The sequence below is a fragment of the Vipera berus genome, assembly GCF_964194415.1.
Source record: "Vipera berus genome assembly, chromosome: Z".
Lineage (NCBI taxonomy): Eukaryota > Metazoa > Chordata > Lepidosauria > Squamata > Viperidae > Vipera > Vipera berus.
In genome coordinates this window covers 13,164,803-13,236,891 of record NC_138205.1, presented here as the reverse complement: position 1 = coordinate 13,236,891, position 72,089 = coordinate 13,164,803, and the positions used below count along the sequence as shown (strand labels likewise).

The 72,089-nt window shown below is 43.6% G+C and overlaps 3 protein-coding genes across 3 annotated transcripts; all 3 read left to right on the top strand.

Annotated features, from left to right (window-relative positions):
* Positions 1–21,649: 21,649 nt before the first annotated feature.
* On the top strand, positions 21,650–33,851 carry LOC308677312 (mitogen-activated protein kinase 7-like; the record flags this gene model as incomplete). The annotated part of the gene is made up of 6 exons (XM_081343581.1): positions 21,650–21,869; positions 25,535–25,700; positions 26,864–28,002; positions 29,470–30,392; positions 31,300–31,427; positions 32,502–33,851. 6 exons carry the CDS (start codon positions 21,650–21,652, stop codon positions 32,653–32,655), a joined length of 2,730 nt encoding a protein of 909 aa, XP_081199707.1. The 3' UTR covers positions 32,656–33,851.
* A 10,204-nt stretch (positions 33,852–44,055) lies between these two features.
* LOC308678653 (zinc-binding protein A33-like) lies at positions 44,056–55,472 on the top strand (the record flags this gene model as incomplete). Its single annotated transcript, XM_081345882.1, has 6 exons — positions 44,056–44,493; positions 47,875–47,970; positions 49,157–49,393; positions 51,172–51,194; positions 52,027–52,151; positions 54,922–55,472. The coding sequence occupies 6 exons, from the start codon at positions 44,056–44,058 to the stop codon at positions 55,470–55,472; spliced, it is 1,470 nt and encodes a 489-aa protein (XP_081202008.1).
* Positions 55,473–59,105: 3,633 nt separating this feature from the next.
* LOC308678652 (uncharacterized protein) lies at positions 59,106–71,420 on the top strand (the record flags this gene model as incomplete). The annotated part of the gene is given in 3 exon segments (XM_081345881.1): positions 59,106–60,052; positions 70,503–70,729; positions 70,732–71,420. Coding segments are annotated over 3 exon segments (1,863 nt in total).
* Positions 71,421–72,089: the final 669 nt, after the last annotated feature.

Sequence of the window (72,089 nt, the reverse complement as noted above, 5' to 3'; positions counted from 1 at the left end):
GGAGGCATCTCTGCAAAGCGGTGCCATTCTGGGCCAGGGCAGCTGCAAAGCAAGGGTCAGATTAGAGTCTTTTGCAAGAGCTGCGAAATGGGTACATTGATTTTTTTTTATTATTATTATTATTTTTGCAACGGGGGTGGGGAGTTGGCCTAGAAGGCTATCTCGGCGGGCGGGACTCCCTTTGGTTTAAGTTGCAAAGGAAGCGAAGAAAAGAAAATAATAGGCTCTGGTCCTTGGTTTGCGACGTGCTAAGAAAAGTTGGCAAGGAAGGAGATTAGAAGCGGTTCTCTTGGCACGGATTAAGGATCCTTTCCTTCTCCCCGGTTGCATGCCTTGTCGTAGGGATTTATAACCTGTATTTTTGTCCCTGACTTCTGTGCCAAGCGCAGCTAAGGGGTAGAAGTAGACCCGACAAGCAGACGGAAGAAAATTTGGGGGGAGTTTCTGAAATTGCTGGAAATCACCAGGTTGCGTAGGTGTAAGATGTTTCATCCCTTGTGAACAGGGACCAGTCAGGGGAGGGGGACGGGGAGGGGGAGGAAGACACTTAAAAGACCAACTCATTTTGGCACTTTTTTTTTTGCAAGGTTCTCACTATTGCTTAGACTCGAGGATTTTGCATTTTCTGTGGAAGTAATTGATAGTATGTGTCTTAAGGCTATTTTGTTTCTCTCCTGTATGGATCCTGAAGTTTCTATGAGTTTTAGAGGACCTCGAGTGTTTGCGAAGTGTGTTCCTTGAAGTTTATCTGAAATGAAGCTTGCAAAGCACAATTCTAAATTCTTTGGGATTATAAACATTTGCTTGGTGGTCCCCCTAAAATTCTTGCTTCCTTTCCTTGTTCTTTCTCGTTTTTTCTCTTTCTGGTTTTCCTTTGCTCTTAAAATTTATACACTTGCTTGAAAATAAATTTTTTTAAAAAACCGCAAAAAAATTAAATCCTTAGACCAGGGGTCAGCAACCTGAAACAGTGAAAGAGCCACTCAGAACCGGTTCCCTCACAAAAGGAAAAACTGGGAGCTGCAGAAAATGTGCGCGCATGCGCGTATATGTGCACATGCGCAGAACAGGGTTTGACTGAAGAGTGGAGCCAAGGTGAGATATGCACCTACCCTGCATATTTGAATTGATTGGTTGAACTTTTTTAGTCCCACTTTTTTTGGGGGGGACTGCACATGGCAGAGGACTGGGAGCCGCAGGAGACGGCTGAAAGAGCCGCATGCGGCTCCGGAGCCGCGGGTTGCAGACCTGTGCCTTAGACGCTTAAAATTTAGGACAGTAGCTTCTATAGCACTGTCTTCTTTGCTCAATGATCAGTGAAGTTCTTGCGATTGGTACAAATCCAACATTCTAATTTTTTTGACATTTACCCTATTGTCTTGTCTGGAGAGGCTGAAGGAACCTTTATTTTTCCTCCAGAAAGTCCAGTTGCTGGGCCTTTCCAGTTGCGAAGCATTTTGGATACCAGGGCTAAAGAAATCTTCAGTCTAAAGCCCTGCTATCCAGGGGGGCAGGTTGTCCTCAAGACCCCCTTCCCTTTGAGACTTGCTGCATGGGGCTCGTGGCCGCAGCAGTTCAAAATTCAGGGAAGGACTGACTCTTGGTCTGTTTGTCTTTAACTCTTTTAATCTCTTTATGTTTGCTGATCTTCATTTTTTGTTTCCTCTGCTTGCAAAGTGGGGCTGGGGCATAAGAGTGCAAATCCTTTGTATTTTAAGTTCCATAGAAGCTGTGAGGGATAATTTGCATCCCCCATGTAGGAAGTCAGCAACCCACCCACCCCACCCTCAGAGAAAAATATTTAGGGGGATATTAAAAAGGCAGAATATTACATTTCCCCAAAGGATCTTAAAGGCAGAAGCTTCTCCCTCTCCCCCAAGCAGAAACTCAGCAGGCCAGCTCTGTAGAAATGCAGATTTGATGATCCCATTCATGAACAAATTCTACCTGCAGAAGCCCATTCAAGACAGAATATTTTGAAATCTCTTGGAGCAAGATTTGATAGCTAACAACAGCAGAGTGATAGGATTAGAACCAGCAACCCCTCACCCCAAAATCCAACACAGGACATAGCCATCAGCCCCAGCCCCAGAGAAGCAGGACATGACCTTTAGGACATAATAGGATTAACCCACCACGATTAGAATACCAGAAGGGCACACTGAATCTTGGGTCAAAGTTCATGACACAGGAACAGGAAGAACCTGAAATACAAAGCCCAAAGGAGGTACAAAAGCCCACCACTCCCAGCTCCATGTGGTCAGCTGCTCCAGAACCACATTCTGTTGTGGTTCTGCCCCTCAGTAAACACGAACCTTCTTTCAAAAGCGGCCTCCATTTTATTTGTTCCCGGCTTGGACTGGACCCTGATGAAGATTTATTTTTAGACACCCATCATAAAAAAAGAGTCCACTTTATCCCTAAAGACGGCTACTTGAGTACAGGCATTCTGTTATTTTTAATCGGTTTTAAGGAGTTAATTAAACTTTCAGTAACTTCCCTTGTGTTCCCTCAGATCATTGTTCCTCAACTTCGGCAACCTTAAGGTGTGTGGACTTCAACTCCCAGAATTTCGTAGTCAGCAACCAGCCAAACTGCATGTCTACATGCTGGGGAATTCTGGGAGTTGGTCTGCAGATCGTAAAGTTGCCAAAGTTGGGAAATTGTTCCAATTTGCTTCTAACTCCCACCCATGGCACTTCTGCCACTGGTTGAGAACCATTTTTATAGCTCGTAAACTGAATTTATCAGCTGTTCCTTCCAGTCTTAAAAACTGGGTATGCCTTTGTATCTGGATTTGGCTCTTCTAGATAGGAGATTTCCAACAGATCTTAGTTGCAGCAATTCCCTTTAAGACAGGGGTGTCAAACTCAATTTCATTGAGGGCCGCATCAGCATTGCGGTTGCCCTCAGGGGGCCAGGTGGGTATGGCCAGGGTGGGTGTGGCCTACTGGGTGGGCGTGGCTAGAGTGCGTATGGCCTACTGCAGGGGTCTCCAAACTTGGCAACTGGAAGACTTGAGGACTTCAACTCCCAGAATTCCTCAGCCAGCCATGCTGGCTGAGGAATTCTGGGAGTTGAAGTCCTCAAGTCTTCCAGTTGCTAAGTTTGGAGACCCCTGGCCTACTGGGTGGGCATGGCCAGCTCTACATCGTTCGCATCAAGGGTGCCTATGGGGGCCTGGGCAGGAGTGGGACAGATCTGAGGGTCTCTGGCAGAAGGAGGGTCTCCGGGCCAGGGCCAAGGTAGTGGGAGCCGTTCCCTCACTGTTGCCAGGATGGCTTCGCGGGCCACATGAAAGCACTTCGCGGGCCGGATCCGGCCCCCGGGGCCTTGTGTTTGACATGTCTGCTTTAAGATCTCAACACAATCTTACTTGTTAACTGCATATCCTTTGTAAAGTAGCACACTGGCTTGACTTTGTGCATGTGTTTTGCAGAGGACTTTTTTTATTTTGCTATTTTGAGTTTCTTAAGCTGAGGCAATTGGATTATTTAAGGAAGATTTATTTATTATTTAAGGCCAGTTTGGTCTAGTGGTTAAGCACCAGGCTACAAATGGAAGACAGCAAATTCTAGTCCTGCCTCAGGCATAAAAAAACAGCTGGATGACATTGGGCCAGTCCTTCCCTCTCAGCCCAACTTGCCCTACACAAGGTGGTGGTTGTGGGGAAAATAGGCAGAAAGGAGTTCAGCTGGTCCTCAACTTAACAACCATTGGTTTAGTGACCATTTGAAGTTACAACACCACTGAAAAAAGTCTTTTTCACACTTACCGTGACCGTTGCAGCATCCCTGTGGTCACGTGATCAAAATTTGGATGCTTGAAACTAGCTCATATTTATGACGTTTGCAGTGTCCTGGAGTCATAACACCTTTTGTGACCTTCTGACAAGCAAAGTCAGTGGGGAACCCAGATTCATTGAATAACCAGTTACTAATTTAGTAACTGCAGTAATCTAATCTAATCTGCTAAATCTTGCTAACTTGGAAGATAGTTTATTGAAGGGAGGGGAGAGGTTGGGGTAAAGCAGGGGTCCCCAACATTGGCAACTTTAAGACCTGTGGACCTCAACTCCCAGAATTCCCCAGCCAGGCTGGGGAATTCTGGGAGTTGACGTCTACAAATCTTGCCAAGGTTGGGGACCCCTGGGATAAAGGGAAAGAATAAAATAGAATAAGATTAAGAAAATGCATGTAGTCGAAGTATCACGACCAGTAGGGATGCTGCAAGGCTTGTTAATGTGAAAAATGGTCATAAGTCACTGTTTTCAGTGCTGGTGTTATTTCAAATGTCACTGCTTCAAATGGTTGTAAGTCGAGAACGATCTATAACTGTATTGCTTCTAATCATTGCATTTTCATCTGCACGTCGCAGTTTTCAAAATTTGCAAACCTGCAAATACCAAGGATTGCTGTTGCTCCCACTTTGCCTTCACAAACCTGCCTTGTGTTTTTTTTTTCCCCCAGGTGTCAACTTTTCTAAGTTGTTTCTCACCTGCCACCCTCTGGGTCTGGACCCAGCTTTGGTGGATTTCTGTCTGGAGGGGTTATGTTCTTGTGACGTCAAGAGATGCTACATATAGAGGTAGACAAATGACCACATTTCCAAACTTCACGTAACTCTGTGTGGATTCTTCCACCAAGAAACCTCTGCAGGTGAACTAAGAGGAAGAGACCCCCTGGTGAATGACCCCATTGAGGATTTGTAGACTGCATGAACCAGAAAGAGGGCTGAGTAAATATCTACAGACCCCTCGCATCCTAGACATAATCTATTTCAATTTCTCCCCACAGGCTGCTGCTATAGGGCATTGAATGCCAGAACTAGATACAAAGATAATTCCACACACACACCCCTCCGTGCCATCATTCTGCCGAGCACTTAATTCCCACAGCACCGTCTCATTTCTCATCCTCTGATCTTCTCCTATTGGCTTCTTACGATTTATGAATTGTTTATTATGATCTATGACCTATTACCGGAGACAAATTCCTTGTGTGTCCCATCACACTTGGCCAATAAAGAATTTTATGATTCTGTGAAGACCTTATCCCCTTGATGAATGTTAGGTGAATGACACTGTTTTGCACCTTTTTAATTGAGAGGTTTTTGTGTTGTTTTGGCATGCCGTGTTTTATTTTCATTTTGGAAACTGCTTTGAGATCACAGTTTTCAAGGGAAGTACTATGGAAATGCATTAAATAAATAATAAAACCAAGTCCCTCTTTTCCTGCACCCACCCAGATTTTCTTGCAGCTGTATAGTAGGAAGGAAACCCATGCAGACTTTTAGTTTTCTATTCTTGCTGATCTCCTCTCAAGAGCACAGACCAATTGTTAGAGTATTTTTCAGTCTTCTTGCTAAGTTTCAAGTTCACCATTTTGCTTGTGTGTTTTCAGTTACTCTAGAAACTGCTTCTTGCACAGGATCTCAGAAGGAAGGAACAAGGTAGACTTGACTGATCCTGGACATTTAGAAGCAGAAGAAAACCTGAGGATCCCCTATGCAGGTGGGAAGGAAAGGGACTTGGTGGTGTGTGTGTGTGTGTGTGTGTGTGTGTGTGTGTGTGTGAGAGAGAGAGAGAGAGAGAGAGAGAGAGAGAGAGAGAGAGAGAGAGAGAGAGAGAGAGAGAGAGATCTTGAAATAAAGCTGGAAGAGGTTGCAACAGAAGATGAGAAAGCTGAATCTGGGATGAGAGAGTAGCTTCAGTCTATTAAAATGAGACACAAACACTGAGTTGAGTGTTTTATGTGGCCTTGAAAGTCTGGTCCTTCAAGAACAGTGTATCCAAACACAGTTTGGTTTTTGGATGTCTAGTTAGAGGTCACTCTAACATGGGTGTCCAGTACTGGCTACTTTAAGACTTGTGGACTTCAACTCCCAGAATTCCCTAGCCAGCCATATTGGCTGGGGAATTCTGGGAGTTGAAGTCCACAAGTCTTGACAGCGTCAAAGTTGGACACCCCTGCTCTAACAGAATAACAGAATACAGAGGCAACTTTGGGAAGTCAGAGCACATTTGGAATTTTAAGTGTGTGGATGGTGGCTACTGAAAGACAACGGTTGCTGTGGAAGTTTTTACCTGTTCATAAAATGGCCACCCTGATTGTCACTGTAAGACGTAAGCTTCCTATTTACCAAAAGGTGGAGTAGTCCTGGATATTTTCTATCCTATAATATGGCATTTCTGTAAATGAATCTGATGGTCAAGTCCGGTGATTTACCTGGCAATATACCAGTTTCATATTCTATTTTCTAAACATTAAAATTGTCTTTTAAAAAAATGAAGGAGAGATGACAGGTAATCGTAAGGATGTTGAAGGAAGTGTTTGGATACCAACTGGCTCTACCTTTGTCCTCTCCTATCTTGTAAGTGTTCAGACCAGTGTTTCTCAGATTTGGCAGCATGAAGATATGTGGGTTTTAACTCCCCCAACTGCCTGGAATTCTGGGAATTGAAGTCCATATCTTTTCAAGTTGCCAAGGTTGTGAAACACTGATTTAGAAGAATCATTCTATGGGTCTAGAACAGAGGTGGGGAACCATGGCCCCTTTATGACTTGTGGACTTCAACTCCCAGAATTCCTGAGCCAGCATGGCTGCTCAGGAATTCTGGGAGTTGAAGTCCATAAGTCATAAAAGGACTATAGTTTCCTACCCCTGATCTAGAAGAACTAACAACCAATAGTTGGGTATCTAGATTACTTGAGGAAATTATGACGTGTGCCATGATGTCATTTTGCAAAGGACATACCTCATGTACTAGCTTCATCATGACACAATTACAAAATCTGTATCCTTTGTGCAATGACACCGTGGCACCGGTCGTTGTCTTGTTATCATTATCTTTAGCAATATCTTTTTATAGATATTGCTGAACCGGTAGCTTGACTATTCAAGGCAGAGTCTTCTGCTATAAAAAGTCCTCACCCTGACATCAAGTTAGTGGGAGAACAGAGTCAACGTATCTTCCGGATGATGCAAAGGTGGACGTGGAAAAGTTAGACATTCCTCAGTGTTGAATTTGTGGAAGCTGCTCCTTTTCTGATTTCTCACTGGTCTTGTCTTTACATTTCCCCAGGCGGTGGATTATAGCATTGCCCCCGAAAGAGGAGGAAGGGGAGATTGTGCTGTGCATTGAGCCCAGCAGCCTCATGGAACAGGACGAAGCGCCTGCAGTCGATGTAGCTCCTTTGTCCCGAGGGAAAGGAGAGCGCCCTTACCCCTGCAGCGAATGTGGGAAGGCATTCAGCCAGTGGTCCAAACTAGTGCGCCACAGGCGTATCCACACAGGCGAGCGACCCAACACATGTACAGACTGCGGAAAGTCCTTTACTCAGAGCTCCCACTTGGTTCAGCACCGACGGACGCACACCGGCGAAAAGCCTTACGTCTGCCAGGACTGTGGCAAGGCCTTTTCCTGGAGCTCCAACCTGGCCCAGCATCAGCGCACCCACACCGGGGAGAAGCCGTATGTCTGCCGGGAATGCGGCAAGGCGTTCTCGCAGAGCACCAACCTCATCAAGCATCAACGCAGCCACACCGGCGAGAAGCCCTACCGTTGTCCCGAGTGCCCCAAAAGCTTCTACCGCTCATCCGATCTCATTCAACACCAGATCACGCACACCGGTGAACGCCCCTTCAAGTGTGAGGAGTGCGGGAAAGGATTCACCCAGAGTGCCAACCTGGTCAAACATCGCAAGATCCATGCCGGAGAGAAACCCTTCCGTTGCAACGACTGCGGCAAGACCTTCATCCAGAGCTCGGAGCTTATCCAGCACCAGCGGACACACTCGGGGGAGAAGCCCTACCAGTGCCAGGAATGCGGCAAATGCTTTGGCCACGGTGCCACCCTGGTCAAGCACCAGCGGCTTCACATGGGGGTGGAGCCCTATCGCTGTGCAGACTGTGGGAAAACCTTTGGACTCAGCTCTGCACTGGAGCGCCACCGGCGGTGCCACAGCGAAAGCCGCCCGTACGCTTGCGGGGAATGCGGTCAGAGTTTTTCCTTAGCCTCCAATCTTACGTTGCATTCTCGTATACACCGGGGCGAGAAGCCCTATCGCTGTGCCGATTGCGGGAAATGCTTTGGCATGAGCTCCACCCTCATCCGCCACCAGCGCATCCACACAGGTGAGAAGCCGTACGCGTGTTTGGACTGTGGGAAGGCCTTTGTCCGAAGCTCGCACCTCACCCAGCACCGCCGAACGCACACGGGCGAACGACCGTACCATTGCGAGGAATGCGGCCGGCGTTTCTCCCAAAGCTCCAACCTCATCACCCACCAGCGCATCCACATGGAGGAACGGCCCCACGTCTGCCATGGCTGCGGGCAGCGCTTTGCCCTGGAGGAGGAACTGCAGCGCCACCAGCAGGAAGAGAGTGGGAAGTGCAAGGAGAAAAGAGATGCCAAAGAACCAGAGAGCAGCGTTTCCCCTGTGGAGGACTTGTATGTCAGCAGCCCTGAGGAGGATGCCCACATGCAAACACTTTCTCAGGACAGCAACGCAATGTGTGCCACATGCCATCTGGACTGCAAAGATGCTGGAGGAGTGGAGCAGCATCAGAGCCGCCATGCTGTTCATCTTTGTAATATTTGCGGGCAGAACTTCCAAGATGCGGACGTCTTAGCGCAGCACGAAGAGAGCCACACTTCCTACATCTGCACCGAGTGTGGGAGGAGCTTTGATGATGCTGGAACCTTGGCTTGCCATCAGGAGGACCATGAATCTTGGAGATGTGGCACATGTGGGCAGGAGTGCAGGGACAGTGTGGCTCTGATTGAGCATGAAGAAGCCCATTCGCTGCCAATCGCTAGGGTGTGTAGGGCAAAATTGGTTGACCGCAAGAGGGATGGGCAGCATGAAAGAAGCAGGAAGGGCAAGGAAAATGTGAAACGTTCATTGGCCCAAGGATCCCTCAAAGTCCTGCCATGCATCAATTCCAAGGTTGTGGGGAATCTTCCCGTGGAAGCAGAGGAAGCACAGGGAGCTTGGATCCGTCTTGAATGTGGAAAAAGCTGCAAGGACATTTCAATCCTAGGGAGTCATCAGCAGAGTCGCAGGGCACCTCCTGTCTGCTCTGAACACGGGCATGGTGAGCTCACCCCCAGGCGGGGGAAATTGTACCAATGTTCTGAGTGTGAGCAGGAGTTTGGAGATCTGTTGGCCCTGACTTGCCACCAGAGGGAGCAGAAGTGTGGGAAGCTGGATCAGTGTGTGGAGTGTGGTCAGGCCTTGGTGAACACCTCAGCCCATATGCTCCAACAGGAGAGGCAGCTTGGGGACAAAGCCCACGAGTGTCTTCAATCCAAAGAAACTTCTAGTCCTGAATTAGATCTTGCTGTGCATCAGAAGAATTGGACTGAGGAGTCTTCTGATAAAGTGCTTACTGAGCCTCAGGAAGTCTTCCCAGAAGAAGAGATTTCCAAAGAAAGTGCTGTCTCTAGCTTCAATCAGGGAAAACCATTGGAAGGTCAGCTGTTCTGTGGCTCCTCGGGAACCAACCAGGATGACAACACTTCCAACAACAAACCTCAGAGAATCCCCATGGGACCCTCTGGTGGGCTGCTAGAGAGCCATTCATCTCCTTCCTTACAAGAAGACGAGTCCTGCTTGAAGCCACAGGGCTGTAGATCCAAGAGTCCTTTAGATGTTTCTTCTTTCAAAGAAAGCTCTGTCCGTGCTCAGATCCCTCAAAGGACTAGCATCCTAGACAAGTCTTCTCCGGTATCCACAGAAATGACCGCCCTCATCCAGCAGTTGAGCAGCAAACCCTACAAGTGTCATGAGTGTGAGCAGAGTTTTGCCACTGCGGCTGAGTTGTCTCATCACCAGATCGGCCACATGAAGGAACATTTGCTGAAGTGCCCTGAATGTGGGCAGGGCTTCCCAGAAAGGTGGGCTCTGATCCAGCACCAGATGGACCACACGGTGGAGAAAGACAGAGGGGCCCATAATCCACCCCTCCCAAAACAGAATTGTAGCAAAGACAGGGAGAGCCCAGAACTTGGGGAGAACTTCACAGGGATCTCAGCCATCCTTTTGCAGAGAGGGAACTATATCTCTGAAAGGAGCACTATGCTGCGGCCCAAAGACCCTGGAGTTGATGGGAAGCAAACCTTGGCTGACGCCTTAGAGACCACAGAATCCTACTTCAATCTTGACTTGGGTAAATCTCCCTGCTCTGGTGGTGTGTTTGCCCAGCACCACATACGACCAGATAAAGGCAGATACTTTGTGCGTTCTGAGCCCAGGAAGATTTCCAGAAACAGTTCGCTTTTGCTGCACCATCTCCAGAACCACACGGTGGAGAAACCTTGATGCTCTAGAATTGCAGGTCATGTCAATATGACTTGTAGTATTGGCCATGTCGATGCTTTCCTTCCCGGAGGGTCCACAGGGCCTATTGAGGTGTGGGCCCTTTGATGCAATTGTGGTTTTTGAAGTCTGCCAATCAAGAGGGTTGCCAGCTAGGAACCATGGGAGTCATAGCCCCAGAGAGCACCAGATTGGGGAAGGTTGCTTCTGAAGGAGTTAAGACACAGATATTACTCTGTGGGTGGGGTGTGGAGATGAAACAAACAGAAATAGAATATGTTGTTTGGCAGATGTGCAAGATGAGAAACCTTACAGTACTTCTCTATCCACAAAACAGAACAAATTGTCCAGTCCAAATATTTTTCCTTCCTTCCTTCCTTCCTTCCTTCCTTCCTTCCTTCCTTCCTTCCTTCCTTCCTTCCTTCCTTCCTTCCTTCCTTCCTTCCTTCCTTCCTTCCTTCCTTCCTTCCAAGGCAAAAAACCTCAAGAATGATGCAAACTCAAATTTCTGTCATCTAATTGGTGAATGGCAGCTGAAATGACTTGAATTGTGATTCATGATCAGTTTAGATCAGTGTTTTTCGAACTTGGCAACTTTAAGGTGTGTGGATTTCAACTCACAGAATTAAATCCTGGGAATTGAAGTCCACGAAAACTCTGCTAGGGGTGTAAAAAAAAATGATAGAAAAGGGAAATGAGTCCCCCCCACAGAATCCATCTCTTTCCCTAGCATATTTTAGCGCTTCCCAGAAAAACCTATCTCACTGCAGACAGATTTCCTGAAGATCAGGAAGAAAGACTTTTTGATCAAGCGGAAATTCTCCTTTCTCACCAAATGGTGGCTTTCTTGTCATCGGTGAGCTTCTGAATTTCCCCGTGGCTTATTATGCATCCTGCACTGATCAGGTTTTTTTTAATTGCACACCTGATGGCAATTTAGAGGTTTCCACTTGTAGCCTTCCTCCGACAAAGATGGTGTTGCTATTCCCACACCACCAGATAGTACACTTGGATCAGCATGCTCAGATGCTGCACCATCTTGGCCAGACATGTCAAACTCGCCATGTCACATGACATCGCACGACGTATCGGGACTGTTTTGCCATTGCTGGCAATGGGGTGGGCGCGGCTTCCGTGTGATGCATCCGGCCCACGGGCCGGCAGTTTGAAACCCTTGATCTAGGCCAGGGGTAGGCAACCTCGGCTCTTTTATGACTCATGGACTTCAACTCCCAGAATTCCTGAGCCAGCCAAGCTCAGGAATTCTGGGAGTTGAAGTCCATGAGTCATAAAAGAGCCGAGGTTGCCTACCTCTGATCTAGGCAGATGGGCAGTATATATCTGCTACGCCATAGATTTCTGTTCCTTGGAATAAAACCTTATGTGGCAAAGGATTGTGAACGTTTGCTGAAAGGGGTAGCTCTAGGCAGCATTTAAGCTTGATCTCCTTGATGAAGTTCTGAATATTTCAGTCTTTCTATTTTGCTGGTCTCATATTGTAGAGTTGATAATCCAATAAATGATAGTTGGCTTAGCCCAGACAGTTGCAAAGATTTGGGTGTCTCCCTTGGATCCGAGTGTACAGCAGTCAGAATTTGTAATTACAAGTCGATGGATATAGTGGGTCTTTAAAAAAAATAATAATAATACTGGTATAGTCATTCTGATCACAGGAAGCATTGCCAATGTTATGAGTTGTTTTTTTAATTTTCCAGAAAGGGATGAGTGATCTTGGACGAAAATTGATTTCAGCCCAAGATGAGTTGATAATCTGGATACGAGTTTCAGACTTTAGATCCTCCAAAGTTGACTTGGCTTTTTATTTTTTAAAGCAGTGTTTCTCACTCTTGCCAACTTGGAAGATGTATGAACTTTTAACTCCCAGAATTCCCCAGCCACTTTGCGTCCTGGGGAATTTTGGGAAATGAACACACAAGTTCATGCTATCAAGATTGAGGAACATGGTTTTAAAGGAAAAAAATAAGTTGTGGAATTAAAACTGATGAGCTGAAATTTTAGGAAAGATGTCTGCTATGCTGGTTTTGTAGGTTTTTCTGTAACTTGAGAATTTTTTGCTCATGAAATTGGATGGCTAGTTTTTAGCTTTTCAAGTCATGTGTTCATATTTCTTTCTTCCATCTTCTGAACTCTCATTGTAGTTTTTCATTTTTGTTAAATTTATAATAGAATTTTATGGTCTATGAAAACATTTTAGATTAAACAGCCATTGGTTCTTTAATTTACCAATCTTCAGCAAGAGCTGTAGAACATAGCAAGTACTATAGAACAACTGTAAATCAATCTATTTGTAGAGAAAACGTTTGAAACAATAATCATAACAAGGGCTTCAGTTGTTCAATTTAGACTAAAACAGATTTTCTAATCTTCAAATTATTTTTCATAATGGCAAATCCTCTTCACAACATCTAGTCACACATAATTTTTATTTTAAATTAATGATCGCAAATTATGGGACTACTTCCGTTTCATAAGGTAAAGGTAAAGGTTCCCCTGCACATGCGTGCTAGTCGTTTCCGACTCTAGGGGCCGGTGCTCATCTCCGTTTCAAAGCCGAAGAGCCAGCGCTTGTCCGAGGACGTCTCCGTGGTCATGTAGCCGGCATGACTAGACGCCAAAGGCGCACGGAACGCTGTTACCTTCCCACCGTAGTGGTCCCTATTTTTCTACTTGCATTTTTACGTGCTTTTGAACTGCTAGGTTGGCAGAAGCTGGGACGAGTAACAGGCGCTCACTCTGTTACGCGGTACTCGGGATTAGACCCGCCAAACTGCCAACCTTCTGATCGACAAGCTCAGCGTCCTAACCCACTGAGCCACCGCGTCCCTTTCATACCTCTTAACAATTCAGCTGGTTTAGCTCCACTTTTGTAGGGAAAAAAAACAGATAAATTGGCTGCTTCTTCTGAAAGAGCTGCTGTTAGTGACACTCCGAGCCACAGGATTAATGTTTTAACCCAAAGCACAATATCCAATGCTTCGTTTTAACTATAGCAATTTGTTTTTTAAGTTATTTATGATTTGATAACGCTATGTTATTTCTAGGAACTCAAGTGGCCTACATGAGAATCTTCCTTTATTTTATCCTCACAAGAATCACCCTGTGAGGTAAGATGGACTGAAAGAGAGTAACTGGCTCAAAATTTCCATGGTTGAGGCTGGATGTGAAACTGGCTTTTCCTGGTCCTAGCCAAGGCTAGAGAATGCCAGAATCCAGGAACATTCCTTCATCCATCAACAGGAACATTAAATCTAAGCATGCAGTTAGTTAAGGGCAGACAAAAGTGTACAGGTGAACTGAGAAGGTATCTCAGATAGCAAAGGGCATCAAGAAAGTCTCCCAAACTTTGTGGCCTCCATGCGAACCATTGTACTAAGGAGGTCAAGGGAACCAAAGAGGCAGTGTAGGCTAGTGGTTAAAGTACAGGCCTAGAAATAGGAGACTTGAGTTCTAATCCTGCCTTAGGCACAAAAGCTGGCTGGATGACTGGGCCAATCGGCAGGAGACTTATGTGTTCTAGTCCCACTTTAGACTTGAAAGCCAGCTAAGAGACTTTGGGCCAGTCGGTAGGATACGTGAGTTCTAGTCCTGCCTTAGGCATGAAAGTTAACTGAGTAACTTTGGGCCAATCAGCAGGAGACTGTGAGTTCTAGTCCCACCTGAGGCATGAAAACGGACTGCACGACATTGGGCCAGTCACACTCTCTTAGCCCAACTCACCTCGCAAGGTTGTTGTGGGGAAAATGGGAGGAGGAAGGGGTATTTAATACATTCGCCACCTTGAGTTGCTTATAAAGTAATAAAGGCAGGATAAAAATCAAATAAATAAAACCTCAGCTGTTCTTGCTTTGAACACAACCCCCTGCCCCCCCAGGAAGCCAAATAGCAGATAATGGTGTAAAAATGAAAAAAAACAACAACAACCTTAAAGTGTTACCTTGTCTGACTATCTGGATCGTCTATGCAGTTTTGTTGAAGCGGTGGGGAAGTGTTCCATCATGACAACTTCAAAAGTGCTTTTTGGGTGCATATCCTTATAGTTCTGGATTTCTGGGTCTTCCATCTATGTTTCAGACACTTCTATTCAGCGTAATTTCTCCTGCTCTGCCTGATGCTGCTGTAATGATGTACTCAATTCAATTTGAATTTTATCTACCTTCTCCATTAACCCCCTCCTTCCTCTCCCCTCTAATTTTTTTTTCTTCAGGTCTTCTTCACTGAAAACTCGATTTCTCCCTTTAATTTGCAAAACTGTATGTTCACTCAGAATCAAATTCCATTGTGTTCAGCAAGGTTTCCTCTTTATAAGTATGTGCAAAATGATTACTTTTAGCACTTGTCTTTTGTAACTCAGGGCTAACGTTTTATTTTCCTCAAATCTCCACCAGTCCAGTATTGATAAATAAAACCCCCTTTCTTCACCATCCAAGTGATAACTGTTGGAGATTTTTCCATATAAATATGATTCTAGTTATTGGAGGAGCTATAATATTGTTCTTCTTTTCACAGTCGTCTGGTTTATGCTTAATGAATTGGTTTCCCATCAAGTTTTCATTGTAAAATTAAGAATGGTGAAACCTGGAACTAATACAAACTGAAAACTGATTTATTCAATTGTTTTGTCTTGATTTGTTATTATTATATATACAAAAATGTGAAATCATGGCTGTCAATTCTTTAGCTGGTGTTTGCCTTCACGTGCATTGAATTCTTCCCCCATTGGCATAATATATGTTCTCATCCAAGCAGTGTTGCATTTTGCAATTTACAGATGGACATTTTGTCAATGATCGGTTTTTCTAAATTTTATCCAAGGTATTTTGGTATGGCACCCTGTATGCTAATAACCACTGGACCACCACATCTGATTTATTCCATAATCTTTCAACTTTGATATATTTGGGATTTTATGGTTGATCGCACAATCAACCAGATGTTTAGACTAGATTTGGTATTTTTATCCCTCTATCCATCCTTCCCAGTTATAATTGTTCCTATGAAAAGAAAATCTATTGAAACCAGTAAAATTTAGGTCACTGGGCACTTGAATCATATGTTTTTTAAACTATAGATGGCTGCCAAAGAATTTAACAGATAAAATAACAATTTAGCATTATAAGCAAGAACAATGGGTCTACATTTTAAAAATCTGTTAATATTAAGCTGTGGATCAGATATTTGTCCCTAAGACGTAAGAAATATTCAGGCACATTTCTTACAAATTGAGGATAAAATGATGCCTGCTTGCAACCAGAACACACAAGTGATTTCTTTGTGGAATTATAAAGCATCTAGCTCAACCCTCTGCTCAAGAAAGGAATCCTAACTAAAGCATCCCAGACATATGGTTTTCCAGATTCCACCTGGACTCATCCAATGAATAGAAGGCCACCATTTCTCCAGAGGATTGGTTCTACTACCACTATTACTGTTATTGTTTTCTGACATTGAGCTGGAATCTACCTTCCCATAACTTCAATATTCCATATCCTGTACTCTGAAAAAAAAATGCACAATAAGCCTTGATTATCTCCAGTCAGCCAAGGAAAATAACTCCTTTAAACAGTGCTGTGCTCAATGGGTGAAAATGGTTAATTCCTGGTTAGCTTTTCCTCTTTTTGTTGTGCGTGTAACAAAGGAATAAATGCATAGTGATGGAAAACTTCTGTCAGCCAGCTCAGAAGATTTCAAGACAACAGACATACTTAACATTAAGAGGAAAAGGTATGTTTTATTTGCGACTTGCCAAAGGGAGCTGCATAGGCCCGACACTCAATTCTAGAGTTTGTGGGTGAATCTTATCAGCCCATGTGTTTATATAAAAGTTAGGCATTCTAAGACTATGGAATATGTCCTGTCCAGAATCATTATTGACAGTGCTTTTTTTGTAAAAGAAAAAGGTGCCGGAACTCACACATGTCATACCTTGCCTACCCTACAAGGTTCCATCCAAAAAAGGTGCTGGAACTCCGTTCTGAGCGTTCTATGACAAAAAAAGCCCTGATTATTGAAATAAACAGGCATAGAAATTGTCTAAAGAAAGAATTCTCTTACAATAGCTGTTTACAAAACGGTCATCTACCAGTAGCTTTTTGTCCACATAGGACAGGGTGTCCAACCTTGGCAACTTTTAAGACTTGTGGACTTCAATTCTCAGAATTTGAAATAGGGTGGGAGAAAAAGTTTTAAGTTTTCCTGAAAGGGATGAAGTACTAAATAGTCCTTGACTTAAAACAATTTGTTTAGCGACCATTTAAAGTTAACTTGCTGAAAAAAGTGGGTTATTATGACTGATCAATGGGGGATTCTGGATTGTTTAATGGTCAGATAATTCACTTAGCAACTTCAGTGATTCACTTAACTGGCAGAAAGGTCATAAGATCAGGGGTGATTCATTCAACCATCAGCCTTGCTTAGAAACGGAAATTATGGTCGTAAGTCGAGGACTGCCTGAAATTGAATTAGGCTCCAGTGAAGTCAAGCCTTTTTCCCACTTAACATTTTCTAAAAGTGGTGAATTTGGTTTCATTGTGCCTTTTGATCTCTGCAGAAACTCCATCAACAATGCAATTAAATCATTTTGGATATTTTACAGAGGGGAAGGAATTTAAAAGACAATAAATTTCATGCACATTATTTTAGGAGCCCCTTCTCCTAAATCCTGACTGGATTTATCAGCATTTTGGATTCTCCAAAGAATATTTCATCTTCCCTGAAGAATGTTCATTAGAACAGGGCTTTTCAACCAGTGGTACGGGTACCACCTGTGGTACATTGGCACCTGGCAGGTGGTATGCAGCCATCCTTGAAAAGTGGTAGCGGGGGAGAGGAATGAGCTGAACTGGTGGCAGCACCGCACAAGCCTGAGTGAGAGATGGCTGGAGCTGCAGGACTGTCAGGGCTCAGCGGGAGCGCCAGCATCAATCCTTCAGGGCTGTCAGGGTTCAGCGGAAGCGCCAGGTTCAGTGCCAGGCTCCAGCTTGCTGAGCCCAGAAGAAGCGCCAATCAGCTGGAATGTTGCAGTATCTCCAGGGTCTTGTGATGTACATTCAGATGCTTGGCAACTGATTCATATTTATGATGCTCACAGTGTCCCAGGGTCATGTGAAGTGACCAAAACATGCTGCAACCACCCAGCAGATGGGGGGGGGAAATAAAAACCAAATACACCCCAGCCCACCCCCGCTGCCAATCCTCAACAGAAAAGCTCACAACAATGAAAACCTCGGACAGGAGGAAGAGCACCGCCGGGTGGGTAGGCAGGTGTCTTGCTCGGCTGTGGCTTGGGGGGCACTTTTTTCAGTGCCATTGTAACTTTGAACTGTCACTAAGCGAACTGTTGTAAGTCGAGAACTACCTGTACTTCATCACTTTTTTCCTTTTTTGGGGGGGGTCATCAAGTTTTTGGCCCTTTGCTAGGCGACTGGTGGTACTCGGATGCTGCCATATCCTAAAAGTGGTACAATGGGTGAAAAGGTTGAAAAGCCCTGCATTAGAACTCACCTCTGTTCAGATAAATTGATCACCACCGATGTAGGTTCACGGAATTGCCCTATAGATTAGTGGAGGGATGATTTGTTTTTAGTGCTAATTCTAGCTCAACTCTCTTAAGATGGCACATGGTTTGATCACATTTCCCATATCACTTTTATGAAGCAGCACAGTGGAGTGCTGTGCCTAATGTTACAGTGAGCCATGGTGTATTTAGCCAGAATAATTATTTAGTGGACAAGCACACCTCACACCCAGCTTTCAAACTGCAGTGGTTTTGTTCCTACAGCCAACTAAACCAGACCCCAACAGAATCATGCTATGCTTCAGTGTAATGTCTGAAATCACTCAGCCATTATCTCCTTTAGATAATTCAAAAGTGTCTTTTGCATAGATGGGAAGACTGACACTACATAAAAGGTCTGGAAAGATATTTACTTATGCTATTCAAGCCAAATCTTCAATAATCTGATTTCCTTTTAATGTACTTACAAGTCCAATAATATCTGGTATTCTATGGTACTGATGAGGGGGATGCCTTGGAAGATCAGCTTGGTGGTATCCAGTAAGAAAAAGTGTATGAGTTTGGCATCAAATTCCTTTCCACACAGGACATGAGATTTAATGAGATTAAGTTGTATGTGAAGTACATGTAATTATATGGACATCTATTAATTATATATAGCTTATGTTAGACACACGCATAAAAATCGACTTTATTTTGCTAAAAAATGGAAAATAAAAGGAAAAAAAAGAACAGCAAAAATATAAGGACTTTCCCGACGTGCTTCTGTAAGAGTTTCAGTAAATAAAGGATGAGCCTATTTCATTGTGAGGGACGCAGTGGCTCAGTGGGTTAGGATGCTGAGCTTGTTGATCAGATGGTCGGCAGTTTGGCAGGTCGAATCCCGAGTGCCGCGTAACAGAGTGAGCGCCTGTTACTCGTCCCAGCTTCTGCCAACCTAGCAGTTCGAAAGCACGTAAAAATGCAAGTAGAAAAATAGGGACCACTACGGTGGGAAGGTAACAGCGTTCCGTGCGCCTTTGGTGTCTAGTCATGCAGGCCAAATGACCACGGAGACGTCCTCGGACAAGCGCTGGCTCTTCGGCTTTGAAACGGAGATAAGCACCGGCCCCTAAAGTCGGAAACGACTAGCACGTATGTGCAGGGGAACCTTTACCTTTACTATTTCATTGTAATCATCTATACTTAATTCTGCAGGCAACTCGTTCCTAAATCACTGCATCTATTCGGTCTTCAGTCTACTGAGTAACCGAGGCTGTATATTTCGCTTTCCAACTTGGAAAGAGCGGGGTGGAGAATTGTGCCTCCGAGGCGTTCGCTTCGCAGCAATCCACAACAATAGGAGGCTGAAGGGACAACAGGTGAAGCCCCCGCCCTTCACGTAAGGCGAAAAGGCTACAGAAGGGCTCCGCTCGTGTTTTCATATTACTTTATTCCCTCTCTCATTGGTTCCCTTGCTTTTTTCTTTTTTTTCTCCCTCCGCGCTCCCCGATTGGCTCTCCGAAGCGGACGAGGTGGGGCGTCTCATTTCGTTCAAGAAAGGTACCGACGCCGGAGCAATCTCGGGGGGCGTCTTTCGCCCTCGGAGCCACGCCCCGCCTGCGTTTTGATTGGCCGACGAGCAGCCGGAGCCGTAACATCCGGGCACCCTTGATCAGCCGGGCGAGCCATCACGGGGGAGGGGGAGTTAGCGGACCAGAGAGGGAACCGCCCCTGTTGTCCACCTCCTCGGACCTTCGGCGCCCCGTCTCGCATCTTTGGCAGGTGGGGAACCTTCTCTCTCCCGCGCCTTCCTGCCTTTCTTCCTTCCTTCCTTCCTTCCTTCCTTCCTTCCTTCCTTCCTTCCTTCCTTCCTTCCTTCCTTGAGATTGGCCAAGGGATGGCATTTTTCCCTTGCATTTCAACCTCTCCAGCTCATCGTTCAGCCCTCTGCCCTCTGCCCCCTTCCCCATGCGATCGGCAGCCCTTTCCCCTCCTTCTTGTTCTCCTCCCCATCCCCGCTTTGCTCCATTGGGGTGCTCCGGACACATTCAGCTTGGCCACTCAACCCCAGCCCTTCCCCAATAAGAGCCCGAATTTGCTGTCATGGTCCGAGAGGTCAACATGGGGTTGGGTCTCCCTTCGTTCTATTGTCCTGTTGGACGGAGGGAGTGTGGCTGACACGAAGGAGGGAGTGTGGCTGACACGAAGTCGCTCGGGGAGTTTTTATGGCTCAGGGTGGGATTGGAGCCTGCGTTCCCCCAGTCTTGGGCAAGTGCCTTAACTACCGTATCAAAAGTGTTTCTCTCCCTTCCTACAAAGTTTTCCTTTTCTGCTCCATCAAATTGGCTAGTGACATCTTTGCTTTTTTCTCTCTAAATCCAGCCCAGTTTACTTCTTAATCTTACTCTGTCCTGGGAGCTGATGGGGAGGAGGAATTATTTTTTTTCCTCCTTTCTGAAATCTCAGTGACAATCGTGTTTTGATTGGTAGGAGAACAACTTCTCCATGCTTCCCTCCCTCACCCCACCCCATCCCATCCCATAATAGACTCTTCTCAATTTCAGGCTGGCAGATTAAACTGCCATCCTGCCCTATTTTATTTTCCCAGTCAGAGGGACTTAAGCTGAAGACTACTCGCTGCTGAGTTCTTTGCTCTCCTGTTCCTAAATTAAAAAGGAACTTTTCTTTCACCTTCCATTCTCAAGCTTTGTATCCATCTTTTCTTTTTTACAGTACTTTATAAAAAGTACTTTTATTTCAAGGTGCTAAGTAGGTTGAATTATCTTGCAAGTAACTTTGAGTTTGTCTCAGATGATTTGCACAGCCACTTTTGTGCAAGATGGTTCATTATCTGCTCTTAATTGTGTTCTCTCTTAATTGTATTTTGTGCTTTATTTCTGACTTCTCATTACAATCTGCATAGCTACGGTAGCTAACTGAGGTCAGTTACAGCGGGGCAGGGGAGAAACAATGCACTACATTCAATTATATGTTTTGTATATTGATATAACTCACTCATATTTTTCTGGTCATCCTGCCCATCATTCCAAAATATGCAGTTCTAAAGCCTATAAAATATTATAGTCAGTGAATATTTCAGCAGAAATTAGTCTGAGGTTTGAAATGCTGTAGTGAATACAAGCACTTTCAGCTTGTGCCTAAACTGTAACAAAGTTGGCACATATTTAAAAAGTGGTATGTCTTGAAGCCCATCCATAATCACTGAGGACTCAGAGATGGAGAATAGTATTCCAGGATAAAAATGTTTAGTAATAGATTTTGAAACCCCAAACAAATTAAAACAACATGAACAAAGAGCTTATCCAAAGACTTTTTTTGTGTGTGTTTTCAAGTCACTTTTGACTCCTGGCAACTGCCTGGACTAGTTCCTTCCATTTTTTTGTTAAGATCTTTGGAAATGATTTGCCCTTTCCTTCTGCTAGGATTGAGAGGGAGCGACTGGCCCAGAGTCACTCATCAGCTTTGGGTCTAAAGTGGGGCTAGAACTCAAGGTCTTCTGGTTTCTGGTCTGTTGCCTTAACCACCTTAACTAAACTGGTTCTCTGGTAAGCCAAATGTACCTCTAGCTGACCCTATTCCATTCACTGTTCATCAACTGCTAAACTCTACTGATATTTTGGGTTATCTTAAACAGCCTGGGTACCACACAGTTTGAAGGCTTGGCTTCTGTGTCTACCTGCTACATTTCCTGTAACAAAGCAGAGAGTAGGAAGCTGGGCATTGGACCGTAACCTCATAATTCACGTTTGTCTCTTTATGTGTATTTGTGTGTTTGGGGATGTGACAGACCATGGCTGAACCCCCAGTGGAAGATGAGGGCGAGGAAGCAGCTCAGAGTCAAACCAAGCAGGAGTCCACCCATCAGGCCACAGTGGCAGCGAAGAACTTAGCCATTTTGAAGGCCCGGTCATTTGACGTCACCTTTGAAGTGGGAGATGAGTATGAAGTCATTGAAACAATTGGCACCGGAGCTTACGGTGTGGTGAGCTCAGCACGACGCAAAGACACAGGTGTGTTGAGTCAGAGAACCTCACCCTGTTCTCTGCTGGGTGGCTGTTGATCTTATGTGGTTTTCTCTGCTGCAAAGAGGTGGGGCATAGAGAAATTCTCCTTGACTAGCAGTGTGTATCAGCAGTATATTTCCTGCTGTTTTCTGTCTGGTGTTTTCCGCAAAGTTTGGGTTTAGTACCCTGAAATATTAATGCGTATGGGAAGTCCTCATTTAGCTACTGCCTCGTACAGCCATTGACTTGTATTTATGATTGTGATGAAAAAAGTAACAATGCAGCCAAACTTCGCCCTTATGATCTCCATAGGTTTGGAAAACTGAAGGAAAACTGAATTGAGTTTTCATAAGCCCAGTTGTGGTTTCACTTAACTGCTTTGCTTAGTGACGAATTGCTGATTCTCGGGCTATGACAGTTTGCTGCAGCCAACTCGCCACGGGACAACTCGCTACGGGAGAATGCAACAATTCAATTTGAATTATTTAAAAATTTTTTTTTTCATTTTTGTCATTCACATTTCATTTTGCCCCTCTGTTGGCATCCTTTTTTTGATGATTTTATTCCACCGTTTCTTCGATATTAGTGTAATTGTTGTCCTGAGGCAAGTTGTCCCACGTTGAGTTGGCCGCATAGAGTTAGCTGTGGTGAGTTGTCCCATTCCGCTGATTCCAATTGTGGTCGCTAAACTAGGACTACCTGTAATTTACTCTTAGCAGATATTTTATGTATTAGTATTAAAACCGGTAACAAACTGTACAGATTAATGAGCCACTTATTAGACTTTTATCCCAATATATACCCCTCTCTCTCTCTCTCTCTCTCTCTCTCTCTCTTTGAATAACTCAAGGCAGTCAACATATCTAATATTCCTGCTTCCTGTTTTCCCCACCACAACAACCCTGTGAGGTGTGTGTTGGACTGAGAGAAAATGACTGGCCCAAAATTACCCAGCTGGTTTTCATGCCTAAAATGGGACTAGAACTCAGAGTCTTCTGTGATTGGTCCAAAGTCATCCAGTCAGTTTTCATGTGTAAGGCAGGACTAGAACTCCTGGCAATTGGCCTTAAGTCACCCAACCAACTTTCAGGCGTTAGGTGGAACTAAAGGTCAATCTCCTGGCTTTAGGCCACCCCCTTGATGTTCACTTTTTAAAGTCTATGCTTCTGGGTATGCATCTTATCAATATACTGAGATTGACACTGCCGGGCCCACACATTTTCTGTTAACACAGAATCCTTCAGAATGCTTTTGCCTATGCCATGTTCAAACTCAGTGCCTGGAACTAAGACAGCCTTTCTTGACCATCTGCCCTCCATCTCTTTTGGGACTACAGCTTCAAAATTCTTCCATCATGCTGGCTGGGAATTTTAGGAAGCAGGGGTCTTCAAGCTTGGCCCTTTTATGACTTGTGGACTACAACTCCCAGAATTCCTCAGCCAGGCACACTGGCTGAGGAATTCTGGGAGCTGTAGTCCACAAGTCATAAAAGGGCCAAGTTTGAAGACCCCTGTTCTAAAGGAACTGCCAGGCCGGGAAAAACTTGCCAAACACTGAGAAATAGAGAAAGTTGGTTTTAGATAGTGTGCTGAAAGTGTGTGATAGTGTGTGGTGGCTCAGTGGGTTAGGACGCTGAGCTTGTCGATCGGAAGGTCGGCAGTTTGGCGGGTCGAATCCCGAGTGCCGCGTAGCAGAGTGAGCGCCTGTTACTCGTCCCAGCTTCTGCCAACCTAGCAGTTCGAAAGCACGTAAAAATGCAAGTAGAAAAATAGGGACCACTGCGGTGGGAAGGTAACAGCGTTCCGTGCGCCTTTGGCGTCTAGTCATGCCGGCCACATGACCACGGAGACGTCCTCGGACAAGCGCTGGCTCTTCAGCTTTGAAACGGAGATGAGCACCGGCCCCTAGAGTCGGAAACGACTAGCATGCATGTGCGGGGGAACCTTTACCTTTACCTTTTTGAAATACACAGCAGATCATTGGCATAAGACCTACACAAATGTCAAGGTCCCAAAGTACATTAAATGTTTAAGTTAGATTCAGAAATTGTCTGAATTGAGGAATAATGTAGTTGTTTACTTTGGTTCATCTTGTCCTCTACTTATGTCCGTAATGGAGCTCAAAATTTCCATTTTGTGTCATGGCAGTCATAAGTCAAGGCACCCACATGATTTGCATTTGGTTTTATTACTTTTTTTTTGTAATAGTGGTTAAGTGAATGCTGCTATCGTTTTGGAAATGCAGTGGCAATTAAGCAAATCAATATATTCCTACGGGTGTTTTTTTGGCCCAAAAGACCAAAAGCTGGCGAAAAAATTTAAACTGTGACCATGTGACTGTGGAATGCTGTTACCAGTGGTAAAGGTGAACTGGTTACCAAGTGGTGCAAAATGCAGTCTTGTGATCAAAGAGGTGTGTGTAGAGTCAGAACTACAGAACCAGATGGCATAGCTTTTGGGTGTCTGTTGTAATTTTGAATTGTTGCTAAGTGACCAGTGGAAAGTCAAGAACTGCCTGTATGAATTCAAAACCAGCTGTGTGTGTTTCATTTGTAAACAGTGGTTAAGGAAAGGTGTAAGTTGTTGGATTTGTGAAGTATCATAGTTTGGAAAGTGAATTATCTACTTTCTGAGCTCATGCAGTGCAGTGTAACATAAATTGACCGAATAGGCTGAATTCCCACATCAATATATTAGAAATAAATATATAGGTAGTCCTTGACTTACAATCACAATTGAGCCCAGAATTTTTGTTGCTAAGTGAGACGGTTTAGTGAATTTTGCCCTGTTTTTCCAACCTTTCTTGTCACAGTTGTTAAGTGAATCAGTGCAGTTGTGAAGTTAGTGACATGGCTGTTAAGTGAATCAGGATTCCCCATTGACGTTGCTTGTCAGAATGTTGCAAAGGGGGATGTCATGACCCCGGGACATTGCAACTGTCCGAAACACGATTCAGTTGTCAAGTGTTTGACTTTTAATCATGTGATCGTGGGGATGCTACAATGGTCGTTAAGTGTAAAAAGCGGCCATAAGTCACTTTTTTCACTGCTGTTGTAACTGTGAATGGTCACTAAATGAACTGTTGTAAGTCGAGGACTACCTGTATATGCTTTTGAGTAATATTTACATTAGGTCAGTATCTATAGAATTGTAAATGTTAACTCTTATACTAATATATTATCCTTTTTTTTATTTGTATTTTTTCCACTTTTTTTTCCCTTAAAGTACTTTTTATGCATTTTCCCCCTGTGGGAAGGTATCTGTTGTAGTTATTTTTGTGTTTTGTTCCTTTTTCCCCCTTTTTCTGTTATATTTTAAAGGAAAATAAACATTGCACTAAGAAAACATTCCACAAATCCTCTCCCCAATAAAAGCCATTAGATTTAAAAACGTATAACCAGTTAGGAAATAAAAAATCCACCCAGTGCTTGTCAGAATGCATCTAAGAACGTTTAGAGCAGGGGTGTCAAACTCGCAACGTCACGTGACGTGTCGCGACGTATTGTGACTTTTTTCCCCATTGCCGGCAATGGGGTGAGCACGGTTTCACCAAGATGCATCTGGGCCCGCGGGCTGGCAGTTTGACACCCCTGCTTTAGAGTGACATACAAATTAGGGATTTGGAGAATGTGTCAGATATATCTCACCTCTCTCCTGTTTTTCACTTCACAGGCCAGCAGGTGGCGATCAAGAAGATTCCAAATGCCTTTGACGTGGTGATGAATGCCAAGCGTACCCTCCGGGAACTTAAAATCTTGAAACATTTCAAGCATGATAACATCATTGCCATCAAGGATATCCTGAAACCTTCCGTGCCTTATGCTGAATTCAAGTCTGTGTAAGTGTTAATACCACTTTACAATGCCTCGGTAAGGCCACACTTGGAATATTCCAGCCAGTTTTGGTCACCACGATGTAAAAAAGATGTTGAGACTCTAGAAAGAGTACAGAGAAGAGCAGCAAAGATGATCAGGGGACTGGAGGCTAAAACCTACAAGGAACGTTTGCTGGAATTGGGTTTGTCTAGTTCAGGGGTGTCAAACTCAATTTCATTGAGGGCCGCATCAGCATTGCAGTTGCCCTCAGGGGGCCGGGTGGGTGTGGCCTGGGTGGGCGTGGCCTACTGGGTGGGTGTGGCTAAAGTGCGTATGGCCTACGGGGTGGGTGTGGCCAGCTCTACATCGTTCACATCAAGGGTGCCTATGGGGGCCTGGGCAGGAGTGGGACAGATCTGAGGGTCTCTGGCAGAAGGAGGGTCTCTGGGCCAGGGCCAAGGCAGTGGGGGCCGTTCCCTCACTGTTTCCAGGATGGCTTCGTGGGCCGCATGAAACCACAGGCCAGATCTGGCCCCCGGGCCTTGTGTTTGACATGTCTGGTCTAGTTTAATGAAGAGAAGGACGAGGGGTGACATGATAGCAGAGTTCCAATATCTCTCTTGTACTTATTTTCCAGGCTTATTGTGGATATTTTATTGACTTGGAAATAGCATGTGTGCTTTCTCAATTCAAGGAAGTAGGATCAAAATGTACGAAGGCCACTGTTTATTCATTTATTTAAGAAAATATATAGGACCACCCGACTCACCCTGGTGGCTTATAAGGATAAAAGCTTAATACAAGAACAAGTGGGGGCCAATCTTATCTCTAGGTGGTTGATGTTCCTCAGGGAAGGAGCCACTACAGAGAAGGCTCTCCATCTTGGTTTTGCGGAATGACATCCTCAGGAGAGGGGAACCATAACATCCCCTGCCTCCTTGCCCTGTTATGATTCTTTTACTCTTCTTCTAGGTGATCACATCAATATGTCATGTGCACATCAATGTATGTGCAGTGCTACCATTTGGCTCTCGAATAGCACACAGGGTTATTTTCACAACCACCCAAACAAGGAAGGTTTGTGTGTTTGCATAAGAGGTCCAAGATTATTCAGCAAGTATGTGAGCAACACTCCAGATTCACTCTTTTATTGACTTGTGCCCCCTTTTTCCCCCCCCGGTGGCAGCTATGTGGTGCTAGACTTAATGGAGAGCGACCTCCACCAGATTATCCATTCGTCGCAGCCTCTCACATTGGAGCACGTGCGCTACTTCCTCTACCAGCTCCTCCGAGGCCTTAAGTACATCCACTCGGCTAATGTCATCCATCGAGACCTCAAGCCCAGCAACCTGCTGATCAATGAGAACTGCGAGCTGAAGATCGGTGACTTTGGCATGGCCCGGGGCCTCTGCACCAAGCCGGTTGAATACAAGTACTTCATGACGGAGTACGTGGCCACTCGCTGGTACAGAGCCCCAGAACTGATGCTGTCTCTGCATGAGTACACACAGGCTATAGACATGTGGTCGGTGGGGTGTATTTTTGCAGAGATGCTTGGGCGGAAGCAGCTTTTTCCCGGGAAAAACTACATCCACCAGCTGCAGCTGATCATCACCGTCCTGGGCACTCCCCCCGCCAAAGTGGTCCATTCCATCGGTGCCGACCGGGTGCGCGCCTACATCCAAAGCCTGCCGTCGCGCCAGCCGGTGCCCTGGGAGAGCCTCTACCAGAACGCAGACCGGAAGGCCTTGTCTTTGCTCTCCAAGATGCTCCGCTTCGACCCGCGTGAGCGCATCTCTGTAGTGGAGGCCTTGAACCACCCGTTCCTGTGTAAGTATCACGACCCGGATGACGAGCCCGATTGTGTCCCAGCTTTTGACTTTGACTTTGACAAACAGGTGCTGACCAAGGAACAAATCAAGGAGACCATTGTGGCGGAAATCAAGGACTTCCACGAACGCCGGGAAGGCATCCGGCGGCAGATCAGTTTCAAGCCCACTCTTACGCCGGCCGTTGTGGACGGCGGGGTGGATGATAGTACCGCTAACCAGGCGCTGCTGCTGCGCTGCAGTGACATTGACATGCCCAGTGCTGGTTCTCCGTGCGCCGATGACGATTATGCGATGGCCTCTCCCATGCCTTACCCAACAGAGGCCATTGACTTCTCCTCTCCTCTCGTGGCTTCTTCTGTCACGCAGCCAGAAGTAAAGGCAGAGGCCGAGGCCCCAGTGGCCCCACCGAAGCGGGAAGGCGCCATCTCAGAGGACACTAAAGCTGCTCTCAAAGCCCTCATCCTGCAATCTGCACTCCGGAATAAAAACAAAGGTAAAGCTTTCTCCAGTTTGGCCCTGGGAAGTGATATGCCAGGCCTTGAGGTCGGAGATAATCTAGTTATTTAACTCGCGCTCTCTCTGATATACAGGTAAACCTCGACTTACAACCACAGTTGAGTCCAAATTTTCCAATGCTAAGCAAGACGGTCGATTTCCCCCTTTTTACGATTTTTTTTGACAGAGTTGTTAAGCGAATCGTATAGTTATTAAGTGAAGCGAGCCAATCCGGCTTCCCCCATTGACTTTGCTTGTTGGAAGCCGGCTGGGAAGGTTGCAGGTGGTGGTCACATGACCCCAGGACAATGCAACTGTCATAAATACATGCCAGTTGCCAAGCGCCTGAATGCCACTGTAACTTCAAATGGTCGCTAAATGAATGGCTATAAATTGAGGACTACCTTTTCAAATTCATCCAAAATCAAAATCAAGGAATCTTTTAGAAGTAAGTTAAGGTTGTTTTTTTTTAAAAGAATCAGATAATATTTGTTGCATATAATATTGCATCTGGATAATATTGCATCTTAGCAATTACTGTGTTGCTCGAAACTACTCTTGGGAGATTGTAACCCTGAAGAGCGAGATGTAAATAATTGCAGCAAAGTACAGAGATGCAAATGTTTTCACCTTTCTAGCTTTGTATTTGTTCTTCTGTCATTTTTACATCTGGCTTGTTTTCAATGCAAAGCAACCTTGAATATTCTTTCCAGACAGAAGTGTAGCATATTATGAAGCTACTAAGAAATGAATATTGTTGTAGAGTCTTAGAAACCTGCTTTGAAAAGGGACTTGACAGCAATTCTTAGTTTTCCAAGGTTCAGGAGAGACAAAAGGGGTTGGATCCTGGATACAGTATGAGCATGATAAGCTGTAATTCCTGGTTAGAAGCCAGGAAAATGCTGAGAAACTTTGAGAGAATCAGAGTGAAAATAGAGGTAGTCCTCGACTTACAGCCACAACTGTGCCACAGATTTCTGTTGCTAAGCGAGACACTTGCTAAGCGACTTTTGCCCCATTGTACTGCCTTTCTTGCCACCATAGTTAATGGAATGGCTGCAGTTAAGTTAGCAACATGGTTGTTAAGTGAATCTGGCCTTCCCCTTTGACTTTGCTTATCGGAAGGTCACAAAAGGGGATCGCGTGACCCCGGGGATGCTGCAAGCGTCATAAACATGAACCAGTTGCCAAGCATCCGAATTTTGATGACGTGACCGTGGGAGATGTTGCAACGGTCGTAAGTATGAAAAACAGTCGTAAGTCACTTTCTGTCAGTGCTGTTGTAACCTCCAATGGCCACTAAACAAATTGTAAGTTGAGAACTACCTGGAGTGATGCTAATCTGTGACGTATGCTTTTCTTTTTTTTTATTTTAAGCGTGGTCTTGATAATGTATTTGCCAGCCGTCATCTTCGCTTTTGGGACTCCTCCTTCACGGATACCCCTGGCTCCTTCTGTCTTGCAGATATACCTTGCTCTGTCCCAGAGACTCCTGATATCCGGAGACCGGTAACGGCGAAGGAACGCCAGCGCGAGAGGGAGGAAAAACGGAAGCGGCGCCAGGAACGGGCCAAGGAGCGAGAGAAGCAGAAGAAGGAGAAGGAACGGGAGCACAAGGACATGCTGACTGAGAACGACCGGAACCTTCTGGAAAGGTGGACCAAGATGGTGGACCGCACCCAGAACAAGCCAATCCCAAATGGGTCCACGGTCCCACCCCAGAAAACCCCTGCCAGTCACGCCCTCCCTTCAGTTCCTGCCACCAAGCCCTTGCCCCCGCAGGCCCACCCATCGACCTGCATGACGCCCACCCCTTCTCATGGCACCCCAGCCCCTTCTGAATTCCTTGCTTTCTCCGACAAAGCGGCACCAGGCCTTGCCCCCAAACTCACTCTTCTTCCGGTGGGGACCGAGCTAGCCTCGGTCCAGGCCTCCAATGCCAACGTCATTCGCTTTTTCCCAGCTCAGACTGCCCCTTTCGTGGTGGCCACCCCAGCTTGCCCCAAAGCCATCCCTGCCAAGTCCGAGTGCCTCTTGAACATCAAGTATGCCCCGAGCGAGATCTTCCAAGGTCCGTATGGTGTGACAGCCCTCAATGCTTGGCGTAGCGTCTCTCCGCCTGAGAACTGGGCTGTGTCTGGGCAACTGCCTGTTGGTCAGCCTGAGGTGGCACCCGCCGGGCCTTTGCCAGAACCAGTTGTCAACTTTGTGGCAAGAGCTGGGGCGGATCAGCCTCTGTTCCAGTCGGAGATGGACAAGTCTGAACTTCCGCCCCAGGCGTTGACCACAGAAGAAACTAGAGGGTCAGTTCAGTCCCAGGTGGCCTCAGGACTTCCATCAGAATCTCCTGATATCAACGTTGTAACGCAGCAGCTGTCCAAATCTCAGGTAAAAGCCCTTGAGGGGCTCTTCCTTTTGATATCAGGAGGATACATGGCTGGGGGTAGTCAGCCCACTGGTGTTTGTCCCTTTCCTAAAATCCCTTACTATAATCCCCAAGAGTTGGGAGCCCTTGGCAGCTCTAGAAGATGCTCATGGTAAACCTAATGCCCATTTCTGCAGGATGCTCAATAGCTGAATTCCCAGGCTGCAGCGTTTCTCTTATCCTAGAGATAAGCAAAGAGTCTTTTTGCAGCCTGAGAAAGGAGCACAGTCCTTTTTGGTGTGTGTGTGTGTGTGTGTGTGTGTGTGTGTGTGTGTGTGTGTGTGTTGGTTGCCTTGAATAAAGCTGTTTATTCTGGATCAGATCTGGAGAACATTAATTTTGTTCAACTCCCACTGAAAGGAATTTAGCAAGTTTAAACTTGTTTATTTCTCTGACTCGTGAGGGTTGTTCAAGTGCAGCTGACTTCTTTGAACCTTACACTTCCTTTCCTTTTATTTGCACTGGTTGACAAGCCACTGTTTTCCTGCTGTGCTCCAGATATACTTTAACATCCGTAATTTTTGAACAGCGTATCCAAAAAAGATGCTGATTGGAGGGGGGATTATGGGATATCTCTTTAGGGCAGGGGTCTTCAAACTTGGCCCTTTTATGATTTGTGGACATCAACTCCCAGAATTCCTTAGCCAGCGTGCCTTTCCTGGCTGAGGAATTCTGGGAGTTGAAGTCCACAAGTCATAAAAGGGCCAAGTTTGAAGACCCCTGCTTTAGGGTATCAGGTTGAGAAGATAGTTTGCTCATGGTGCAAGGGACAGCTGAGCAACTGAGCTATTCGTGCAGGTTGTATGGAGAGACCCTTGTCTTCAAATCATTGGTAGTCCTACATTAATTTTTGTTGATACTTCATTCCAGGTGGAAGATCTTTTGCCTCCTGTCTTCTCTGGAACGCCCAAAGGCAGCGGTGCTGGTTACGGGGTTGGATTTGACCTGGAAGAATTCCTGAATCAGTCTTTCGACATGGTGGGGGAGAATAGAGAGAGGTGAGAGGGGTTTCATGTGTCCTGTTTGTTGGTGCTTTGTGGGGAGAAGTGTGGGCCATGGAATCGGTGGAAGAATACATGCATTCAGGAACAGATATTTACTTCCGTTGGAACTAGCTTCTTGATGGGCAGCAGGAAGCAACATGGCCCTAATTAATAGACAAAGAAGGCGACTGTCTTCTTATTGGCTTACTTGCTCTGATACCATTGACAACAGGGCAACCTTCTTTTGATAGATGTAAGACAAGGAGGAACCAAGATCTGACAGTGGTAAGATCTGACAAGGACCATTGCTTAGTTGGAATCTGTCTTCTACTACCTGCTCCCCTTCAACCCCCCACACAAAGGCCAGCTAGTCCCATGAAGATTATTAGAGATGAGGCCCAACGTATCTGGAAGGCAAAATCTTGTGGATGGCTGGTTTTGCATGATTTTCAAATTTTGGATGAGTTAAAATTTGTTCCCTAATCTGCAATGGCCGTTCTTCCTATATTTTGTTGACGTTTGGAGAGTCAGTTTGAGTAGTGGTTAAATGGCCTAGAAATTCGGAGAGTCTTGAGTTCTAGGCCTTCCTTAGGCTTAAAGCTGGCTGGGTGACTTTGGGTCACTTATACTCTTTCAGCCCAAGCCACCTCACAGGTTGGTTGTTGTGGGGAAAACAGGAAACAGGAGGTATGTTTGCTGAATAATAATATAATTTGTCTTCTGTTTTCCCCCCAAATGAATCTCTGTTCTCTCTCTCAGACCCTTCACTTTCTTGCAGTCCCTACAGGCTAAAGTGGGTGGGGGCTCCATCAAAAGCTATATTGCAGAAGCTATCGCTAAATTTGATCTGCCTTCATGCCATAAAAAAGAATTTTATCTGGAGACACTCTAGGATTTTATTTAGTATATTGTTTCTCAATCTTGGCAACTCTAAAATGTGTGGACTTCAACTCCCAGAATTCCCCAGCCATCATAGAGTTGCTGAGAAGCACTGATCCAGATTATTTAGAGTTCATGTTGTCCATTGCTTTGTCTTCATCCCATCTCCTGGTCTCTCTCTCTCACTCTCTCTCTCTTGTACTTTATTAGTCAAGGTGACTCTGCCCCACTCTCGGCCTCGCTTCTCGCTGATTGGCTGGAGGTCCATCGCATGAACCCCGCTGACATGGAGTCCCTCCAGCAAGAACTGCAGTTGGGCTCTCCCATGATCCTCTCTGACATTCCGGACCTGCAAGATGCATGAGAAGTCGAGATCCTGTTGGCCAACGTCTTCCTCTTCTGTCCCTCTCCTCTCTTTCTCTTTTTGCAAAAACGACAACAACAACAACATTAGAATGGATGTGAAAGATCAAGGCTCTTTGCCTTCTCAATGACTTGGGTTGGAAATGTCACCACAGTGCCTGTGCATTTCTGTTGTTTTGCTTTACAGCAAAGGTGGATTGGGCTGATGTTTTAGACTGGAGGTCTTTTGCAATAAAGGGTTGAAGTAAGCTTGGTTCTACACTGCCTTCTATGGGCAGGTTGGAAGACGCAAAAAAAAATAATCAGGAAAGGACTCTGGCAAAAACACTAAAGGATGCATCATCTCTTTCCTTGGAAACAGGCATCCAATCAATTTTCTAGCTTGACCCCACACTGTGTTTCCTTACCTCATGGCCGATTAAACATGGATATTTTCTGTTTAGAATATTGAAAGCTCTTCGAAAGGGCAGAATTCATGTAAAACATGTTCTCCAGGTCTTTCATAAAAAAGATGCATATAAGCATCAAATCCAGCCTTCCTCCATAGACACCTGTTTTCAAATTGGTGCCCTGATGTATCGGATTTCAGCTTCCCTAATCTTCCCTTCAGTCCTCTCTCAGATACAGGTAGTCCTCAGCTTCCGACTATAATTGAGCCAACATTTCTGTTGCTAAGTGAAACATTTGTTCAATGAATTTTGCCCCATTTTGTGACCTTTCTTGCCAGAGTTATTAAATGAATCACTGCAGTTAAGCTAGTAACGTGGCGGTTAAGTGAATCTGGTTTCCCCATTGATTTTGCTCGTAAAAAGATCCCAAAAAGTGATCACATGACCCCGGGACACTGCAGCTGTCATAAATATGAGTCAGTTGCCAAGCGTCCAAATTTTGATCATATGACCGTGCGGATGCTGCAACGGTCATAAGTGTGAAAAACGGACATTTTTTTCAGTGCCGTCGTAACTTTGAATGGTCACTAAATGAACTGTTGTAAGTCGAGGATTACCTGTATTGTAGACTTCAGTCCTCCATGAAGTGTGAAATCCGGCTGAGTGACTTGAGGGCAGTTGCTCTCTTTCAGTCCAGCCCAGATCCTAGTGTGTGGGGAAAATAGGCAGGAGGCCGATGGGACATGTACAAAATAAACGCGGGATACAAATCTAATAAATAAATAGTCCTCTGGCTCCTAGGGGTAATGGAGGCTGAAGTTCATGTACATTTGGAAGGCGCAGGTGGAGAAATGTCTTTTTCATACTACGCTTTGCCCTGCACATTGAAACAGATGGACTATAAACTTGTGGACATCAAAAGACTGCCTTGTATTGAATTAGTCCGACAGGCCGTTCAATCTCATATGCTGTATTCTGACCAGCTATACCTCCTCGAAATCTTGGGGTAGAGGAATTTCCTGCATTTCTTTAACTGGAAATACCAAGAATGGAAGCTTCAGCCTTATATGCTACAGGATTTGCTGTACTGTCAATTGATTACTACTGTGGTTGCTCAAAGTGAGGTTCTGGAGAACTTGGCAACTGCTGTCTCTTAAATAATGCTGTGAGGACGGCCCGCAGATTCCAATGGGAAAGAGACACAAATGTAAAGGGCTTCCTGGGCTTCATCTCAACGTGTCATATTGTCGTGCGGAAGAAGCCTTGAAATTATGAGGAAGGGGAGGGAAGTCCAGGAAATGCAAGTTTTCTCCTTGGTTGGTGTTAACGGTGACTTGTGATTGCCCTGATACAAGGCAACCTTCTGCTTTTGAAGTGAAGATATGCAACGTTGATGGTGCCTACGCTCAAGGCTTTGAAGACAGAGATGGTACAACTTTGTCTTCTGCTTTGGGAGGGATGTGACTGTCCTACCAATACATATAGTACTGTCTACTAGGAGAGGTGACCACTTTTCCCTCTAACTTATACAGTTTCTACCCCACATCTGATCTACCAGGATCATTCTAAGAGCCTTCTCTGTCCAAGGTAGCTGGGCAAGGCTTGTTTTCAGCATCCTGGTTGCCACTTGCCATATCAACGTGCCTCTGGACAGTGGCCATGTAACAGTGTCTCCATAAGGCTGGTGCTACCCTATCTGGTCTGCAGAAACCTGGGTGACCCTTAAGTGGCAGCCGACAGAGAGCTTTGGTTCCCTTTTACTGTCATCTAGACTTTTGCAGCCCAACGATAGTAGCCCTGATAAGGCCAACATGGTCTGTCTTCGTGAAGACCTTGCATATTCAGCCTGGTGACTAACATGGCCTGCCACTTTAATGTACGTGTATGTATTTTGTGTATGTATATGTGCCTGTATCTTTTTATCATACTGAGTTGGGTGGACATGTTTCTGCTTTGGTATGCCCAGGAGGTAAGCGTTTGGTTGACAAACCCTAAATCTCTTAAGCTGCCATCTTACCAGCACGGGGATAGGATTTGTGACCAAGCTTTCTGTGGAGCAGCCTGAATTTCTCTACACTTCCAGTGCAAACGTTGGGCTCACCTAATAATGAAGCCATCCTGTGGTTTGTTTTGACTCTGGTTGCGGGAACGTGTTGCAGCTTGTATACCATGGCTTAGCATGTTGAGCCAACTCATTGAATTATATGTGAGGGTGTATCCCCCCCCAATGAATCATGGTTAAGCGTGTTCTGTCAAAGATGTGTGAAGGAGAATTTTACCTCAGTGTAAGTCTCTCTGGACTTGATGGCACCTGAGTTTGAGTAGATGTATTTGTTATTGCTGAAAAAGAGCAATGATGCCACCCTTGGAAATGCTTTTGCGAGATTTGTCCAAATGTTTTAAGTTACCTACCTTAAAATTGAGAAGGCTTTTATTTATAAACCCCTTGTGGCTCCCCTCCCCAAATATTGAGTCTAAAATCTTGGGTGGAGAAGCTTTTGTGTTCCTGCAAAGCAGGGGTTTCCAAACTTGGCAACTTTTAAGACCTGTGGATTTCAACTCCCAGAAGGGGAATTCTGGGAGCTGAAGTCCACGAGTCTTAAAGTTGCCAAGTTTGGGGACCCCTGTTCTAAAGCAATGTTTCTTAAGAAAGTGTGATCTTAGGATCTCTGGAGGCCTCACGAGACCCTTTCAGGAGTCCTTAAAATTATTTGCCGGCCTATGTTGAAAAATAATTGCAATACTAAAGAACTTGTGACTGTTTGGATCATCCTCCTTTTTCACATATAATCTAGGCTGGCACCATTTCCCCCTCCCGTCACAATTTTCAGCAGAGCCCTGATGAAGCTTCCTCCTCCTCCTCCTTGGTTGACCTGTGGAACAGCCTGCCACTTTGCCAGGAGGAGTGGGAACAACAGGAGCCATAGATCGTGAGAAGAAACTTCCCATTCTGGCCTCTCCCACAGGTCCCCTTCCTTCCAGGTTCACCTGTTGATGTCTCCAGCCAGCCCTACTTCACCACTAGGCATCTGAGTCACTCCCTTGTCCTTCCCTCACCAATCACTGTTGTTAAAAAGATTTCGGATTTTGGCCTCAGTTCCAAAGCAGCCAATAGCTACTCGCCCATGGGACCTTGCCGCCAGCCGATTGGGTGTAGGAGGCAGAAAGGAAGATGGGATTTGCCCATGAAGATCATGTGATCATGGTTGACCCTTATGGCACAGCAACATGGTGGTGCTGAAGCAGCCACCACTTTACCAAATTCCATGTGTGTAATGGGGTCCTGGATTTGGGGTGCATTTTTTAAGTTAGCCCGTTTGAGTTACGTTGATTCAAAAATTAATGCTCTTATGATGCACCATTTTGTCCAGTTAAAGGCTACACATTAAAAAAAAAGCATGAGAGTTTTAGCATATTGATTAAAATCCCCTCAAAGAATTGTGAGAAGTGGTAAAGGCACGAATACGTCAGTTTTAATTTACAGTAGGGTAAATGGGGAGAAAGGGATGCGGTGGCTCAGTGGGTTAGGACGCTGAGCTTGTCGATCAGAAGGTTGGCTGTTTGGCGGGTCGAATCCCGAGTGCCGCGTAACAGAGTGAGCACCTGTTACTCGTCCCAGCTTCTGCCAACCTAGCAGTTCGAAAGCACGTAAAAATGCAAGTAGAAAAATAGGGACCACTACGGTGGGAAGGTAACAGCGTTCCGTGCGCCTTTGGTGTCTAGTCATGCCGGCCACATGACCACGGAGACGTCCTCTGACAAGCGCTGGCTCTTCGGCTTTGAAACGGAGATGAGCACCGGCCCCTAGAGTTGGAAATGACTAGCACGCATGTGCGGGGGAAACTTTACCTTTACCTTTAACTGGGGAGAAATATAACACATACCAAAAAAAACCCAAACTTTTTTTTTTGGATCCTCCATAATTTTTAAAAGGAGGAAGGGTTCCCTGGGAGAAGGACGTTTAAGAAACACTGCTGTGTGGAAATACAAAATATTTTGTTCAGTAGAGAACTTTCTTTTCCAAATTACAAAGTGAAATCATTTGCTCTCCAGTTAAATTGGACTTAGCTGGGATCAGTTTCCTGTTACTTCCGAAGTAACGAAATGTTGCTTCGCCCCTAAAATATCTAAAAGGCCAAATTGTTGCACTAATCCATATTCACCCCCAGTTGCCTTTCACTATGGTGGTGTGGGTGTTGCCGGTGTGGATTTGAGAGTTGATACAGGTAGTCCTCAAGTACAACCACAATTGGGCCCAAAATTTCTGTTGTTGTAAAATAAAAGTTTATTCTACAATCTTTTATCACAGTTGTTAAGCGAATCATGCGGTCAGTAAGTGAGCCTGGTTTTCTCCATTGACTGCTTGGCTGAGAAGGTTAAGAAACGGTGATCACGTGATCCTGGGACAGTGCAACTGTGATAAATATATTTCAGTTGCCAAGCGCCCGAATTTTGATCGTATGACCATGGGGATGGTACAGCGGTCGTAAGTGTGAAAACTGGTCATGTCACGTTTTTCAGTGCTGTTATAACTTCAAATGGCCATTAAGTGAATGGTCGTAAGTCGAGGACTACCTGTACACGGAAACTGAATGTACTTTTCTGACCAATACAGAATTCATCTCTGAAGATTCAGAAATCAGATTTGGGATCAAGCCTTGGGTGCAGCTTTGAATTTGTATGTGAAACGTGTTTGGAGCGCTTTGAGAGTTGTGTCAGTTATCTGTCGTGGTGTACTTCCCCCCCACCCCACCCCCCAGTGATGTCTTAGCAAAAAAAAAAAGAAATTGTTAATTGAACTTTCTATTAAAATTGTGATTTATAAAAGGCCAGTACAGTGTTTTCTTTCTATATGGCCCAGCTTGAATAATCTCCCAGACGTTTGGTTTTTGAGACTTTCTACTGATACTCTAGTTTTTCTTTGAAAAATAAAAAAGAGGTGGAAGAAGCAAAGTGATATTAAGGATATTTAAAAAAAGACACCCAAGAAAGCATTGTCTGTATCTCAGTTAACCAGTCCCTAGAAGAGGTAGAGGACTAAAATGTCACAACTTTTTTGTTTGCAATTGTCCCAGTCCTAGCCTGATCAGTCTCCATCTAAAGCAGTTTTTTTTCAAACTTGGCAACTTTAAGATGTGTGGACTTCAATTCCCAGAATGCCTAAACCATCCTGAGTTCTTGGTAGCAAATCAGAATATAAACTGAATAAATATTTCTTCTGACTTCAAGTTATGGCTGGAAAACAAATGAGCTTGCTCAAGGCTCCCAAATTCCTTGCTTTGGACCTTTTCTGTACATCAGATATGTCTAATCAAAAATGGAAGCTTCTCATTTCAGAGAAATATGTATATTTTATTTTATTTATTTTATTTTATTTTAATTCCATTTATATCCCGCCCTTCTCCGAAGACTCAGGGTGGCTTACAAGCTTAGCAGTAGCCTTCATTCTATGTATATGCCTGCTTATTAGGGCTTTCACACACCCCCCAAGCGGCATTATTACAAAGTCAGCTTAATTGCCCCCAACAATCTGGGTCCTCATTTTACCTACCTCGGAAGGATGGAAGATATTACCCAACCAAAGCTTTGAATGCCAATAAGATCACAGTTGGAAGTGTCTCCTGTTTTGAAGTGTTAAAATATTTGAGGTGGAGTCCTTTTATCAGTGTTGACTCAACAGCAGGATAAACTTTTGAATAAAGCTCAAAAAGCTTCAAGTAACTTAATGCGAAAATTCTCAGGAATGCAGTGCTTTGTTTTTTTTGCTCAGAAGCCCTGCCCGGGAGATATGTTGGTTAAAGCTCTGTGTGCTGGAAAAACGGCTTTATTAAGTGTGGTCAAATTTAGTGTGCAAAGCTTCTCTGATTTCCACTTTGGTCATCTTAGCTCAAGTATTGTGCAAAAAGTCACAGAATCAAGTGATCTGCTCTGTGGGATGGGTGGATGGATGGATAGATGAAAGGAAGAAGGGAGGGAGAGAAGGAAGGAAGGAAATTTTAGTTGGAAAAAAAAGCCCTCTAGGAATCAAATATCTTGGAGTAAGCAGCTTCCCCCATGTCTGACCACAATTTTTATGGTCTTCTGATAGTAAAGCCACTGAGGTTGATGGCAGTTGTGATCCACATGTCAGAAAAACACCAGTGTAGGAAAGTTACAGAAAAAAATGTATTTCCAAGCACCTTCAAATCAGGGTGCTTGCTAGATACTTGTCACCATTTCTCCTTGTTGAGAAGCAGAGATTAAAAAAACAAAACAAACCACAGACATTTTTAAAAACAAGGAAAAGAACCAAACCTGAGACGAAATCAATTTTCTAAAATTATTGCATGGTTAACCTCTGAGAGCGCTTGAGGGCAAAACCCTGTTTATTTCATTACTTCTGGGAATGTCCATCCTTGATCCCCAAGAGTTACAACTTTCATAAATTCTCATATACAGTATGTATACTGCAGCTAGAATTTAAAACCTATGATGATTCTTTTGTGAGGACTTTGTGCCTCGCCTTTCCTTCCTGTTTTTGTTCTCCCAATCATTTCAAAAGAAGCTTAAAAGAAATAATGGATTGTGCCCAAAAGCAATACAGTAAAAGTATTGGCACTAGATGAGAGAATTTCCTGCCTTTTCATTAGTGAATCATTGAATCCCAAAGGGCAAGAGAGCCATTGGGCCTAGTGGTTTAAGGCAGCAGGCTAGAAAGCAAAGACTATGAGTTCAAGTCCTGCCAGCTGGATGTCTTGGACCAATCACCGGGAGAGTTATAGTTCCACCTCAACTATGAAAGCCAGCTGGTGACCTTGGACCAATCACACACACTCAGTCCATCTTACCTCACAGGGTTGTTGTGGGGAAAATAGGAGGCGGAAGGCGGGTTGGATATGTTTGCTGCTTTGAGTTATTTGTAAAAATAATAAAGGTGGGATACACACACACACACACACACACAGCTTTTTTGTAAAAGAAAAGGTGCCGGAACTCACACATGTCATACAACCCACCTTGCCTACACTACAAGGGTCCATCCCAAAAAGGTGCCGGAACTCCATTCTGAGCGTTCTATGAGAAAAAAAGCCATATCTATATATCTATATATGGTCTCTGGTTGATTTTTAAAAGTCGCGTGTAGCAGCTGCTTGGCGCATATCAGCTGTTAGGCGCGTAAGTCTCATCGCGCTGCATGTAGTCATGCGTTGAGTGACAGGCTCTTCATTCGAAGTAGAGTCAAGGAGGTCGTCGACCAGAGTCCAGCCTTTTCCAGCAAAGCCGGAACCACTGTGATTATAAACGAGCAAGCTTGTCACAAACAGGCCACACCCACATTCCACAATTTCAACGTTATAACTGCCATACAAGTGTACGTACTGACTCCCTTATCATTCAGCCCTTGCTCTGATGATGTCAACAGCTTGTTGATGAAAGCTCAGCAATAAAGAAGAATTTTCTCTTATATCCCGGAGTTCATGGTTTTTATTTTTACTAAATTCAAATGTCTACACTCGGGATTCCAGTTTTTAAATTTATTAAACACACACGCACACACACACACACACACACACACACACACACACACACACAAACTAGGTAACATTATCAGTTCTAGTAAAGAATGGGTTTGCTTTCTGTTTATATTCTAGTCGCTTGCCCTGTCAATGTCAATCAGATAAGCATAGATTAACACCAAGATTAACAACAGACCAACAATCAAGAAGTAAACAACACCCCAAACAAGGAATTGCCAAACAAGCTAACAGTTAATAGCCCTCCAAGACCACTCCCAGGGCAAGGCCTCCCCATTCCTTACAAGCACTGATGATATTACCTAGTTTGGGTAATGAAACATCTGCAAGAAAACAACCAAGCTCAGAGAGCACCAAGGACCCTGCATAAACAGATATTTTTTAAAACAATCATTCTAGACCAGGGGTAGGCAACCTCGGCTCTTTTATGACTCATAGCTGACTCAGGAATTCTGGGAGTTGGAGTCCATGAGTCATAAAAGAGCCGAGGTTGCCTACCCCTGTTCTAGACGGAGAAGCAGGCTGAAGTGGGAGATCTTCCCCTCAATGTAAGGTTTTGAATCTCCCCCTCCCCTCAAAGGCCCAGGGGGCAAAAAGGTACTGAGTGAAGAAGTCCCACAATAAACTCTTGCTCTACTTCCTTATGACTGAATCATCTCTAGAATCAACAATGTTTATGCCTAGAAGGGTCAAGGTCAGAAGCCTCTTAAAATTAATCCCTGAGAATACCAACAGTGGGTTTCATCACAGGAGAGAAAGAGATGAAGCACACAGTATTGATTGAGAAAGATAATTCCCGTTCTTGGGTGAGGCATGATTACTCATTCCTTACTTTTCCCAACTCTGCTTTCTTCCTTGTACAGAACTGAGATGACAAATCATTTCTGCTGGCTGGGGAATTCTGGGAGTCAGTCTTAAAGTTGCTGAGAAGTACTGCTCTAAGTTACCAATAGTCCTTGATAAACGACCACAATTAGGACTGGAATTTTGGTCATAGGTTGAGGCACCATGACACTGGACTCAATTTTACAATTGTTTTATGAGAGTTGTTAAGTGAGTAACCATTGTCGTTATGTGAAGCACACGGGCGTTGAGTGAATCACGTGGTCACAAAGCAAACCCATTTTATCCAATAGGAAATTGAAAAATGGCAAAAAAAGTCACAAATTGCATTTACATGACCATGTCTTCTTCTGGTTTCTGGCAAAAAAAATCCAACAATTGCAGGCAATGGGTTTGCTTAACAACTGTGGTGATCATTTAATGACTGATTAATGACTGTGACCTTCACTTTACGATTGCCGCATTCTGTTTGATTGGTCACATGGGTGCCTTGATTTGCGACCATCATGACATACAAATTCTAGGCTCCATTATGGTCACAAGTTGAGAACCATCTCTTGTCATGGCTGTATCTCCTATCCAAGTTTCATAAGCTGACAGCCTGACATTAGCAAAGGGCATGGGATTGGGGAGGATAGTAATGCAAGGAAGAAGGAGGGGGGATGAAAGTCCACTGCGCCTTGTGCGAAGCTTCAGCCTGCCAAGGTCAACTATCAATGTACAGAGCTGGGAACTGACAACCTGTTTCCTAAACAGTATAAAAAGGTAAAGGTTCCCCCGCACATGCGTGCTAGTCATTTCCGACTCTAGGGACCGGTGCTCATCCCTGTTTCAAAGCCGAAGAGCCAGCGCTTGTCCGAGGACGTCTCCGTGGTCATGTGGCCAGCATGACTAGACGCCAAAGGCACACGGAACGCTGTTACCTTCCCACCGTAGTGGTCCCTATTTTTCTACTTGCATTTTTATGTGCTTTCGAACTGCTAGGTTGGCAGAAGCTGGGACGAGTAACAGGCACTCACCCTGTTACGCGGCACTCGGGATTCGACCCACCAAACTGCCGACCTTCTGATCGACAAGCTCAGCATCCTAACCCACTGAGCCACTGCGTAAGAAGCACCTAATTGAATATTTACAGATAACCAGGGGATGGCTGGGGTGGGGGACAGAGGAAAATTTACTTTGTATAGTTTGCATGGGAAAACCTCAGATTCAGCTTACGCTTCTGCTGTAAACACCTAAGCTTCAGTAAAATATACTGTACTCTTGGCAAAACCGAATGGCCAGGAGTCTTTCTTTGCCAGAAGACTGAGTGGGATGGTGGACACCTATACATTTAAAAGTCTTGCCTTTCTGCCCAATAGTTTCTGTCTGTCTGTCTGTCTGTCTGTGTCTGTCTGTCTATCTATCTATCTATCTATCTATCTATCTATCTATCTATCTATCTATCTATCTATCTATCTATCTATCTATCTATCTATCTATCTATCTATCTATGTATCGGTTTGTGTTGTTGAAAGAAAAATCAGGTCCAGTTCCAAGCTGGGAATAAAATGGAGGCTGCTTGAGAAAGAAGGTCTGTTTATTGATGAGCAGAATCAGCAGCAGCATGTAGTTCTGGGACAGCTGACAAAATGGAGTTGAGAGTGGGTGGGTTTTTGTGCCTTCTGGTTGAGATGCTCCAGGGCCTTGTGCAATGTAGTGAACCTTGTGCCAATGGTGGTGGGTTAATCCTTTTATGTCCTAAAGGTCACGTCCTGTCCTTAGAGTTTGGGTGAGGGAATGTAAATTCTCAACCCCATCGACTGTAGGGGCTGAAGGTGTTTTGTTTATGGATAGATTGGCCCAATCTTTCTGAATATCCATTCAAAATCTCCTAACAATTGGCTTTTTTTGATTGAGGCTTTTTTTTGTTATAGCAGAAAGACTGGGGCTGCTTTCTGCCTTTGTTAAGATTCCCCCCCCCCACCCTCCATTTATTCTTTAGGGGGAATATCTTCTCCTGCCTCTTTTTAATATTAAGAATGAAGAATATTTTAATCTGGGGAGGTGGGGGTCTTCCTACAATGTAAAGAGGCAGTCTTATAGATGGGGTGGTGCAAAGCTTCGTCAAAAGAGGAAGAGATTTCAGACAATGATCAGACTCAAGGTGTGGTTGCAGTGGGAAACCTTTCAAAAACAATTGAGAATTTTTCAGAAGGTATGCTGAGACTTGTCCGGGCAGGATTGACTGGGTGAGAAGAGTCCATTAAGAGAATCCTATTTTGAAAAACAAGGCAGAAAAGAGCTTTGCAAAGGAGACTGGTTTTATTGTCATTTTGTTTAAATTGGCTTAAAATTGGTTTCATTACCGCTGGAGCATGCTTTTAAAAAGTGCCAAGAATGGAAAGAAAACGAGGAAGTAAGGACGAAGGAACGAAAGCCCAGAATTACCGGCAAAGGTTGAATTCCTTTTTCTAAAGCAGAGAGAATAGTCATTTAAATAACTGAAAGGGACAAAGTTCAGGATCTGAAGAGGGAACAAACCAGAGAAGAAACTTAGAGATAAAATACAACGGGGAAGAGCAAGTGGCTTAAGGAAGCTTTCTGAGGAGACAGGAAGGAGCTATAAAATAAATTATATCTTTTTCTGATTTGGGAAAGCTTTTCTTTTTCGCCATGGCTGCCCCAACAGGCATAGAATGTTTTGCTGAGGATCTGCGCTGTTCTATTTGCCTGGAGCTCTTTTCAGACCCCGTCATGCTGGAATGTGGGCACAACTATTGTCACGGCTGTATCACTCGGTTCTGGGCTGAGATCCCTATCAACCATAAGGAAGACATGCCACCACCCCTCCCTACTTGCCCAGAGTGTCGGCGTGAGATCCCAGGTGGCAAATATACACCTAATCGGGTGCTGGGACAGCTTGCTTGCAAAGCTCAGGAATCTCTTTTGGTCCAGGCTGGTGACGAGGAGACCAACGGTGATGAAGAAGATGAGGAGATGCAGGGGGACAAGCTTTTTTGTACTGAAGATGGGTGCCTGGTGAGAGCTCTGCAACCAGATCACTGGGGTCACCAATGTCTCCCTCTAGTTGAAGCTGTGGAGCACTTCAAGGTGAGTAGAAGGGGATCGTGGACTTGGTGAGTAGAAAGGGCAGAGATGGGGAGATTACATCAGGTCAGGATCTTCTGGGAAGTGAACTGCTGGGGGGGGAGAGAGAGGCTTGTGTGGGTTGGGTGTGGGTCTGTGCTGTCTCTGGTTGGCTGTGCGGTTGATTTGTATCCTGAGGGGTTCGTAGGCTGGTTGTAGATCAATGTGTCTGTCGATGGAACTGCTAGTGGAGTGCCAGGCTTCAATGAACTCACCAGTGTGGCCAATGATTTTTGTGTTGCTCCAATTGAACTGGTGTTGTTTGATGTCGGTGTGGGTAGCGATTAAAGATTTAGGATCGTGGTGTTTGACTGCAAGCCAATGTTTGTGGATCCTGGTTTTCAATTGACGTGATGCTTGTAGAAATGGTTGCAATAGTTACAACTGATCTTGTAGATTACGTTGTTTCTTTCATCCTTCTGTGTCTTGTCTTTGGTTCTGGATAATTCCAGAAGTGGAGCGTGGCTGTGGGTTTGTGGGAGGTCCATAACAGATGTTCTTGGGGCCACTCATGGAAAATGAGAAGATGCAGGTTATCTGAAAAGAAGGAAGACAAAACAATTGGGAGTTAAGGAAATGAAGGCAATTTCACTTTAAAATGGAAGTACAGCTAGTTCTCACTCAACAACCATTCATTTAGTGATTGTTTGAGGTTACAATGGTATTTGGGGAAAAACGATGTAGCACCAGTCCTCACATTTATGACCTTAGTAGCATCACCATGGTCAAATGCTCATGATTCGGGTATATGGCAAGCATTGCACATTTATGAAAATTCTGGTCAAAGAATTGTCATTTTGAACTGTCTGAGCCAGCTTCAGACATGCAAAGTCAATGTTGAAGCTGGCAAGGGGCTGCAAATCACAGTCACATGATATTTCACTTAATGACCTCAACCAGGACAGTTGGAGCTGCCATCATAAATCGGCAAGGTTGCATGATGTTTTTCTGGATGATCGCTTCATTTAGCAACAGAGTGGCTGGTCCCAATTATGATTGTTAAGTGAGGACTATCTATACATACTGAAGAAGATAGCAAGGCTACTAGTCATACAATGATTGGATGGATTCCTTTCTTTCTTTTCTGAGCATCTTACATTAAAAGAAAGAATATAATATTTAAATTAATATAATAATCTAAATTTAAAAAAACTAATAATAACTATATAAGAAATATAATAATTAAAACACGGAAGGAATTTAAAACACTTTATGTGACATTATATAGCATTTGAGGCCCAGAAAGTAGCAGTCTGAATAGCTGTATCATTGGTTCGGAACAAATTATCCGTTGTGCATGGTCCATCAAGATTATGGCAAAATGGATTCGTGATATGTAGAAACAATGTGCCTCCAATAACAGTGTTTTAGGATGTTTTGCTGGGGGGTTTCCCAGAAACATCTGGCTATCCACAGCATCTGGAGCACAGAGTATCATACTGAACAAATTGTTTTGATCTGGGTCTTACTTTTGGAGCTGGTAAGCATGTTAAACATTTTGTGGGTCTGTGGTAGGCATTTGCAAAGGTACTGTATATGTGCTTGGGTGTGATTGCTGATTCACAAAGTGACTGTCAGGGTTGTGCGATCAGTTGCATAACACTGTTTTTCAAAAGGAAAACTTCTGAAATTCGTTCTCTCTTCCCTTTAGCCCCCCCACCCCCAGCCTTCTATCTGTTCTTTTTCTTTTTCTGAGGTATGGTAGACAGAATGGCACCAATCACCAAGCAAGTGTCACCCTTTTTTCATCTTCCTTAGAAAGAGTGCAGAGAAGAGCAACAAAGATGATCAGGGGACTGGAGGTTAAAACATACAAGGAACGGTTGCTGGAATTGGGAATGTCTAGTTTAATGAAGAGAAGGATGAGGGGGGACATGATAGCAGTCTTCCAATATCTCAGGGGCTGCCACAAAGAAGAGGGAGTCAAGCTATTCTCCAAAGCACCCAAAGGCAGGACAAGAAGCCACGGATGGAAACTAGTCAAGGAGAGAAGCAACCTGGAGCTAAGGAGAAACTTCCTGATAGTTAGAACAATTAATCAGTGGAACAACCTGCCTCCAGAGGTGGTGAATGCTCCAACACTGGAGGTTTTTAAGAAGAGACTGGCCAGCCATTTGCCTGAAATGGTGTAGGGTGTCCTGGCTGAGCAGGGGGTTGGACTAGATGACCTCCAAGGTCCCTTCCATCATCGTCATCATCATCATCATCATCATCATCATCATCATCATCATCATCATCATCATTATTTAGAATAGAATAACAGAGTTGGAAGGGGCATTGTAGATCATCTAGTCCAACTCCCCACACCCAATGTCACCCCTCATTTTTATTGTTTTGCAAAAAGCTTTATGGTTTACAAAGATCTGACATTCTTCTCAAGCAGGAGGCTGGTAGTTGGCTTTGATACAGGCCATCATCTGTGGAATTACTACGCAGGAGATCAGAAATAATCAAAAAGTAAAATACAATCAATACCGTGTTATCTACCTATGTTCAATTTTTACAGGATTCCTGTCCGCTTTACTTTTGAAAGCAACTATATAATTTGTGGCAAAACTTTTTAAAGCACTCATGTCTTTTCCTAGGACTGTTTGGCGGTTACATCCCTGTTTGCTTTGAGATACCATCTTGTCTTCATCCTCATAGTCTTTAGAGTTGCAAAGTCTGAGTAACTTTTGAGATGCTTGTTTTAAATTCTACCAACCCCTTCCTCAGTGTGGTGCAAGACTGATGTGACATGTACTGCATTTGTATGAGGCTTTTTAGGAAATGGGGCTGCAACACATCTGGAGGGCCAAAGATTGAGGGAAATTGTTCTAGGATTTCTTAAGACAAAGCTTGCAGTGTCCACACAGAAGAATTCTATTTTGTAGAGCTTATTGTGCAGTTGTGTAGCTTGGCCTAAATAACAATTGCCACTGGCTGAACAAAAAGGACTATCCTGCCAGCTGTGCATAGTAGCCAGCAATAATCAAGTAGCCAGAAAACAACCAAGCTCAGAGTGCACCAAGGACCCCTTAATTCAACCTTGAGCTACATATATTCTCCTTTATTGGAGCCAGAAATATGGTTATTAGCCACTGTGGATTTATACCTGAGTTGGATTGTCAATTCTTGTAATAGCTAGAGAAGAAATGGGTACGAAAGCAAAGTCTGAGATAGTGTCCAGAGATGGGTGGTCCCTGTAAGATCTGGATTGGACCCCAGTGCAAAAATCTGTCTCTACTTCGATGGCTGGCTGTTGGCTTTTCTGGCATCTGTTTTCATTGACCTCAGATGATCAATAACTGTGAATGGCTACTGTAATCTGGTTCTATCTTGTGTGGTGTTTCTGCTTCCTTCCAGGAGATCTTAACAGCGTCTAAAACACAGCTGGAATCCAAAATTGAAGCAGAAAGATCCGTTCAAGAGCAGAGGGACCAGAAACTTCCAGAAATCAAAGTAAGTCAAATCTTCCATGCTGTTGTACATATTGAGCATATGTTTGACATGGTCAGTCATCACTGGTGCTTTAGTAGGTAAATGAACGTAGCGGTAGTGTTAACGTGCTGGTGCCAAATTAATTCTTCAGTGTTATGTAGAGATAATGAGCGGTGGTAGGGCCTAGTAATGAAGACGCCCGCCTCCCACTTGGAAGGTTGAGAGTTCGATTTTAGGTAGCCGTAGATGTTTCTCTCCTAGGGTGCAAAGAAAAAAAATCTGCTGTGAACTCTGTGTGGTGTCAGGAAAGGCATCTGGTCAGTAAACACTCAGATACATCTAGTCCACCCCCCACCCCCCGACTGTACTGCAAATTAAGGGATTACAGGATTGTAAAAAGGGAGTAGATATAGAGATCATACAGTCAAAACCAATGTAGGCTGGGGAATTCTGGGAGTTGAAGACCACACATCTTAAACTTGCCATATTTGAGAAATACCAGTCCAAATTATCAATAAAATCAATCCATAGATGAGATAGGTAGGTAGATAGGTAGGTAGGTAGATAGATAGATGATAGTCAGACATAGATAGATAGATAGATAGATAGATAGATAGATAGATAGATAGATAGATAGATAGATAGATAGATAGATAGATAGATAGATAGATAGATAGATGATGGATGGATGGAGAGATACATAGATGTATAAAAGTTTATATGGTTGGGACTGGTCAGTGTCTGATGGGAGACTATCAAAAATATCAGATTAGACAGAAGTTAAAAAACCTAAAAGCAGGTTAAAAAAATCAATATTATTCAAAGGAATGTTACAGACGAGTCCATGTTATTGGAAACTGAGCTTGACCAGTGGGAGACTTGACATTATTTCCCACTAAACTACATAACAGGACAACTTGGGCAGGGGGTTGGACTAGTTGACCTACAACAGCAGTGTCAAGCTCGCAACGTCACGTGATGTGACATATCGTGACTTTTTTTGCCTGCCAGCAATGGGGTGGGCACGGTTTTGCTGTGATGTATCTGGCCTGTGGGCCAGCAGTTTGACACCCCTGACCCTACAAACTCTCTTCCACCTCTGTTATTCTATTATATTCTAACATGAAGGGGCCTTCTTGATGTACAGTATTTTCTAAAAGCAGAGATGGTGGGGATCTCACACATTCCTCCTCCTTCTTCTCCCAAGGCCCAACGGCTGCGTCTAGAGCAAAATCTCTCTGCCCAGTTCACGGAGCTCCATCAGTGGCTTCAAGAGAAAGAATCTGCACTGATCAGGGAGATCCAGAGAGAGGAAAAACTGCTTCTTAGTGAACTGGACAGGAACCAGAGGAACAGCCAGGAGCAAATCCGCACAGCCAAGGAGGAAGTAGCTAAGATTCAGGCTCGGCTTACGATGGAACCGGATTCTGAAAGCTTCCTTAAAGTCAGTGCATTTCTCAAGCAATATCTGCATTTGTGTGTCTGGATGTACATGTGTCTTTCTCTTACAGGTAGTCCTCAACCTGTGGCCATTCGTTTAGCGACTGTTCAAAGTTACAACAATACTGAAAAAGTAACTTACGGTTGGTCCTCTCAGTTATAACTGTTGCAGCATCCCTGCAGTCATAATAATAATAATAATAATAATAATAATAATAATAATAATAATAATAATAATAATAATAATAATAATAATAATATAATGATGGTGCAAGCAAGGGTAGTACCAATAGTAATAGGCGCCTTGGGTGCAATCCCAAAACAACTGGAGCACCACTTGAACACAATTGGCACTGACAAATTCACCATTAGTCAATTGCAAAAGGCGGCCTTACTAGGAACTGCTTCCATCCTGTGACAATATCTGTAATACCATCAAACATCCACATTTGCCTATCCCAGGTCCTTGGTAAGGACTCGATAGGTAGACAAAAATTGCCCAATCCAGTCTGAACATCTGGCTGACTGTGCGATGATCAATAATAATAATAATAGTAAAGTTGGAAGGGACCTTGGAGGTCATCTAGTCCAATTCCGTGCTCAGGCAGGAAACCCTATCGTCTGGTCTCTTGGCAACCAGCTGGCATTTATGATGGCTGCAGTATCCCAGAGACATGTGATTACCAATTGCCATCTTTCTAGCTAGCATCTGACAAGAAAAGTCGATGGGGGGGGGGGAAGTAGCAACTTGTGGTCACGTGATGTCTCGCTTAATGACCATGCCAAAAAAGGTTGTAAAATTGGGTGTGGCCACATGATGCCTCACTTAGCATTCACACTGCTTAACAATGAATTTTACAGTCCTACTTGTGGTCATAAGTCAAGGACTACCTACGTATCTCCAGTATTCAAGATCCTCTGCAGTTTTCCTTTCATTTAACTCAAGGCTTTCCGATCTTGCAATCAGACTATTGCCACATTGCATTTATCAGCAGGGCCAAGCTTTAAGGGCCAACTCAGTATTTCCTTTCTAAACAATTTACCTAGGCGTTAGGAAGTTGCCACCTAACCAAACCTGGTTCAATTATGTGATCTTCCTTCAAAAAAAGATATTGACTCTCCACTTCAAACTCTTCAAAGGCTATCACTGGGAAGAGGGTATGAATTCATTCTCCCCAGCCCCCAAGGGTAGGCAAAGAACCAGTGAGTGGAAGCTTTACAGTATATGGAGACAACCAAACTCCAAATAAGGAGGATATTTCATCATCCTAAGAGCAATTACAATGAAATAAGTTGCCTCAAATTCCCTTGGAGAGGTGGAGCTCCATCACTGCAAGTTTGCAAGCAATGGCTGGACAAACATTCATCTGGGATGATTTAAGACAGGGGTCTTCAAACTTGGCCCTTTTATGTCTTGTGGACTTCAACTCCCAGAATTCCTCAGCCAGGCACAAGGATTGGACTAGAAGATCTTCAAGAGCCCTAGGATTCCATGATTCATTGGGAAAGATAGTGGCATTCCTCTTTCTTCCATTAGATGAATTCTAGTGGAACCAGTTTAAAGTAATGGGCTAAAACAGGCATGTCAAACAGCCAGTCCACGGGGCGGATGTGTCATGCTGAAACCGCACCCACCCCATTGCCGGCAATGGGGAAAATGTCCCGATACGTTGCATGATGTCACGTGACGTCATGAGTTTGACATGCCTGGGCTAAAACACCCAGGAAACCATTCTTAATAGCTACCCTTTCTCTGATCCTTCTTACTTTCTCCTTCCATAGGATATCAAAGTCTTCATAGAAAGGTGAGTATGTCTTCTGGGTGAACCAGTGCTCTGATGCTCTGTTGGTCCTTTACAAATTGGGTGGAGGCCTTCTGTTGAACTACTTTAATTTGGCTTATTTATAATAACTACAATAAAGACATTGTCTGCTTTTTGTCTGGCTTGGGACTTTCCCCCACTGCTGAGCTGAAGTGCTCTGCACTCTTCCTTGAATCAGTAGAAGACTATATCAGCTTGTCTCTGGCTGTTTTCCTTACTGATCCCTGCTGCCTTTGATTCCAGATTCAAGGATCTGCCCAAAAATATTAATCATGAACAAATCTCAGAGCAACCTTGCAAGTTGTTGGGAGGATAAAATGAGGGCTGGTTGCTCAACAGAGCCAGTCTGATGTAGATTAGAGAATTGGAGATTGTAAAGATAGCTGGCACATAAATTTTAACAAATAAATAAATTCTAGTCCTATTTAGGCAAAAAAACTCATCTGGGTGACATTGGATCAAGAAGCAATGGAAAACCACTTCTGAAACCTTGCCAATACAACTGCAGGGATCTGTCCAGGCAATTGGCACGAGTTAACACTGAGTTGAAAGCATAATTCTACTTCTACTTCTACTTCTACTTCTACTTCTACTTCTACTTCTACTTCTACTTCTACTTCTACTTCTACTTCTACTTCTACTTCTACTTCTACTTCTACTTCTATTACTGCTACTATTACGTTTCCTTGGTGCATCGTTTAATACTAAAGGAAAGTATTGAGAGCCTCAGAAATTCCCAGATATGACCACCAGATGGTGGTCAAGATCAAGCCTTGGCATTGAACAGTTCTTGCTGGTTTTTCTGTCTTTGCAGATACTGTCCTGGCGAGGACAAAGCAAGTCCACTGCCTGTGATTTCTCATGATTTCAATTTAGGTCAGTTTAAAGGGCCTATTCAGTACATGGTCTGGAGAGAGATGTTGCTGGACTTAAGACCTTGTGAGTATCATGGGGGAACAGCATCAAAATCGCAACAAAGCCGAGCGAATTCTTACATGATGATTTGATCATGTGTAACTCATTTCAGTTCTGGTAAGGGTGGCATAATGGTTAGAGTATTAAGCTAAGAGGCTTTTTAGCCTCAGCTGAACCCTGTAATCTGCTGCGGCCTTGTCTAAAACGCTTCTCTCCCTATATTGTGGATTACAACTAGCATGAACTGCAGATTAACCGCTTGGTTCCCAGGCTGATAAAAGATTCAGGAGGCTGTTACGTAAATTGCCAGATGCAAGCATCTCCATTATCACTAAAAAGGCACACCTCTTTTCCAGATCATAGGAAAACTGTTAGAAGAGAAATAAAAAAAAGTTTCACCCTTACCGTACATGTTGAATCTAAACAGTTCAGCAGCTGGAATTGTTGTAAAGCCCATTCTTTTGCAATTCAAAACACTAAAAAAATTGTGACTGGAAAGAATCATGATAAACAGTGCCAAGGAGCATAACAGTACAATTAATGTTTATGGATGATGGGCATAGTAGTGCCCAAGCCCTGGATGGAAACAGGTTGAGGATGGCAGGCTCAAAAATCAACCTTCAGCCCTCTCTTACCTTAATCTATTTCACAGAATTGGGAGGACAAAGGTTAAAAATTGCCTGGGTACAAGTGAGGTGTAACTACTCGTAGCTCATTGGAAGGAAGGCAAGCAAGTTCCCATCTGCCTTCTCACTTAAGAATTTGTTTCCATCTTTTTGGAAGGGGATTGTAACATTGACTAACTTTCAAAGTTCAAGTGGTTGCATTTTGCCACAAACCTCGAAGCTTTAGGAGCTGGCTGGTGGTTTGCAAAACATTTAGCCACGAGGTGATCCTATCACATCCTCACAGAAAATATAGGGGCTCCTGCCTGAGCAGGGGGTTGCACTAGAAGACCCTCGAGTTCCCTCCCAACTCCGTCATTCCGTGTTCCGTATAAAATGCTTTTTGCTGAGAACAGTTCTACTCGTTCTGCAAGAACTTTGTTGAAGGTAACATAATATTAACAGAATAACAGATTTGGAAGGGACTTCGGAAGTCATCTAGCCCAACCCTCTGCTCAAGCAGGAAACCCAGATCCCGAGAGTGAGCTCACCTGGATATTTATACCTCCTTCTGTTCACAAAACTGGGCCAGGACAGAATAACCAAAGAGTTAGAAGGAACAGGTCTCTTCTTGAACACTAAAGAATCATTTCAAGTGTCTTCAGGGGAGAATCATGCAGAAAAGAATCCCCTTTTAGAACTTGCAGATGATGCCTTCAGGGAATTTGGGTTCTATCCAGGGGTAGGCAACCTTGGCTCTTTTATGGGTTGTGGACCTCAACCCCCAGAATTCCTGAGCCAACCATGCTGAGGGGAAAGGGAGAGGTTTCCAAGCTGAGTCATAAAAGAGCCAAGGTTGCCTACCCCTGCCCTATACCATACTTACCAAGAGCAGCGAATCAGTCAGAAAGCTGGAAAGATCATGTGTATGTCCAGAGACATAACAACTAATAAAGTTGCAGATAGTCCTTGACTTACGACCACCACACAGTTGTTAACTGAGTTTCGCCCCATTTTATGATCTTCCTTGCCGCAGTTGTTAAGGGAATCACTGAAGTTGTTAAATTAGTACTGTGTTGTTAAGTGAATCTGGCTTCCCCATTGATGTCGCTTACCAGAAAGTCGCAAAAGGTGATCATGTGACTCCGGTACACGGCAACCGTCATAAATATGAACCAGTTGCCAAGCACCTGAATTTTGATTGCAGGACCATGGGGATGCTGCAGTAAGTGTGAAAAATGGTCATAAATTATCTTTTTCAGTGCTGTTGTCACTTTGAACAGTCACTAAACAAATCGTTGTAAGTTGAGGATTTAATCACCTAACTAGAATGTGGAAGTAATAGAACCCAAATCAACTAAAATTTGTCTAGTTTTTAGCAGGACAATAACAGGATTTCTTGATTGGCATTGCTGCAAACTGATGCTATCTACTCGGCATAGACCTGTTTTTAAACATCTTCTTGGGGGGACATTCCCAAGTTCAAAATCAGTAACTGTGAGAGGGACCTTGGAGTCTTAGCGGACGGTCACTTAAATGTCAGCCAGCAGTGTGCAGCCGCCGCCAAAAAAAGCTAATACAATCCTTGGTTGAATAAACAGACATAGAATCAAAAATCACACGAAGCATTAGTACCGCTTTATAAAGCCTTAGTAACTGGAATACTGCATCCAGTTTTGGTTACCACATCACAAAAAAGATGTTGAGACTTTGGAAAAAAGTGCAGAGAAAAGCAGCTAAGATGTTTATAAAGGCCTGGAGGCTAAAACATATGAAGAACGGTTTCAGGATTTGGGTTTGGCTATCTAGAGAAAAGAAGGACTGGGGTGACATGATAGCAGTATTCCATTATTTGAGGGGCTGCCACAAAGAGGAGGGGGTCCATTTATTTCCCAAAGCACCAGAGGGCAGGACAAGAAACAATAGATGGAAACTAATCAAGGAGAGAAGCAACCTGGAATTAAGGAGAAACTTCCTAACAGTGAGGACAATTAACCAATGGAACAGAAGTTGCCTTCAGAAGTTGTGGGTGCTTCATCACTGGAGGTTTAGCTGTCTGAAATGGTATAGGTTCTCCTGCTTGAGCAGGGGGTTAGACTAGAAGACCTTCAGGGTCCTTTCCAGCTCCATTCTGATTGATTGAAAGTTGCCAAATATAGATAACTCTCTTATTGTTCTCCTCCCAACAGTCCCTTCCCATATAACCTTGGATCCTGCCACCAACCATCCCAACCTCGTGCTCTCCAAGGATCTTGACACAGTACGCTTGGAAGATCACCCCGAAGAAGAAATCCCCGATGGCCCAGAAAGATTTAGCAAGACTGTGTGTGTGCTGGGTGCCCAGGGCTTTACTTCGGGATGCCATTATTGGGAGGTAGACGTTGGAAATAAAACCAGCTGGGATATTGGGGTGGCCAAGGAGTCGGTGAACAGGAAGGAGGCCAAAGTGACGGTCAAGCCCAGCAATGGGTTTTGGGCCATTTGGCTACGGAATGGCACTGAGTACAAGGCCCTTGACTCTCCCTCCAAGCAGTTGCTCCTCAAGATCAAGCCTCAGAAAGTGGGGGTCTATTTAGATTATGAAGGAGGACAAGTCTCTTTTTACGATGCTGACACCATGACCCACATCTATACTTTTCTGGATGACTTCTCCGAGTGCCTGTACCCCATGTTTAGCCCTGGGGTCAACAAAGATGGTCTGAATGGTGAACCTCTCTGCCTCCTGTGCCCATGGTTCTAGCAAGGACCACATACGTTATTCAACTCTGTGTTGACTTTATTTCAGTTGTGAATAGTCTGAAAGTGCCTAACATGTCATGTTGTTGAAATTTGGGGGAACTGAGCGTATGGGACCACATGTAAGTTGGCTTGAACTTGAACTTTTATTTTATTTATTTATTTATTCGTTTTATATACCGCCCTTTTCCCGGAGGACTCAGGGCGGTGTACAGAGCAAAGTAAGTATACAATAAACCAACAATAAAACAAATAAAACCCCAGATCTACAAATAAAACCCCAAATCTATCAGGCCAGGCCGGCTTGCTGGAATAGATAGGTTTTTAAATCTCGCCGAAAGGTGCGAAGGTCGGGGGCCATCCGGATTTCGGCTGGTAAGTGGTTCCAGAGGATTGGCGCACCCACCGAGAATGCTCTCCCCCTGGGGGTCACCAGCCGACATTCTCTGACCGGTGGCACCCTGAGGAGGCCCTCTCTGTGGGAGCGCACAGGACGGAGGGGTGTTGACGCTGGCAGTAGGTGCTCCCGTAGGTATTCCAGACCCATGCCATGTAGGGCTTTGTATGTCATCACTAGCACCTTGAATTTCACCTGGAAGGCAACTGGAAGCCAGTGCAGCTCACGAAGCAAAGGTGTAATATGGGAGTATCGGGGAGCCCCCAAAAGCGTCCGTGCAGCTGCACTCTGTACCAGCTGAAGCTTCCGAGTGATTCTCAAGGGCAGCCCCATGTAAAGAGCGTTGCAGTAGTCAAGACGAGAGGTCACAAGTGCATGGGTGACTGTACGTAAGGCATCCAGGTCCAGATAGGGTCGTAGCTGGCGCACCAGATGAACCTGAGTGAAAGCCCCCCTAGTCACAGCTCCTATGTGATCTTCTAAGGAGAGCTGTGAATCTAGGACACCCAGGTTGCGAGCCCTATCTACGGGGGGCAGTAACTCGCCCCCAATATTAAGGGATGGAATACTCTGAATATCCTGACATGCCGGTATGTACAGCCATTCAGTCTTGTCCGGGTTGAGTTGAAGCCTGTTCCTCCCCATCCATTCCCGGACTGCTTCCAGGCAACTTTTCCATATATGGAAAAAAAAAGAAATTTAAGAAGAGATGATGTTTTATTGTACACCGCCCAGAATCCCTCTTTGAGGGAGATGGGAAGTCCAGAAATGTGAAATATAAATAAATAAATAAATATTCCAACAAATTCAAACACAATAAATCAGCAGGTTTTGAGGGGCTCTGGAGAAAGTTTTATGATTAGGACTAGCTATAATGGATGTTCTTCTGTAGACTAGCTTTCTTAACCTTTGACTATACCAGGGGTCTCCAAATGTGGCAATTTTTAGATTTGTGGACTTTAGTTCCTAGAATTCCTCAGCTAACCATGCTGGCTGGAGAATTCTGGGATTTGGAATCCACAAGTCTTAAAGCTGCCACATTTGGAGACCCCAGGACTATACTTAACAACCTGGTTTCAACCCGTGTGTTCACTGCATTCTATTTAAAAACTCTGTGCTCTCACTTATGACATTGAATTAAGTCAATCCGAGTTCTGATTTTATGGGACCAGCATTTCTTGTCTATTTTTTTACCTCCCAATCAGTATATTAATGCCTTGAAATTTGTATTTAGCAGTCTATATGTCTTCGTTCATAAGACATTTTGAGAAATGAGGAGTTTCACATAGGCAGCCGACACTTGTGTGGCTCATTCTTTTTAAAAGGAAGTGTATTTTTCCAGTCCTACAAATCAAATAATAACAACATTCCGATTGCTAGGGGGAAAAAAAGAAGTTTGTGTTTTGAAAAGTATCTAAGGGACTAAAATGCTTTGGGGGACATGTCATTGCTTCTGGGAGAAGAGGTATACCAGTTCACTGGGGAAGCCTCATGGGAAACGCAGTATCATAGAAAGACGTTGGTTGAACCAACCAGAGATTTTCTTCTCTGGCAATAGATTGGATCAGATTTTCAAAGATACGTGCAAAGGTAAGCGTTTGTGAAGAGAAGTCTGCTGTTTTCATTTTTAAATACAATTTCAGGATTAATTTAATATAATTGTTCAATATAATTTCCAAAAGGCCCTCATTGTGCTGTTTGCAATTGTTCACGAAGGCCCATTTGAGAGTTGCTTGTTTGATAAAATGTCAGATAAAAAAATCATTTTCTTTTAATTCCAAGATGCTGGAATAATTCTGTGGGCTTCATAGCTTGTGATAGCAAACATTCCATGCTGAAGTCCAGCTGGAGATTCATTTAGAATAAGTAGGACTTTGCAGTTTAATATACGGAATAAGTTACATTAATATTTTATGTACTCAAACACACACAATCAGCTTAAGATTTTAAAATTTGTTTTTATTTATCACTGCCACATCTAGCCTGCTCTACCCCACACAATTCTGCTTAATGTTCTACTGGTTTTAATCTAGAGATTTTTCACTCTAGATTTTTCACTCTTAGACTACCTCCTTTGAAAAACTTTGGGAGAAGCCTATGTTGGAATCTGTAAGTTGGTGCTTTTAGCCTTATCATTTATAGTAAGTTGTCCTCCAATATTCAGTAGAATGAAGTTAATTTGCAGGTGACGATTTATACTCTTTTTATAAATAACAGGAACTCCCCAAAGTGTACTATGGTAAAATGAACTGGGAGATTCATCAAAGCCAGATTTATTTAGGATCAGATATGGTTAGATACATATATATTGCACCAAGCCATGGTTTGTTTTAAACAAGTAAATAAAATACATTTAGACTCTCTCTCTCTCTCTGTGTGTGTGTGTGTTTGTGTGTGTGTGTGTGAATGTTTGTGTGCATAATGCATGAACCAACCTTGTTTTCTCCTTTCTTCTTACTTCTATGCAATTACTCTATAGCTAGGGTGGGAAATCAGAGGGTGTCACCACCAAGGAGATAAGTCCATCTTTCTATAAAACAGCAGCAACAAATGAAGAAAAAGGTAATTTCTCTTTAGTAATTTTTCAACCAATGTACTGTCTGAGTTTACATGCTAATACATATTTAATTCCTAATCTTTTCTTCTTTCCTCCAGCCAATGGTAAAATAAGTCCCAGGCTTGATAATAGTCTGTTTCTTCTTTTTCTTTCACTCTCATAGTAATTTTGTCCATCTCTGTGCATTCTAGTATTATTTTAATTATTTCTTCATCTGATGGTATTCCTTCATTTTTCCAGTGTTGCGCAAATATAATTCTTGCTGCTGTTGTGACATGCAAAGTCAAGTATAAGCTTTGTTTATTTAGTCTTTTCTGGCATTATACCTAATAAAAAAAGTTCAGGTTTAACATCAACATGTTCTCCTAACATCTGTCCTAGCCAAGTATGTATCTTTTTCCAATAAGTATTTACTTTATCACATGTCCACCAAACATGATAACACGTGCCTGACTTATGTTTACATTTCCAACATCTATCTGACATATTTTTAAACATTTTTGCCAATCTTGCTGGTGGCAAGTGCCCTCTATAAAACATTTTGTGTAGGTTTTCTTTATAGGAAGTTGACATTTTCAATTTATAGTTTCTTTCCCATAAATTTTGGGAAACGGATAATTTCTCATTGGCGGCTCTTTGTTTTCTCTTATGTTCTGCAGACGAGCCATTGTCTGATATGAATTATGTCCAATCATTCTTTGCTGGTGACCGAGTTCATCTTTGCTGGGTTTTCTGAACGGCCGCAGTTGCAGATGCTCTTCTTTGTTCTGGTTTTCTCCATGTATGCTATGTCCCTTGCTGGAAATACTATCATCACCACTGTGATCAGGCTCAATCCGGTCCTTCATACACCCATGTACTTTTTCTTGACCAACCTCTCACTCCTAGAAATATGCTACACAACCACCATTGTTCCTAAGATGCTAGCAAGCCTGATGTCAGAACATGGGAAGAAGATAGCTCTGTGGGGTTGTGCTACTCAGATGTACTTCTTTACTTTGTTTGGGATCACAGAATGCTGTCTCCTTGCTGCCATGGCCTACGATCGCTATGTGGCTATCTGTAACCCCTTGCGTTATACCCTCATCATGAGCCCAACTGTCTGTGTCCAGCTCTCGATAGCATCCTGGTCAGTAGGATTGATGGTGGGGCTGGGTCAGGCCAACTATGTTTTTAGCCTGACTTTCTGTGGCCCCAATAGGATCAACCACTTCTTCTGTGACATCCCACCACTCTTGACGCTGGCTTGTGGTGACACCTCCAGAAATGTGATTGCTGTATACATGGTGGCCCTCCTTTTTATTACCACACCTTTCCTACTGATTCTGACCTCTTATGTCTACATTGTCATCTCTGTTTTGAAAATCCCATCAGCTGAGGGCCGTCAGAAAGCTTTCTCCACCTGTTCTTCTCACCTCATTGTGGTCTCGCTATTTTATGGGTCAGGCATTATCACGTACCTTCGGCCCAAATCCAGCTATTCAGCTGAGAGTGACAAACTGTTGGCCCTGTTCTATACAGTTGTGACATCCATGTTGAACCCCATAATCTACAGTTTGAGGAACAAGGAGGTTAAGGTGGCTTTGAGAAGAATGATGGGCAACAAACTATGCTCTGGGGAAGATCAACAGTGATTGTTATTGGAATGGTTTCTTATCCTGTGGTGTCCATATAATCCTACCGTGAATATTTTTTTTCTGACCAAAACTAGTTATCACCTAGATTGTTATATTTTTGTGTCTCTGCTGAGACAGGTATGTAAATGTTGGTTGGTTGTTACTCCTTGGCCAGATAAATAATCTGAATAATTGAAATCTAGAAACACTGGAGGGGAGTATCCTCAGTAGGGGGCCCCATCTAATTGGTTAGCTTTTGGGTGGAGAAGTATTGGAGGCCCCAAGACTGTAGACTGAAGTGGAAAACAGAAGAAAAATATCCTGAAAGAAAGCAAGGATAAAGCACTTCTGTGTATTTCATAGCCAAGAAAACATCATCTATTTATTTTAATGCTAGTTTTAATCTGGACTGAATCAATGTGACAATATTTCCTTTGCTGTTACAAGTTGCTTTGACACATAGATAGAAAGTTGGGACATACATCCATTAAACTTAAGTCAAAGTGCATGATCATCAGCAATTCAGGTTGACATGAGGGAGCTTTCATGATTATTTAGGGGTGTGCAGACAACTAGATCAGACTTGGACATTTTATGGTCCCATCCCACATCCTGCCCTTTGGCTGTCCCTGTCCAGCCTGCTTGAAGTCAATTGGATACTAAAAATTAAATGTAATTAAGCATACACCACAACCACAACACAACTGCATTACTTTTATTCTGAAGGTGACTGTTATTTTTTTAAATTTACGTATGTGCGTAAATTTATGTATGTGAGCGCCTGTTACTCGTCCCAGCTTCTGCCAACCTAGCAGTTCAAAAGCACATAAAAATGCAAGTAGAAAAATAGGGACCACTACGGTGGGAAGGTAACAGCGTTCTGTGCGCCTTTGGCGTCCAGTCACGCCGGCCACATGACCACGGAGACGTCCTCGGACAAGCGCTGGCTCTTCGGCTTTGAAACGGAGATGAGCACCGGCCCCTAGAGTTGGAAACGACTAGCACGCATGTGCAGGGGAACCTTTACCTTTACCTTTTATGTGCGTGTGTACATGTGTGCATATATATCTTCACAACCCTATTGGTTTCAGCCCTGCACAATACTGCCAGTATCTCATGTGACCTCTTGGGAAAATAAATTGCTCCTCCCTGTGCTACATCTTCATCTTCTGCTCAGTCTACACTTTCAACCCTGGTTGATATAAGAATTTTTTTTTAAATTAGAAGAATCCCAAACATTAGACTAATGTATATAGATTGCATTGCATCCTCAAGTAGAATTTTGCAGGTCCCTGATCCCAAAACATTTTTTCTGGCAAACAGAAAGTGCTACTCAACTATATGATATCTATTTAACTTTCACTTAGCGATTGTCCAAGGAATGTTGATTGGCTGGGAAAAGATACTAGGACGTGTGGAGTATACAGATAGTCCTCAACGTACGACCACAACTCAGCTGAAGATTGTGTTGCTAAGCAAGACAGTTGTTAAGTGAGTTTTGCCCATACTTTATGACTTTTCTTGCTGCAGTTGTTAAGTGAATTACTGCAGTTGTTAAATTAGTAACATGGTTGTTAAGTGAATCTGACTTCCCCATTGACTTTGTTTGTCAGAAGGTTACAAAAAGTGATCACGTGGTCCTAGGATGCTGCAACTGTCTTAATTAGGAGTCAGCTGTTAGGTGTTTCAATTTTGATCACAGGATCATGGAGATGCTGCAATGGTCATAGGTACAAAAAACTGTCATAAATCACTTTTTTCAGTACTGTTGAAACTTGAAGCAGTCATTAAACGAATGGTTGTAGGTCAAGGAATACTTGTATATTGGAAAAAAGGACAGTTTAAAGTAAAGTAGTCCATTATAGGTATTCCTCAAGTTACAACCATAATGGAGCCTGCCTATTACAGTCATAATGATTAGAACATGGGTCGTTCTCTTGACTGATCCAATTTTACAACTTTTTTGTGGTGATTGTAAAACCAGCATCACAGAATGAATCCGTTACTTATTTAGCGGAAGTGCCAGTTTTTGCTGAAACCAACATGGTCACGTAATCATAGGACACTGCAAACGTGGCCATGTTGCCGAGCACCCAAAGTGAAGTCATGTGATTGTGAAGGGGAGGGGCTGTCAGAACTTCCAATCTGGGTCATAGATCCCCTGTTTTGGGTCGGTCTTCATAAGAGGACTATTTGTATAAATAAATAAACTCTGTTCATGGCATGTTGCCTTTATGTTCTTTCAACGCCCCTCGTTTTCGTAATCCTGCCTCACAATTGCCTCATCAACCTCACTAGTTCATGTGCAAAATCCCATCAGCTGTTGTGTACATCATTCTCCTTTCCATAAGTCCAGAAAGAGGGACTGTATCCCATCCTCTTTTAGTGACTGGCTTTGCCCCCAAGGCTACCAATAAACTGATTTGTGCTTCAGTGTCACTGTGTCCTGGTCTCTGGTTTAAAGCTATGCCTGTGGGGATTCCACTTGCCAAACACTGGAAAGAAAAAGAGATACCGACTGTTGAAGAATGGATTTTGAAATTGATTGAGTTAGCAGAGATGGCAAAACTAACTGCCTTGATGAGAGATAATGAACTAGACAGCTATATAAGAGAGTGGAAACCATTTGTGGACTTTCTACATGCTAAATTTAAGAACAGATGGTTAACAGAAGGATTTAAAGATTAGTGTAATGTTTAGCTTAACCTGTGGATTGCTTTTCTTCTTTTTTCATGTCTGTCTGCCTACTACCTACCATCCATCCATCCATCCATCCATCCATCCATCCATCCATCCATCCATCCATCCATCCATCCATCCATCCATCCATCTATCTATCTATCTATCTATCTATCTATCTATCTATCTATCTATCTATCTATCTATCTATCTATCTATCTATCTATCTATCTATCTATCTATCTATCTATCTATCTATCTATCATCTACCTTACATATTTTTAAAAGGGGAGGAAAATTTATTGCTTTTTTCGTTTCAGCACTCAGCCAGGGTAGATCCTACAAGTTAAATGTTAAATGAGGACCCAGATTGTTGGGGGCAATTAAGCTGACTTTGTAATAATGCCGCTTGGGGGGGTGTATGAAAGCCCTAATAAGCAGGCATATACATAGAATGAAGGCTACTGCTAAGCTTGTAAGCCGCCCTGAGTCTTCGGAGAAGGGTGGGATATAAATGGAATAAAAATAAAAATAAAATAAATTTAATTGACCGCTTTTTCCTCCTTTTTTGTACACTATTTTTTTCTTTCTTTCTTCTTCTTTTTTGGTTAGGGTTGAATGTATGTTTCTATTTGTTAATTTTACCTTTCTGTATTTTATTCTCTACAATAAAACAACATATAAAAAAAGCTATGCCTGTGGAAATTCTCCTACAATCCTTCATTTTATAGATAGTTTCTCATACTCGTGACCTCACGTTTCCTCAAAAAATAATTCAGTATGAAGAGCATAACTCTTAGTCTTCTGTTATACACACACACACACACACGTATATACATATAGTATATATATATATATATGTGTGTGTGTATATATATATACACACACACACACACACACACATATATATATATATACATACACATACATACAGAAATTTCATTATATACATTACAAAACTACAACATTACATTACTTTTTGACATAATCGCCATTCAAATTGAGGCACCACACCAGAAGAGGTGCCATAGAAAATCCCAGCAAATGTGAAGATGCCAAAGGAGCACTGCTAGTGAAGTTCATGGAGCATGGTTTGACCATCAATTCAGAAGTCTACAGTGAAATGTTATGAAAATTCAGACAAGCCATCCATAACAAGTGTCGGGGCGTGCTGACTTCTGGTGTTGGTTCACAATAATGCTTGCCCGCACACTGATAGATGGAACCAAGAACTTTTGAAGCAGTTCCATTGGGATGTTTTTTTATCACATACACCCCCACCCCATAGGCCAAATTTGGTGCTGAATGACTGCTGCTAAGGAATTTCAAACCTTGTAAGATGTTATGACAAGTGCCTCAATTTGAATAGCGATTATGTCGAAAAGTAAATGTAATGTTGTAGTTTTCTAATGTGTATGATAAAAGTTCTGTATCTGATACATACAGAAGGTCGGCAGTTTGGCGGGTCGAATCCCGAGTGCCGCGTAACAGAATGAGCGCCTGTTATTCGTCCCAGCTTCTGCCAACCTAGCAGTTCGAAAGCACGTAAAAATGCAAGTAGAAAAATAGGGACCACTACGGTGGGAAGGTAACAGCGTTCCGTGCGCCTTTGGCGTCTAGTCATGCCAGCCACATGACCACATGACCTTGGCTTTGAAACGGAGATGAGCACCAGCCTCTAGAGTCGGAAACGACTAGCACGCATGTGCGGGGGAAGCTTTACCTTTTTATACATGTGTGCGTATGTATGTATATGTGTGTGTATATATATATATACACACACATATACACATAATACACCACATTTTGGTAATTAACACATAGCTAATGCAATCACTTCCTATATATTAAATAATTTCTCTTTTCTGTCAGATAAAAATATTACAATTTAGGGCCAACTTTTGGGTGGGCTTTGTAGTCTTCAACCAAAGTTTGAGAGAATGAATGAATGAATCTTCTTTCAACTGACTGAGATCTTCCCAATGAGAATTAACTATTAAAAGGGTGCATCTGTATGTAGCTGGTAGAAGCCATGATGATCACAGGCAATCCAGGGTGTCATCACACCAATGATAATATAATGCAAATGTCACATCCCTTCAGTGGTGGGATTCAAATATATGAACAACCCGGTTCTCTGTGTGGATACACCTTCCGGAAGTCCATTCTGGGCCTGGGCAACAAAAAATTAGCTACCGGTTCTGCTGAATTGGTGAGAACTGGCTGAATCCCACCACTGCATCCCTCCCTTGCCCTCCCCATAATGCCATTCTGCAATGGATTTTGATACAGCTTTCTGCTGAAAATCGGTGGAAAATTGCAATGATTTCTTAGTGCCTTCCTGACAAAATGGGACAGTGTGATCTCCAAGGGACTCCACCAAGGATCTTGGTTGCCCACCCCCGTAACTCAGGCCAGGCTGTATTCAAAGAACAGCCCCATCCTCATGAAGGGGGTAATAATTCAATAGGGATGGAATTATAAGGTGTGAGGAAAACTCACTTTTCTCTAATTGAACCCAAGAGGAAGATCTATGAACTTTGAGCCACTGGCTCAGGAGATACATTATTCACCTTGCTGTACTTCTGAGGCTCTTAGAGGAACTGGTCCATTGTCAGAGGAAATGAATTTCTTGCTATTAAATTCATTAGTCTTAATAATGCCTGCTGGGATTTATTTACCAAGTTAAACAAAACTTGCATCACTTTTCTTTTCTTTCTTCCTCGTTCTTGGGCTGTTGGCTTTCATCAGCCATAAAGCTTTTATATGTCGACACACTGGTTGAATGGACACATTGCACTAAGCCCTGATTGGTTAAACTGTTCATGCAACATAATTATTTACACAGCACACACTAAGTTGTAAGCCAGGTTTGCAAACTATTACCGATGGAGTCATACACTAAGCCAGTGCTTCTCAACCTTGACAACTTGACGATGTAGGAACTTCAATTCCCAGAATTCCCCAGCCAGCCTCGCCAAGGTTGACAAACACTACACTAAGCCAATCCAAAACCAAATAACTTACATCACGTCTTAATACAAACGTTCCCAATCTTTTGGGCTGAAAGGCATATGTAGAAACTGGTGGATGCTATGCTGATATGGTGCAAGAAGTCAGGAGCCAGGATAGAGCTTAAAAGTACTACGAGTTTATTTCATGCTATCTACATACAAGAATCTGAACTACTCATGGTCAAGGCAAATTGGTGCCAAATAAGAGTCAACAGACTTCAAAGGGTGCTGGACTTAGGTCGCTTTTGATGGTGTAGAGCAGGGGTCCACAACCCCTGGACCTATTTGCAATCGGGCCACAGAGTGGTGGGCTGGTGCACCCAACCACTCACAGCTCAACTTGCATGAGTGGCAGGTTGGCGTGCGTGCACCATGTGTGCACAGCTTGACTTATGCAAGTCAAATTGCACGTGTGTGCACATGCATGCTGGCCCACTGCTCGCCTAAGTTGAGCTGCGTGTGTGCATGTGCACACCAGCCCACTGCTCTGTGGCCCAGTTCCCCTCCCTCCCCCACTGAGCTGCTAAGCTGCAAAGGTTGGGGACTGCTGGCGTAGAGACTCCAAACTAAGATGCATTTGACCCCAACCTTAGGCTCAACCTGGTCATCTCTTACATCCTATCACAAAAAGGCCAAGATTGATGTCAGGCACCAAAAACTAAGAAAGACACATTCTAAGCAGATTTCTTTATGGCTCTTCACCTATAGACAGAAATCTTGCCAAACTGAAGTAGACTACTTGCACCATAAAAGATACACTCTGGGAGCTATTGGGGAGGAGTTGTCTTAACTCTCTTTCTCCCACACAAACCATCTAAACTGTGTTGTCTCTTGCTTTTCTGGAACGCGTTCCCTTCCTCTTGGAAATCCAGACAACACTCCATCACACCACCATATTTGAGCTGCAGTCATCCAGATGACTGCAAGATAACAGCAGGCTTGTCATCGAAAGGCCTTCTGGAATTTTGCAGTATAGATTTAATAGCCCTTCCTTAGAGCTTCAGCCCTGTCTGGAGGAAGGGCAAAGAAAATCAAATTGCCAAAATGAAGAAAAAGTGAAGAAGAGCAAGCTATAAACTGGGTTCATACATCCCATTAACCTGTAATGTGTATTTGACCTGGCATTTTCAATTGATCTTAAAATTTCTTTTGTTAAGTAAGTTTTGCCCCATTTTACGACCTTTCTTTCCACATTTGTTAAGTGAGTCACTGCAGTTGTTAACTTCGTAATACAGTCGTTAAATGAATCTGACTTCCCCACTAACTTTGCTTGTCAGAAGTTGGCAGGAGATCACATGACCCCAGGACACTACAACCGTCATAAATATGAGCCAGTTGCCAAGCATCTGAATTTTGATCATGTGATCATGGGGATGCTTCAACAGTTGTAAGTATGAAAAACAGTAGTGCCATTGTAACTTTCAACAGTCACTAAATCAACTACCTTTACAGCTTGAATTTTTCCCTACTCATGGATTATTTGCCTGGACAATTTTCAGGAGGAAAAAATATAGAATGACTTTTATTTTTTTATTTTTATTTTTTTTAATTCCATTTATATCCCGCCCTTCTCCAAAGACTCAGGGCGGCTTACAAACTTAGCAGTAGCCTTCATTCTGTGTATATGCCTGCTTATTAGGGCTTTCACACACACACCCCAAGCGGCATTATTACAAAGTCAGCTTATTGCCCCCAACAATCTGGGTCCTCATTTTACCTACCTCGGAAGGATGGAAGGCTGAGTCAACCTTGAGCCTGGTGGGACTCGAACCTGCACTAATTGCAGGCAGCTGGTGTTACTTAAGGAGGCATTAGCCCACTGCTCCACCAAGGCTCTGTTTAATGCCCTGAAGACTTTAATTCCCTTTTGGTCTTGATGTTATGACTTAAAAGGCTTGCAAAGTATTCCTCATCACCTCCATTCAGGCCAAGGAATATGAATCAGTTGCAAGTAAGTATTGGAGATTAGCTTTAAGGAATTGTAGAAGGCAAATGTATCATATGTTGAAGTGGTTAGGTTTACAAATTTGGGCACTGCCAGAACAGCAAGACTCATAATTAATGTGAGTAGTGGAGATGTTCTCATCTTCTTCAACCTACAGGAAGATGAAAAGAGACATAACTATTTCACCTCGTGCCTCTGCAGGATGTTTTTGTCAAAACTTATTCCAGCTTTGAAATACTAACCGCCAGCTTTTAACAATATTCGTAGCGCTGTTGTGCATAAATAACAGGGTAAAAATGAATGAACATAGTTTCAGAGATTTTTGAACCTGATGTTCAGTGATGTACCATTGATTCCTTTATAATTGATGGGCCTCAAAATTCCTTTGTTCTGTACAACAGCAGCAGGACAGTGGTCAACCATGGTCTGAATCAGAGAGTGGTTTGAACAAAGCACCTTTCAAAGGTAGCTTTGGAAGTTGAGACCCATAAAAAAAAACTTTCCCTTAACTTGGATTCCACACTTGGAATACTGCATCCAGTTTTGGTCACCATGATGTAAAAAAGATGTTGAGACTCTAGAAAGAGTGCAGAGAAGAGCAACAAAGATGATTGGGGGACTGGAGGCTAAAACATATAAGGAATGGTTGCTGGAATTGGGTATGTCTAGTTTAATGAAGAGAAAGACCAGATGGGGACAGGATAGCAGTATTCCAATATCTCAGGGGCTGCCACAAAGAGGAGGGAGTCAAGCTATTTTCCAAAGTGCCTGAAGGCAGGACAAGAAGCAACGGATGGAAACTAATCAAGGAGAGAAGCAACCTAGAACTAAGGAGAAACTTCCTGACAGTTAGAACAATTAACCAGTGGAACAACCTGCCTCCAGAAGCGGTGAATGCTCCAACACTGGAAATTTTTAAGAAGAGACTGGACAGCCATTTGTCTGAAATGGTGTAGGGTTTCCTGCCTGAGCAGGGGGTTGGACTAGATGGCCTCCAAGGTCCCTTCCAACTTTATTATTATTATTATTATTATTATTATTATTATTATTATTATTATTATTATTATTATTATTATTATTATTATTATTATTATTGGAAACAAAGACACTTTGAGAAGCTGTGTAACAGTGATTGACAAGAAAAGATAATTTGGTAGGGAAATAGTAAAGGAGTAGCTGAATTTAACAAAATACTCCCATTTTGATTAGAACAGTGAAATTAAATTGATTGGCAGGGGATTCAGCCAGACAATGGAAGAATGAATGCAACAAGAACAGCTTTTACCACTGGAAAGTTCCTGCTGTTGACTGCAATAGTTAGAAATGTTCTCCATAGTATAACCTCTATGATCTCATAGTCTCAAAGTCTATGATCTCTGGCTGGGGTGCACAAAGGCTGGTGCTTACATGAACTGGAGATACAGAAATGGGAGTGGAATTCAACATATGGAGATAGCATAAGGTGGAGAGAACTGTCAGAGAGGAGTGATTTATTAACAATTTTTAATCAAGAGCATCCTTATCATCAAAGACCAAAACAACAGAATAGGAGATAGCTTTGCCTAGATATATTACCTTCTTCCTCTCCGTAATGTTTTTGGAGGCCTCATATTGTAGGTTTTGGCGTCAGATGTTGAAACATTTTCCCACTGTATGCAAGTGGAAAGGGAATATATTTTGTTTGGATAATGTCGCTGTGGATTAGAAAAGGGTGGGGAGGTGTATGCCTGTGTGTGTATTTGTGTATGCCTAGGAAGGACAGTGATATACTAACTGACTCATTGTTCCGTTAGTTTTAATGGGTGGGACTGACCCAGAGAAGAAAAGGTCATGATAAATCTATTTATCTTAAAAGTTTTTTGAGGGGGGCAGAAAAAGGATAGTAGAATACCCCATCTAGAAACTATTAGTGTGACAAAGTAATTTTAAAATATAATAAGCATCTTAAACTCTCAAATATCCTTGAGAATTTATGTAAAAATGAGACACACACACACACACACACACGGAGAGAGAGAGAGAGAGAGAGACAGAGAGAGACAGAGACAGAGGAGAGACAGAGACAGAGAAGGGGGGAGAGAGAAGGGGGAGAGAGAGAAAGAGAGAAGGGGAGAGAGAGAAGGAGGAGAGAGAGAGAGAAAAAGGAGAGGGAGGGAGGGAGGGAGGGAGAGAGAGAGAGAGAGACAGAGAGAGAGAGACAGAGACAGAGACAGAGAGACAGAGACAGAGACAGAGAAGGGGGAAGAGAGAAGGGGGGAGAGAGAGAAAGAGAGAAGGGGAGAGAGAGAAGGAGGAGAGAGAGAGAGAGAGAGAGAAAAAGGAGAGGGAGGGAGGGAGGGAGGGAGAGAGAGAGAGAGAGAGAGAGAGAGAGAGAGAGACAGAGACAGAGACAGAGACAGAGACAGAGACAGAGAGACAGAGACAGAGAAGGGGGGAGAGAGAAGGGGGGAGAGAGAGAAAGAGAAGGGGAGAGAGAGAAGGAGGAGAGAGAGAGAGAAAAAAAAAGGAGAGGGAGGGAGGGAGGGAGGGAGAGAGAGAGAGACAGAGACAGAGAGAGACAGAGAGAGACAGAGACAGAGAGACAGAGACAGAGAGACAGAGACAGAGAAGGGGGGAGAGAGAGAGAGAGAGAGAGAGAGAGAGAGAGAGAGAGAGAGAGAGAGAGAGAGAGAGAGAGAGAGAGAGAGAGAGAGAGAGAGAGAGAGAGAGAGAGAGATTCCTGAGGACCAATTCACATTTTAGGTGAGGAATGCCTAAAGGAATGCCTCTGTGTGTTCTCTATGCTTAAGATGGCAGATCTATCTATCTATCTTCTACCTCTTTCAGGATGAGCAGGCAAATGGAGAATGTCACCGCAGTGACGGAATTCATCCTAACTGGACTTTCAGACCTCGCAGCCATCCGCTTCTCCCTGTTTGTAGTCTTTCTGCTTATTTATCTAGTCACACTAATGGGCAATGGTGCCATCCTCCTTGCCATAGCAACTAATTCTCAGTTGCACAACCCCATGTATTTCTTTCTCAGTAATCATTCCTTGCTGGACATCTTCTGCCCAAGATGCTGGAGAACCTTTTGACAGAATGCAGTTCCATCTCCTTCGCTGGCTGTGTGCTACAACTCTACTTCTTAGTGGCCCTGGCAGGGACGGAGGTCTTCCTCTTGGCCGTCATGGCCTATGACCGCTATGTGGCTATATGCAACCCTTTGCGATACACTGTCATCATGAACAAAAAGCTGTGCCTTCAGATGGTTTCAGGCACGTGGACCACTGGCTTCCTCAACTCCCTGTTGCACACTGTAATGACCTTCACGCTTCCTTACTGCCAACTAAATAAAGTCAACCAATATTATTGTGACATCCCACCCGTGTTAACTTTAGCATGTGCTTCCACCTATGCGGCTGAGATGGTTGTCCTTATCTTTGGGGGAATTTTTGGGGTGGGGGCATTTCTAGTCACTCTGATCTCTTACGTCCATATCATTTCCTCAATTCTGAGGATCCGTTCTGTGGAAGGGAAGCGCAAGGCGTTCTCCACTTGTGCCTCTCATCTAATAGTGGTCTGTCTTTTCTATGGGACTACGATCTTCACTTATGTCAGGCCTTCCTCAAGCCACCATCCAAACCAGGACAGGCTGGTGAGCATGCTGTATGGGGTGATTACCCCAATGCTGAACCCCTTAATCTATAGCCTTAGAAACAAGGAGGTGAAAGGAGCTTTGAAAAGGCTGATAAATCCCAAATAGTTCTGGTGCTGAGGGGGTAGAAAGGTGGGTCCAGCAAAATTTGTTTTCCGTTCAGTGATGTGTAACTTAGTCAACCTTGGAATCAGCGTTACACCCACACCAATGTAATCCTAATCCTGATTCAAGGAAAAGAAGCATCTAATTAATATATTTGCTATTTTGTCCTTCTTCAAAATAGCCTCCCATAAATATTTAAAATATTTGGATGCTAAATGAAGAAATTACAATAAAATGAGGGATCTTCCTAAAAATCAGTGAATATTGAGAGAAGAGTTCTTACTTATTGGCTAAAAATGATTGGGCACAGAAAGAGGCAGCATCTAGGTACCTGGATCTGGTTTTGTAAATCTTTGAGGCCAGATGCGGTTAGTACTCGGACAGAAGACCACTAGAAAATCACTGGGCTATAAGATAGACTGGGAAAGTGAAAAAAAAATGTTGTCTAGAAAATGATAGGGATGTGTTCATGTAGTTACCAGAAGCTGAGCTTGGAGGTGGGAGTGGAGACCATTGTCATTGGAAGGCATTTCAAGAATTATATAAAACATACTATAGCTGGAAGAGTCAGAAGTATCTCTTTCTGTGTCGACCAACTTTTTAATCTTCAGACCAAGTGGCAGAAAATCAGGAGTCTGGTGGTGCTTTTTTAAATTAGAAAATGTTATTAAA